At 35.4% G+C, this 72,089-nt stretch overlaps 1 pseudogene; it reads left to right on the top strand.

Annotated features, from left to right (window-relative positions):
• The first annotated feature begins 43,904 nt into the window (after positions 1-43,904).
• Positions 43,905-45,303, top strand: LOC117025590 (PRAME family member 12-like; annotated as a pseudogene).
• Positions 45,304-72,089: the final 26,786 nt, after the last annotated feature.

Raw genomic sequence — 72,089 nt, 5'->3', positions numbered from 1 at the left:
TTATACCTATAAATTAAGTGTGGGACTTTATTTATTTTATTTTATTTTTTTGTGGTGGGACTAATAGCCTCACTCCAGTCTTTGACCAAACTACTATGCTGAGCCCTCACATGCTTTGATGGCCAAAGCTTCATCCTACCCTCTTCAACTCTGTTGCTCCTGTCCAATTTGCTTAAGAATCTTTAGGCACCCATAGTGTCCAGAAAGTGCAGGGCTACTTCTGTTCACTGCTACTTCATCAATTTGTAAACAAGCCCAGTGTCTGCTTCATGGACTGAGGGACTGGTTTCAACACAAGGAAAGCATTCTTGGAAATAATGTGGTTTCCAGGGTTCACACATCTTTTCTGCTGGATTAGTATATTATCTATAATTCATTACCTTGAAGACCAAGGACTGCTCTTATTATCTCTTTGTCTACTCAGTATAAAGTCTCATTCTCTGGCATGATGCACCAGAGGCAGACCTACCGTGGTTAACAAGGTAGGCTCTGGATTTATTTTGTCTAGGTTCAAATGTTGGCTGTGCCATCTATAAGCTGTGGGTCTTTGAATGAGTCAGCTAACTTTCTGTGTACCTCAATATTCTCATCTATGAAATGGATATAAATAGAATGCATAGCACAAGATTAAAGTTAGTACATACATGGTCAGACAATTAAGTTCATGAACTCATCCTAGAAAAAGTACTACATAGCTCGTGGCTGAATATCACTATGGTCACCTTTGAAGTACTCCCCTTAGGAAGCTATGCACCAACTCCAGTGCCTAGTCCACCCTTCTAAGCAATTTAGGAACACTTTTTCTGGAATGGACATCAGAGCTATCGTCATATTACCCTTGATGTCCTGAATGTCATTAAAATGTCTTCCTTTCAAAACTTTTTTTATCTTCGGCTAAAGAAAGAAGTCACTGGGGGCCAGATCAGGTGAGTAGGCAGGGTGTTCCAATACAGTTATTTATTTACTGGCTAAAAACTCCCTCACAGACAGTGCTGTGTGAGCTGGTGCATTGTTGTCATGCAAGATCCATGAATTGTTAGCGAAAGTTCAGGTTGTTTTTTCTCTAACTTTCATGCAGCCTTTTCAGCACTTCCAAATAGTAAAGTTGGTTAACTGTTTGTCCAGTTGGTACAAATTCATAATGAATAATCCCTCTGGTATCAAAAAAGGTTAGCAACATCATTGCCACAAGTTCGCAAACTTAATTGTCAAACCTCATATAAAGCATTTATAACCATATCTACCACACAGAACTTTCGAGTAAAAGATAGTTAATATTGCCACTATAACAGTATTTTTCTCTCCTGATGGTAATTTCACCATTACTGATCAGTGTTGATCAAGGGTTATCCTAGTCCAGTTTGCCTGGTTGCCTTGAATTTGATACTCTTGGAGAAGGTTTTAGTGTCTAGATCTTTTCCTTCCAATAGGTTGCTGCAGTTCCTTGAGGGAATTGGTTCACCTCCTTTCCGAAGCTCTGCTTTCCAATACGTGTGGGGATGAAGAGCCTTTTAAAGTTTCATCCACATAAATACCTAAACCCTGACAGAAATTTCTTATTTCTGTACCTGTTCTTTACGAAAATGTGTGCCTTCTTTTCTTACAGGAACATTACTAAACGTTCCCTCAAGTGATGTATGTTCCATAACGGAAAACATTATTATTCGGTCTAGACTTCTATAAAAGGAGTAGCTGGAACAAATTTTTTGTGTTTGTTCTTACAAGGAACATGACTATTATCTCATCATACTTACATGGCTTCGTGAGGTGTGTTTAGTGTTTTCATTTTATAGATGAGAAAATCAGAGTTCAGAAATGTAAAAGGGGAAGTTAACATTATTAAGTACAAGTAGAGTGCCAGATACTTTACACATATAATTGCACTGAATTTTGAAAGGAAGATATCATTGTCTCCATTTTCTTTTTCTCCTTCTTTCATTTCCTTTTTTTAAAAAGATTTTTATTAAAAATATAACTAACACACAATATTAGACTAGTTTCAGTGGTACATCATAGTTATTCAACATTTATATACTTAAAGAAGTGATCACCAAGATAAATCCAGCAACCCTCTGACACCATACCAAGCTATCACAATATTATTAACTATCCCCATGCTGGAAGTTACATCTACATGACTTATTTGTTTTATATCTGGAAATTTGAACCTCTAATTTCCCTTCAACATATTACACCCATCATTTTTAATTTTTCAATTTCAGTTGACATTCAATATTATTTTATATTAATTTCAGGTGTGCAGCATAGTGGTTAGACATTTATATAATTTAATAAGTGATCTCCCTGACTAGTCTGGTACCCACCTGGTACTATACATAGCTATTACCTATTATTGACTATATTCCCTGTGTTTTACTTTACATCCCTGCGACTATTTTTAACTACCAATTTGTACTTTTTAATTCCTTCACATTTTTAACCCTGCCCTCAAACCCCCTACCATCCATCATCCCAACAAATCTAGTACCCACCTGACACCATACATAGTTATTGCCATGTTATTGACTATATTCCTTATGCTATACCCTAGATCCTCATAACTACTCTGTAACAACCAATTTATGCTTCTTAATCCCTTCCCTTTTTTCACCCACACTCCCAACCCCCTCCCATCTGGCAACTATCAAAATGTTCTCTATATCCAAGAGTTTGTTTCTCTTTTGTTTGTTAATTTTTTTTAGATTCCACATGTAAGAAAAATAATATTGCATCTGTCTTTCTCTGTCTGATATACTTCACTCAGCACAATACCCTCCAGGTCCATCCATGCCACCACAGATGGCAAGAACCCACTCCCTTCCGTGGCAGAGAAATATTCCATTGTATATATGTGCCACCTCCTCTTTACCCATTCTTCCATTGACAGACACCCAAGCTGCCTCCATGTCTTGGCCATTGTAAATAATGCTGCAATGAACATATGGATACACATGATACCTTGAAGTAGCGTTTTGGGTTTCTTCAAATAAATATCTTGAAGTGGGATTACTGGGTCCTTATTGTCTCTGCTTATAGCCTTTGTTTTAAAGTCTGATTTGGCTGATATAAATATTGATACCCCAGATTTTTTTTTTTCCATTTCCATTTTCATGAAATATCTTTTCCCATCCCTTTACTTTCAGCCTTGTGTGTCTTTCAATCTGAAGTGAGTCTCTTATAGGCAGCATATGTAAAGGTTTTATTTTCTTATCCACTCAGCCACCTTATGTGTTTTCATTAGAACATTTAACCCACTTACATTGAAAGTAATTGTTGATAGATATGTAACTATTGCCATTTTATTATTCATAATTTTGATTTTTTTTTTTTCCATTTTAAAGAAGTCCCTCTAACATTTCTTGTAATACTGGTTTGGGTATGACGAACTCCTTTAGCTTTTTCTTGTCTAGGAAGCTCTTTATCTGTCCTTCAATTTTAAATGATAGCCTTGCTGGGTAGAGTAGTCTTGGTTGTAGGTCCCTACTTATTATCACATTGAATATTTCCTGCCAATCCCTTCTGGCCTGCAAAGTTTCTATTGAGAAATCAGCTGACAGTTTTATGGGAGCTCCCTTATAAGTTACCAGTTGTTTTTCTCTTGCTGCTTTTAGGATTCTCTTTGTCTTTAAACTTTACCATTTTAATTATAATATGTCTAAGTGTGGGCTTGTTTGAGTTCTTCCTGTTTGGGACTCTCTGTGCCTCCTGGATTTGTATGTCTCTTTCCTTTGCCAGGTTAGGAAACTTTTCCATTATTATTTCTTCAAATAGGTTCTCAATCTCTTGCTTTCTTTCTTCTTCTTCTGGTACTCTTATGATGTGAATGTTGTTATGCTTGATGTTGTCCCAGATGTCTCTTAAACTATCCTCCACACCCCCCCTTTTTTTGGGGGGGATTCTTTTTAGTTTTTACTATGCTGATTGAGTGTTTTCTGCTACCTTGTTTTCCAAATTGTTGATTTGATGCTCTGCTTCATCTAGTCTGCTAGTGGTTCCTTCTAGTGCATTCTTCATTTCAGTTATTGTATCCTTCACTTCTGACAGGTTCTTTTTTATGGCTTCTATGTCCTTTTCTTATGCTTGCAATCTCTTTGTTGAAGTTCTTATTAAGTTCCTTGAGCATCCTTGTAAACATTGTTTTGAACTCTGTCTTTGGTAGGTTGCTTGTCTCAATTTCCTTAGTTCTTTTGCTAGAGTTTTCTCCTATTCTTTCATTTGGGATGCATTTCTTTGTTTCCTCATTTTGGCTGTCTCTCTGTGTTCCTTTCTATGTATTAGGTAGATCTGCTATGTCTCCCTTTCTTGGCTGGGTGGTCTTGTACAGTAGGTGTCCTGTGGGGACCAGTGGCACAGTCTCCTTGGTCGCCTGAACCGGGTGCTCCAGGAGTGCCCCTTGTATGGATTGTGTGGGCTCTCCTGTTATAGTTTAGCCTTGCTATTCATTGGCACTCAACGAGACAGATTCAACCTCGGGCTGCCTGGCTGTGGGATTTGGCCATGTCAAAGCTTATGGGCTGCTGTACTAGAGGCTTACGCCACTGAGTGTGGTTTGCCCCAGGCGCCTCTGGTGTCTGTTGAGATCACCTTTTGTGTGTGCCCCTTGTGGGGCTAATTGGGTGGTGCTCTGCTGTGGTCTGAAGCCAACCTCCAAGTATGGTGGTTCTGGGGCCCTTGCAAGGGGCTCCAGTGCAAGCTCATGTCAGCCATGGGCAGTGACTGGCTGGGAGCTACTTTGTAGGAGCTACAAAACAATCCATGTTTTTTGGTTGCCTGTGCTAAGCCTGGAGGCACACTGGAGAGGCCACTCAGCAAAATGAGGATGATTGCCACCCACAGAAGTCCTGGGATAACAGCATAAAAAGCCAGGTCACCCAGAAGCCTTCTCCCTCTTGCTGGCTTCCTTGCATTTTAGCCACTGACAAATCCTCATGTGGTACGTGAGCTTAATGAGGCAGGGTCTCAGGTAGTCACTACAGTGGGAAGATTTGTGGTCACCAGGTTAATTTAGACTCTGGTTTGGTGCCAATGTTGAGCCTGGAGTGACTCAGAAAAAGTCTCAGAGCACACCGAGGCCAGTTGCCACCTGCCTGAGGCCATGGTCTCTGTTAGTTTTCCTAGAAAGAGTGCAATGTGGGAGGGGCTGCCTGCTCCCCGAGAAGGTGCCTCTGGTAGTAGGTGAGTTGGGTGAGGTGGAGTCCCAGCTGAGTCAATAGAGCCAAGTACTGGAGCTTACCAGGCCAATCAGATTCAAATTTTGCCTGTGGGGGAGGGCTCAACATAGGAAAGATGGCACCTTCCTGCCGGCTGCATGGGACTCCTCACTGGGAAAATTCTGACTGTCCTCCGGTCATCCCCCTGAAGCCACACACCTCAATCTTCCCTCCATATGTCTCCGAGGCCCCCTGAGGCACCATCCCTCCACTGGAGACCAAGGTGAGTGCCTGCGAGTGAGTCTGTGTGCGGGCTATTTAAGAGGACATCTGGGTTTCCTGTAGCCTTTTGTCCCACATGAATGGTTGGAAATTCTACTGTTTTTTACAGCCAGATGTTGTGGGGTCTCTTTTTCCCAGCACTAGAAGACTGGTGTGAGGCTGGGGTTCCTGGCTCCTCCAGAGTGAACCTCCACAGCTGAGATATCTCTCTTGATTCTCAACTGCCACCGGAGAGTTTGGGGCCTGTTCTGCATCTCAGGCCCTCCTATCAGTCACGGTGTAGCTTCTTCTTTATGTTTTTAATTAGAAGACTTCTGTTTGGCCAGACTTCAGAGGGTTTTCCAGGTTGATTGTTCTGTAATTTAGTTGTAATTTTAATGCATTCACGGAATGACATAGGCACAATGTTTATCTACTCCTCCATCTTGGATCTCTCTCATTGTCTCCATTTTCAAGGTGTGGAAACAGATTGATAAATCGGGGTCACATAAGAACTTAGAGAGCAAATATGTGAACCTCAGTATTTTGGACATGAGAGGTAAATGCCAGATTCCACTATGTTTTGATAAATCTGTAATGAAATAGCTATGATTTCCCATTGCATATTAATTTTTCAAACTTGAGTATTAAATGGACAATTTATAAATAATTATTACAGATGTCTCACTTTTATTTAAACAATTTAGTTATAGTGCTACTTAAATATATATAAAAATGAAGTATAAACTATTGATGCTTATGTCTTAATTGCTAAAAACAAAATAACAATAATATATTAAATATAAACAATTTAAAAAATCAGATTCAATTAACCACTTTAATTTAGTATCATTGTTGATGTTGTATATGTATATGAGAAACCAAAGAGAGACTTGAAATATAAATATGAGACTCGGTATTAAGAGACAGGTTCTTGAGAGTCCACTGAGTCTCCTCTGGCCATCTGATGACTCTACTCCCCACCACGATCTTCGGGTCAACTATAGAGTGCCTCTATTCAGATAGCTATCAGAATTTGTCACCATTGCTATCATTTGTCCTCAGTAGGGTGTGACAAATGATCATGTTAGGTATATTCAGCCTCTGATTTTGTTTCGTCATAAGCCTGCAACAATGAAAGGATAGTACTACAGAACATTATATATTTTCATGATGTCAAATGAAAAAGTCTCAATTCATTAAGTTTGAAGTTGAAGTCTTAAATATATGAAAAAATCAATTGCACAGTGTTAGTAGAAAAGAAAAGTTATCTCTATCACTGCTAAGATAACTCTGAATGGGTATGAATGTGAATGGTATAGTTTCCAGAATTTTTCACATTAGGATATAGTCAATTAATAGTTAATTAACTATGATAGTAGTTAAATATTGTGACAATATATTTAATGTTGTTACTTTAAGTGATAACACATTTCTATTTTGACTGCAAATAACACTCCCATCCCACCAAAAGTGTGTTGCTCTTATATGGTAACACTTATTTATATTGTCCTCACTCAAATGATACAATATTTGCATGCATGTGCATATACATGGTCATGGTTTGTGTATGAAACAGAGCAAAATGTTCAGCTTGTTTTATAAATTATTGTTGAAATGTGCATACACACAATATGAAAACATCCTTGCTTGATAAACTCTTGCCTAATTAAACATTCAAAATTCTTAGAATGGGCTATGAAAGACTCCAAACTCTGGACTCTGTATGACTTTCCATCTTATCTTCTAGAATTCTTCAACTGGCCTTTTATTCTTTACTAACACCAAACTACTTGTACTTCTCTGCACATGTGATGTTATTGCAAGACTTCACATTTTTGCACATGCTGCTTCTTCATCTGCAATGTCCTGTCTTTCTTCTCAAGCTTTGTTAACTCCCTCAAGACCAACTCAGATGCGTGCTTTATAAAAACTTTTCTCAACATCACCCAAAGCAGAGAATGGTTGAGAGCTTCCTGCTTTGTGATTCTCTGGTCTTTTGTACTTTCCTACTTTGACCATGTCTACCGCCAGACAGTGTGTTCCTTGAAAGTAAAAGTTATTCTTTTGTACTTGTGTGGCACTTAGTACAAAGTATGACACAGAGTAGGTGTTCATTAAATGGTCTTGGAGTGAATAGATTCACTCGATTCTGTAAAGATGAATCAAAGAAAGCATGGACTTTACTAATAGAAGCTCAAATCTAAATTATTTAATGATTATGCTCTCTATCAACAAAGAGCAGATGCCTGAATTGAATAAGACTCAGAGCAAAATTGCTGTGAGATACTTGGAAAGAAAAGCTATGGAACATGGAATACTTGATGTTGGAGAGACACTGTAATGCAAGATAGAGTATATAGAAAATAAACTTTTCCATCTTCACAGCTTCTATCTTTGGGCCAAAAATGCCAAAAAGACAGAGGTAATAACAATGAGTAAGAGACAAAAAAAAAAAAAAAAGCCCAAAGACAGAATTGTGTGTATGCATGTATTTGAATAATATGCAGAACTTCTGAGAGGCTTGAAGTGCATAAAATACCTATTACAACTCAACAATTCTCTCATTTAGCATGAAAAACACAATCTCTCTATGTTACGCTGCCAATATGGTGGCACTCAAGTGGGAATACACAGATTGTCAACACTGTTGGTTATTCATGTCTGCAAACCAGCCAAAGATAAAACATGTGCAGAGCGGGGAAAGAATTGAGTTTGGGGACTCTAGAAAACTATCTTTGCTCACTCACTGAACAAAATTGGTGTGTGAAAACACATAAGCCACATAAGTCACGTCAGGAAAGCAACTCAGAGCAGATTTACAGAAGTTAAACAAGAGACCTTTGGAGGGAGAATATTTCAAAGCAATCTGCTTAGTGAATTTTACAACCTGGGGGCTTGACATCTGCAGACAGCCAAATGCCTCTAGGAAACTAATGCAGGGAACATACAAATTAACAGCACATCATCTAAATCTATAGCATTTTGTGAGACAGTTAAAAACATTATCAAAAGGAAAACAGGGGGTAACGTAGATAAAATTTATTCCAGAATTCCTGATAGTATTATTCTTTGCATTTATTGTACCTGGATATAAGTACTTGCTTTAGAGAAGGTGATACTTTTTTTTCTTTCTGTAATAAAGGTGACATAATAGAGATATTGCCCTAGAATTAGATAGGCCTGGTCTCAATCCCTTGTCCTACCCACTAGAAATTGGGTATTTTCCTTGACCCTCTGATTTCTCACCTGCAAAATGAACAAAATTACCCTTGCTTTCTAGGGCTTTTGTAAAGATTAGAGATAAAATTTGCAGCACTTCAAAGATAGTAAATAAAACTTGATAAGCACTAAAAAATAGTAACTGCTAATATAACCATCTTCGTTATCTAAGTGTTTAAAAAAAAAAAATTAACATTTCACTGAGAAGTACAAGTCCTTAGCCTAAAGCACATAATTTTTCTCGTTAAACTAGAAATGGCAGAATGTAATATTTCAGACTTGTGTAAACTGTTTATTCTTGTTAAACTGCAGTCTGAAGAATGTTCTTTTCCAGACTTGTTTATCCTTATGCCATCTACTTCTGAACTGATCAGGGAACATTTGATTTGCCCTTCAATCATATTTTTATTTCCTTTTTTCTCCTACCCAACATCTAAATCCTTCCTCTTTGTTGTGTTATGTTGGTGGGTCCTTTTTTCAAGGATCCTAGATGTTATCCTTACTTCTACTACATTTAAAAATAAATAGCCACTAAATAACAGCAATTCAAAGCAAACAAGAGTGATTTTAACTGTTTATTTGTATTAGTGATGAGTTCTAACTTGTTGAAGAGAAATCTGAGGCTGTTGGTGTGTCTCATGTATTTCCACATATGAAATATGGTCCAAGTGGCTACCCTTCTTCTCGTGGCCATTCCCATTTCATATCTTTACTGGACAGTGTTCACAATAAACCAGGCTTCAGGGGCAAGGAGTGTTAGTTTCTAAATGCCATTTTGCCAGCTTTTTTTTTTTTTTTTTTCACCACAGAACTAATTGTGCAATTGTTCTTTATTTTCTTTATTTTCTACAGTTCTTGTCTGTACCTTTTGCACAGTACCTACTGTGTGTGGAAAAGTATCTTTCTCCTCGTGTGTTCAGTTTTGTCCTGTGTGCTGCTTATTTCTCTAGGGCAGGGACATCTTTGAGTTCCTGATGATTAACTGCCAAATATCACTGCTTTTTGATGATGATTGTGGTGATGATGATGATGATGATGATGGACTATGCTACAAAATACCTATTACAAAATTTATTCTTTTCCAAAAAGTCCTAGGAATCTATTTTGTATTATTCTTAAATATAGGATTAAGTTTTTGTGTGTGTTTATTGTTTAAATTTATTTAAAACAAATTAATGATAATAATACATAATTGGAAACATATACTAATATAAATGATGATAAAAACAATGCATAATACCCATAGATGACCATTTCTAATATTTACGTGGGTATGTAAAATATAAAACAGTATTTTATGTATGTGTATATATATTTAATGAAACGGTGATTGTTTAATGGGATTACATCAAACTAAATAGTTTTTACACAGCAGAGGAAACCACAAACAAAATGAAAAGACAACCTATGGAATGGGAGAATATATTCATCAATGATACATCCATTAAGAGGTTAACATCCTAAATGTATAAGGAGCTCATACAACTTAACGCTAAAACAAACAAACAAAAAAAAATCCGATTAAGCAGGCAGAGGATCTGAAAAGACTTATTCAAAGAGGATATACAGATGGCCAATAGACATGTGAAAAGATATTCAATGTCACGAATTATCAGAGAAATGCAAATTTAAACCACAATGAGATATCACCTCACACCTATCAGAATGGCTACGATGTTTCCCCGAAAATAAGATCAGGTCTTATATTAATTTTTGCTCCATTGCAGCTTATTTTCAGGGGATGTCTTATTTCTTCATGTACAGCAATTTACATTTATTCAATTACAGTCATGTCATCTTCTTCTGGAACATCATAATGTACTAAATGTGTTCATCTGGCTGAGATCTTAACTGGAGCTTATTTTAGGGGTAGGTCTTATTTTTGGGGAAACACGGTATCATCAGTAAATCAAACAATTGTTGGGGAGAATGTGGAGAAAAGGGAAACCTGTACCCTTGTGCACTGTTGGTGGGAATGTAAATTTGTGTAACCATTATGGAAAACAGTATGGTGGCTCCTCAAAAAATTAAAAATAGCATTATCTTGTGACCCAACAATTCCATTCCTGGGTATTTATCCAAAGAAATCCAAACATTAATTTGAAAAGATATATGTACCTCTGTGTTTACTGCAGCACTATCTACAATGGCCAAGATAATGGAAGCAACCCAAGTGCCCATCAATAAATTACTGAATAAAGATGTAGTACAGGGGTGGCCAGATGGTTCAGTTGGTTAGAGCATGAGCTCTGAGATGCAGGGTTGCGGGTTCGATTTCCGCATAGGCCAGTGAGCTGTGCCCTCCACAACTAGATTGACCACGGCACCTTGAGCTGAGCTGCTCCAGAGCTGCCGATGGGAGTCCGGGTGGCTCAGATGGTTAGAGTGTGTGCTCTTAACAAGATTGCCAGTTCAACTCCTGCATGGGATTGGTGGGCTGCACGCCCCACAACTAGATTGAAAAACAAACAAACAAAAAAAACGGTGACTAGACTTGAAGCTGAGCTACACCTTCCACAATTAAGACTAAAGGACAACAACTTGACTTGGAGCTGATGGGTCCTGGGAAAAACACACTGTTCCCCTTCCCCATTAAAATCTTAAGAAAGAAAAAAAGATGTGGTACAAATATACAATGGAATATAACTCAGCCATAGAAAAAGAAGAAAACCTTGCCATTTGTAATACATGGATGGACCTAGAGGGTATTATGCTAAATGAAATAAGTCAGAGAAAAACAAATACCATTTGATTTCACTTATATGTGGAATTTAAAGAACAAAATAAGTGAACAAACAAAACATCAACAGACTCATTGATACAGAGAACAAACTAATGGTTGGCAGATGGGAGTGGGGTTGGGGAGCTGAGTGAAAAATGGTGAAGGGATTAAGGACTACAAAGTAGCAATTACAAAACAGTCACAGGGATATAAAGTACAGCATAGGGAATATAGTCAATGATATTGTAATTACTATATATAAAGCAAGATAAGTACTAGACTTGTTGGGGGTCACTTTGTAAGTTATATAAATGTCTAACCACTATGCTGTACACCTAAAGTAATATAAAATTGAATGCCAACTATAATTGAAAAAAATTTTCAAATTAAAAAAAGAAATGGTGATTGTTTTTTCACAATGCAACTAGTATTGCAGTTGCTTATTTTATAATACCAACAATATAATATTAGCACTTCTTTAATTTAATATTAGTTCTTTGGAAACACAATTTTTAGTGATTGTCTATTTTATTGTATACATACACCATAATGAACTGAATTCTTCTATTCAGTATGGGAACCACATTCTGTCTTCGCGCTACTGAAGGACGTTTCTCCTGCTCACCCTCAGTGGAGGAAGAACACTATATGAACACTTTCAGTCTTTGTCTCCCAAAAGTTAATTATTGGGTGCTGTTTTCAATAAGTTTGCTCATGGTGCTAATGGTTATTGGTCCTGAAAGGAATTCCTTCTTTTTTATTTTGAGCTCTCAAGGTTTACTGGCACACTCTCTGCATTTCTGTTTCCTTCCTCTAAGCACTTTGCTGCAAAAACCTAAGGCAAAATGTTTCTAGTGCGAGTGGAAGTTTGGCTATGTCTGTTTTTGTTGTTGTTGTTCCTGCAACTCTGGGTTAACTCACGATTTGTTCCCACAGGCTATTCTGAAGATCAGATTGATTACCATAGAAGCTATATTCTCCACTCTAGTCATTATCTGTGAGCTCTGCATTTTGAGGCAGTGGTAAGTGGTCATTTTTTCAAACATTACTAAAGGTAATATTTTGATCTCTATTAACAAGTGATTATATGGTCTGTTCTATTACTCAGTAACCAAAAGGAAGAGGGAACTTTATTTCGAGCATATTGATACAAATGAATATTGAAAGACAAGTTTGGAACGTAATGTTCTAGTTCAAAATACTTTATGGTGATATTATTTATAAATGGCAAAATGGACAAAATTAAGAATACATTTCAATGTATCCATCTGAAAAACACTTGCCACTTTCATCTTAGAAATTTCCCTCATTACCCTTTCCAGCGAACATCCTGTTCATAAGGGGAAGCCTTGCTCTGTTGTACAGTGCCATAAATTAGTTTCACTTTTCCTTGGAATTCATATAAATGGAATCAGATAGTGTGTACTGTTTGGTGTGTCTTCTTTCACTCAACAATGTTACTCGAGATGCATCCATCTTGTTGTTATGTAATAGGAGTTTATTCTTTTATTCCATTGAATACATAAAAATTTGTCTGTTCTTTTGCTGATGTTCATTTGCACTGTTTTCAGTACATTCTTGTGCATGTGTTTTAATGAACACATTTTTTAAAAATTTCTCTTGGATAAACAGAATTGGAATTGCTAAATCATAAGATAGTTATCATTTTAACTTCTTAGAAAATGTTAAATAGTTTTCTAAAATTGTTGCATTGCTACCAGCAATGTACAAAAGTTCTGGTTGTCCCAAACCCTCATGAATATTTGTCAGAAGTTTTCATTTTAGCCATTCTAGTGTGTGTGAAATATATTTCATTGATTTCATTGCAGTTTTAAGTGATCAGTTTCATTGATTTCATTGCAGTTTTATGTATATCCATAAAGATTAATACTGTATGGTAGGAAGAATTGAAGGAAAATTATATTATGAACAGAAGACATTGAGAAAGTTAGAGGTTAGAGAAGTTAATAACTAATTGTATATAAAACGCAGAAGAGACCAGAGATGATGGCATATTAGTGAGAAATCCTTTTAATGGAGTAGCAACTAGAGGGAAAATGACATGTATTAGCCACTCTTCAAAAATATAAATTATAAACTCAGAAATATGAGTCATTCTTTAACAACAAATCAATGTTATATAAAGAGAAACTTGGAGCCAATAGCTTGGAATTAAATGCATTTTATCTGGGTAGGCCCTAGTTTTAAATCCAGCCTTAATAGTATAGGATTGATGGACTGTAATAAAATTTTATTTTATTCATATTATTTTTAAAAACTCACTAAATTTTTGATTTTTGTGGTGACTGAAATTTGCTCTATTTTGGCTTCCTGATCAGTTGTTTGTAATAAGCTTATACCAAATACAAACACTTCTGACTGACGGTTTCTAATATAAAAATTCAATGTGAAGCTGTGTTTCTTACACAATACCCTATCCAGATTGAATTCAATTAAGAAGTAATTATGTAGCAAAAACATTGACAAAAGGAGGCTCATTTTATCATTTTCTTCCAAATGCATTTTGAAGGCATGTACCATGTTTCCCCAAAAATAAGACCTAGCTGAACAATCAGCTCTAATGTGTCTTTTGGAGAAAAAATTAACGTAAGACCCAGTATTTATTATATTATATTATACTATGTTATTATTACATTAAAGACCCGGTCTTATATTATAGTAAAATAGGTCTTATATTACTTTTTGCTCCAAAAGACGCATTAGAGCTAATTGTCCAGCTAGGTCTTGTTTTCAGGGAAAAACAATATGAAGGTTACAGAGTGCAAAATTTTATGCACTCTGGATAATTTGAGATAAATTATCCGCTGGGTGGTATGCGTGCAATTTCAGGAGGAATAGATATTGAGCCTCAGAGACAAAAGGAACCGTCATCTAGGCAGGGATACCAGTGAAATTAATGAACGTTCATGGTTGAATAGCATGGTGTGAAATGTCAAGGGATACTCTGGTTCTTCATTTTTGAAAAGATAAATATAAACGAGATCTAGTGAAAGAGCCATGGGATTTTTTTTTTGGGGGGGGGTCAGTGTATGATAGTTTTCACATTCAGGAGGGGGAGATAAGCAATTTTTGATGGAAAGATAAAGGATACATTAAAAATGCTGAGAAGACACGATTTAGGAATGAAGAGTCTGCAAGAGAAAAGAATAATAAATTTTAGGCATATATAGAAGGAACCTGGGAAGGTGTTTTGACTATGTTTTCCTAATATATAAATAAGTATAATATGACCTTTTTTTTTTTATTGCTGTGGCTATTACCAATATGATTTCCGAGTAAAGCAGCAAGGAATGCAATTATGAAGAACTCAATGTTTTATTTTATTAAATATGTATGTATACATGTACATGTGTATTTTTACCAAGAATTTTATATATAGAATTCTTAGAAACTTATTATATATAAATATATATAATATATAAAAATTTTTATATATTTTATATATGTGTATATATATATATATATATACACACACACACACATATATGTTATATATATGTATATACATTCTCCTCGATGTAGTTCCAGTCTCGGACTGGAACTAATAGCTCTGTATCTCAGGCAAAGATCTATCTAAATAGTTAATGGTAATTTAGAAGACGGGTTTCTTTTTGTTTACCTAAGTACACTTTTTCTCATCTTCAGTGATTGTTGTCTGAAATATTGAAAATATTGATTTTTTTTTAAAAGAATTAATGCAGATGTACTGTTGCTATAATCATTTGTGTTAAAGGGACAAATTCTACTCAATTTGGGGCATATCATGCTGCTTTGTTGCTCTTGAGCCAGGGGGCCTGTGCGGGGCTAATGTAGGAAGTCATATAAAAGATACTCTTTAGAAGATTTTGTGGTTTTCTAGAATCAATGCTTTCAAATACTTTAATTATAGATTCCCAGGATAAAAATACAAATAGTGGCTTTGTTAAGGAAAGAAAGGTGTAGCCTAGCATAAAAATTAATTCAAAGACACAGGATCACTGCCTTTTTGGCGAGCTTAGACAACTCAACTCTTAGACATTTGAAAGTCTTGGTTATGTAGACTCTTGCGATATAAAATATATATGGCGTACTAACTGATTTTAACTCTGCACAGAATTAAATAACATTTTCAGTGTATGACTTAGATACCAGATTATTCTCACTTGCAAACTAGAGTAGAAGTTCTTAGAGAAGCTTCTGCACCAAAGTCACCGAGTCCATACTTACCATCTCATTCTTCCACTTAAAAATCTCAAACTCTTTCAAAGCCTATGTACTTTTGTTCTACATAAAATACTAATATTTCTAATTTTTTGTTAACCTTGACGAAACTGCACTAAAATCACAAGATATAAGGCTATAGATATGTTAGAGAAAAAAAACAGTAATGTCAAATATCTGTTTAAACTACATATGAATCGATCAATATCTCAAAATAAAAATTTCAATTAAAATTAATTAATAAAGGAGGTAATAAATGAGGAAACAAACCTTTAAAACCAAAATTATTATGAAGATCCCAATTTTTAAAAATGAGAGTAAAGCACAATAAAATACTGCATATTCACCAAAATGGCCAAATTGTTTAAAAAAGAACTAAAGATTGGCAATGCAAAGTTATTAGCAACAATATGGGAATAATGGAACTCTCATACACTGTAGTTGGAAATAAAAATTATTACAGATACTTTGTAATACTACTTGACAGACTTTACTAAATGCTACCTATTCCTGGGATATGTGCTTAAGAAAATAGAGTGTATATGTCTACCAAAATAAAGGTGCATAGCAGTTTTATTCACATTATCCAAAAATTGGAAATAATACAAATCTCTATCAATAAAACAATGGATAAGTAATTTTTTACAATGAGCCACTACACAGCAATGAATATATAATAATTACTGATTCATGCAACATGGGTGAACCTCATAGACATTTTCATTATTACATAGAGCAAAACTGTCATTGCAAAAAAATAAATACACATCCTCCAATTTTAATGATGTTCAAAAACAGGTAAAATCAATTGATAGTGAAAATTAGAATAATGATTACCTCTTGGTAATCAATAATAGTATCTCGTGGAGATATTATTGATGATAAATAAGCTCAAGGGGACAGTAAAGTAGTTTCCAGATGTGGCTTGTGCTTATTTTGTTATAAAATGTGGTTATGTGGCTTAAGTCTACAGACTTAGGATTTGTAAATTCTACAAACATATTGTATGTGTTTTAAACATTTTTTTAAACATTTTTTAAAAAGGGTTTTTTTAAATAATAAATATGTGATAAGCTACCTAGAAATCAAATACAGAAAAAAAGTGCTATTTTCATGCAATCAAATCCCTTATGAAGTTTTCATTTTAGCCACTTATCTTACTGCAATTTAAATTTTTAGTAATTGTTTGTGAAAAATTGCTTAAATCATAGACAAATAAAACTTTCCATATGCAAAAACAATCACAATCTGGCGATATAATATGGAAAGGAGAAGTTCTACACTGCTGTAATTTCTGAGAGTATCACTCTATTATTGCACAATGCAGGAAGTATGCCAGTAAAGACAACTGTTTGAAGCATAATTATTCTTTAAATGCTCAGCTTAGGAAGTTAAAAAAGGATATAATACATTTTAGAAATATTTTTATCAAAGGGAATGATAGTTTGAGGGGTGTGCTTGAGTGTCTCAGAACATTTACTTAAGTGCATTCTTCCTGTGCTGGATGAATAAGGTTTCCTTAAGGTTAACTTCAACTCAGAAAGGCTTGTTGTTTGGAGAAATAGATGCTATTGCTAAACTCCCTAGGAGCTCTGAACACCTCTTTGTGACATGAGAATTACTCAGGAGTCCAAAGTAGCTGGGTTTCCACCTCAGGCATTTGGAGGGCTCCAAAGTGACCTTCGTATAATCTTGTTCACTGGATTTGATCTACTGTGCTACACAGGATGAGAGGGAGATTTCAAAGGAAAAAAAAAAAGATTTAAAAGGGTAAAATCAAACCTTTCCCATCTACAAAAGGACTTCAAAAGCAAGGATGTATTCCTCTGACATAGGGTTTTAAAACTTAAATGTTCAGGGGATTCAGAAGCTGATAGTGAACAAACATTTTCTTAGAAACATTTTCCTGGCCCTTCTTCATCTACTGGAGGAAGGGGGAGGTAGAGAATTATTGATAGAGGAAGGACGAACGATAAAATAATTGAAGATTACACAGGGAAAAATGCAGGCGGCAATCTAAGGTCTGCTGTTAATTCCATGGGAGACCAGGTGAGTGATGTCGCACACCTGTCACATGGAGTCTCAACAATTGATTTCAGAGCTTCTGGAGACACCACCCCAGAGCCTAGGAGCTGTCGCCTGCACAATGCTAGGCATACTGCTTAGAGCCTTCTGGTCCTCTGATTGAATGCTTATCATGGAGGCTATCTGAACCTGACAACTCAGACTCAGGAACAGCGACGGTTTAGTTAAACTCTGAAGATGCAAATGTCTTTCCCTCAATTTACCACCATCCACTGTACAGATGTTCTTCGGCGTATGATGAGGTTGCATCTCAAAAAAAACCATCATAAATTGAAAATCACATAAGTCACAACTGCATTTAATACATCTAACTTACCAAACCTCCCAGTTTAGCCTGGCCTACCTTAAATGTGCACGGACACTTACATTACCCTGCAGTTGGACAATGGTCTTGAGCTTCATCTCAAGAATAACTGCCTTTCTCTTCTTCTCACCAGAAGCAGGAGACACAGACAAGCATTTTGTAGAATAAAGGGATGTGAAACACAAAACACAATATCCAAAAATCTCTGGCCACACAGTGTGTTGTAGAGTATCAGTTGTTTACCCTCATAATGGCCTGGCCTGCTGGGAGCTGCCCCGCATCGTGAGAGAGTATCATACTGCATGTTGCTAACCCAGGAAAAGACAAAATTTCAAAATCTGAGGTATGGTTTTTACTGAATGCATATCACTTTTGCACCATCATATAGCCAAAAAAATTATTAGTCATACCGTTGTAAGTTGGGGACTATCTGTATTTAGAAGCTGCAAGAAGAGTCTACTACCTCTGAACTTCACTAAAACAGAAGCAACTCTACGCCAACCGTAGTGTAAATATGCCCAATCCAAGACAACAGCAAGACTATGGGATTATAGAGATGGGTGAGGGCGCTTTTTCCTTCAATCACTCTTGATTAACTTGATATCAGTATTAGAGCCAACATTTCATGACCAAAAATGAGTGGCAAAGATCATGTCATCCATATTTTGCAGGACTTAATACAGTTGTGGACTTCCTGCACACATGGGAAGACAATAGGTACTGATGTTACCTCATCTATATAATCTCTATTCTAATAGTTATCTGAAATCTTATCATTTTATGGAATTTTTAAGTCTTATAAATGGAGGAAATTGCAGGGACTCGATACCTAAGGTCTTCATCTTAAGGGATTGCCCACGGTATATAGGTATTAGGAGGGTATAAAGTATCTGAGAAGAAAGGAAATACGAGTCCTCTCTTCCTCTTTAACTAGGTTGTGGCTTTCTTCTGTGCTCCCACTGGAGCCTGCGATTATCTGGGTCATCAGTTGTGTGAGACTGAGATAATCACACTCTTTAGTTCATGGCACAGAGAATCACTAGTCCCTCCAAGGCTCCTCTCTATTGTATTTCATTGTAATTTTTATTACTCTTTTATAGCCCTTAAATGTTTTTCCCCTTGGTTTTCTTTTATTTTCACGACATATTTTTATATCTCAAGATAATAGACTATTTAATTTTTGAAAGTTCTATGAAATGCAGGAATAGTTTTCTGTGCTTTTCTTTACTCAATATTATGTTCCTGAGAACCATCCGTGTTATCAGGTATAAGTTTAATTCATTAATTTTCACTCTTGTATAGTTTTACATTACATGAATATGTTATTTATCTACCCATTATTGATGAACATTTGAGAGGTTTCAAATTTTTGCTATTACACACAGTGCTGCAATGAAAATCTTGTACCTGTATTCTGGGACATGAAAGTATCTCCATCATGTAAAGCTAGGAGGGAAATTTCTAGATCTTATTGTATAAATATTTTGATTTTTACTAATAATGCCATTTTTCCTGAGGATTTCTTTCTTTTTTTTTTTTAAAAAAAAATCAAATTGGCATTCCCACTAGCAGCACGTGAGTATTCTTAATCCTTACCTATACTACATATTGTCAGACTTAGTTTTTGACAATCGGTGGGTATGTGATGTTATTTTATTGCAATTTTAATTTGAAAAATACCTGATTAGAGTTTGGGCATCTTTTAATATCTGAATTGGCTACTTGTGAATTTTTCTCTGTAAATTACCCTTTCAAGTCTTTTGATCATTTTTTCCTTATTAATATGCAGAAGTTTCTTATATGTTCTGAATACTAATTCATTGTCAGTATACATGTTCTAAATAACTTTTCCCATTGTGAGTTGTCTTTCTTTGTTCATTGTATGATTTGATAAGCAGGAAGTATTCATTTTTTACATAGTTAAATATATCATTCTTTCCTTTTTTAGCTGGTGTTATCCTGTCTTATTTAAGAGACGTTTCTCTAAACAATGTCTAGATATTCTCCTATGTTGACTTCTAAAATTTTAGTTTTGTCTTGACATTTATGTCTTTTAATCCAACTGGAATTTATATTTGCATATGGTAGAAGGTAAGGACCAATTTCCTTTTATACTTTTTTATCTGCGTAATAGTTATCCCAGGAGTTTTATTGTAAAGTCCATTCTTTTACTTCTGACTCTTATTATTAACTCTGTCATTCTGTGTTCAGATTCTCTATTGTTTTACATTATTCTGTTTGTCGATCTACATTCAACACCATACTTTCTTCATTACTACTGATTTATGGTCAATTCTTGTGACAAACTTACATTCCTCATTCTTTTTTAGGATTTGTCTTATTAATTCTTAAATCTTTGCTCATCTATATACATTTTAGACTCTAATGTAAATTTCCATTTAAAAAATTCTTAGAATTTCAGTTAGTATTTCATTGAATGTTTAGATCCATTTCAGGAGAACTGAAAAATTAAGATTTTGTTTTCAGGTCATTGAACACAGTTTACCGTTCTATTTATAAGGTCTTCTATAATGGCTCTTACTCATTAAAAAAAAAAAAAAGGTAAGATTCTACATATCTTTTTTCAAGATTTATTTGTAGGTAATTTATATCTTTGGTACAATTATAAAGTATATTTGAAACTACATTTCTCTGTTATTATCTTATGGCTATAAAAAATACCAATGAAATTTTAGATGTTTATCTTTTAATCAAGAATTCTAGAAAAACATTCTAATAAATTCTAATAATTAATGATAAGTGGTTTAGTTTACTTCTTTTTTATAAGTAATCATTGATGTATAAATAAAGTTTTATTTATTTTTTCCCACCTGTAGATTTTTATTTGTTTTTATTATATTAGTTTCCATGCTGTTACTTCCAATTCATTGGTGAATAGAAGTGGTGATAGGGAACATTACCTTATTTCTATTCTTAAAGGACAATTGTTAGGATTTTTTTGTGACATACTTCATAAGAATTTTTTTTTCTTTTTTCTTTTGTTTTTAGTTTACTGAGTGATTTGCCAAAAGTAGTGTTGAATTTTATCAAATGTTTTATTGACATCTATTGAGATGAATATAGGACTTCCTTTTATTTTACTTTTATTTTTTTTTAAGTGGTGAACCACCTTAATAGGGTTGTTTTCAGCTTTGAGCTATGACCAAAAAAATAAAATAAAATTATTTTGGTGAACTTGTGGGTATACACTTAGAAGTAAAATTTCTAGGTATGCTTAGGATATTGTATGTCCAATATTGGTAGATAGTACCAGTTTTCAAAATACTTAATCAATTTGCACTATTATTAGTAGTGAATGAAAATTCTATTGCTACAAATCCTTACCAAAGCTTAATAATATCAGCCTTTTGAATTTTAATCATTCTTTGTGGGAATGTAGTGGTATCTTCTTGTATTTGTAACTTGAATTTCTCTGATTACTAAGAAGTATATGTAAAAGATGCAGACACATACCATGTTCATGGATAGAAAAGGCTAAGTATTATATTATAAAGACATAAATTCTCCCCCTATTCATCTATGAATTCAGTGCATTCCCCCAAAATTTGATTATTAGATCACGGCACAAGCAATGTTTGTCTCCACATAAATTAAAGAATATAATGAGTAAATAATAAAGATAAAACCGAACATGTAAATTGGAAAGGATTTAATACAGAGATTTTAGAACACACAGCTTGAAGAAAATATTTGATGAATTTGAAAGCACACAAAATATTTCTCTGTTGTTCAAAAGAACAACAAAGGTAAAGTCAGCACAAGAAGAGAAAGTGGAGAAGATATCTACATTGATTACAAATAAGAAATGACCAATAACTTTACTACTAGGAACTCCTGTAAAAGCAAGACAGAAAGTACAATAGAAGAAAGAGGAAAACACTATAAAAAGTTCACAGAAGGAAAAACAATGAGATAATCATTATCAGCCATTTTTCATAGAGGCTATATAAATATCATTTTTTATAGAGGCTCTATGGTTAGGTACATATATGGTAACTTTTGAATGACTGTTGAATGCTAGTTCTATTATTCCATTTACCAAGCTCAAGTTTACTTTTTTTTTTTCACATACTATGTTTGAAAATTTAAACTCTCTTTTTGTCTAATGTTAAAATCACCACCCGTCATCTCCCTTTAGCTTTCTTTCCTTCATATTTAGTGACATATTATTTTCATATCTTTATTTTGTTTGTAATTTGTTTCATTGTTTTCCTTTGAAAGCTTCATTTTATAAGGACCACTGTAACTTTGACCAGTCTGTGGAATAGAAACAAAAGAAAGGCACTTGCCTGTGTTCTTCCTGGTGAATGTCTATGTTAGAGAGGACATCTCATGAGAAATAAGTCCTAGGGTGACAACCTGGACCAAATCTCTGACCCCTAGTATATCCTGCCTCTCAGCAAATTCAAATGACTTTTGCTTCATCATTGCTTTTTTTCTATAGATTACCACCATAGGCTGTTCATGGGGAAGGCCAGGGAAGAGGAAACACTCAATAGTAGACGTTTCCGTTTGCTTCCATTATCAGCTTTCCACCCTAGCCAAGCTCTAGCACAGCCCTGAAGTTATCCAGCTGCTTCTAGGGGGCCTTGGTTATCACTGCTGCTTTCCTACCTCACATGAGGAGGAATAAGGAAGGCCATAGTTCTTCCAGGATAATAAGACCCTGCTCTCTTCCAACATAGAGCACATCTGTGGCATCTGGCCTTTTCCCACTCTAAGTTGTAATTTCCCTTACACATAAAGATGTTTCTGGCTTCTACCTATACAAGGATTTTTAGTGATAAAATATGGAGTGCCTCTCAGTCACTCTTTCAATTCTGTCGCCTCTCCAGGCTGGGGTTTAGAGCAAAATCTAGCATCCGATGCCTACCTTCCTTCATATTCTTCATCATGGTAATTGCCACATCGTTGTGTTACAATTAGTGCATTATGTCTTCCCCATTTGATTGTCATTTGCATCATGTTAGGGGCCAGACCTTCCATGCAATATTCCTAACTATAGATGAGGGTTCGAACACAAAGTAGGACTCAATATGATTGTTTAGTGAATGAGAAAAATAGAATTCAAACAAATGAAGTAACTCATCCAAGTTCATATACAGACCAAACCTGGGGCTAGAACACAAGTTTTTTAAATGCTAATTCAGTGCCCTTTATATTGTACATTACTGCTTCTGATTCAGCTCATTTCGTTTCAGCTTAATACAATTCAATATATTCAGTAATGTAAGGCGATGTGCCAGGTATTTTCAGATTCATAATATGACACTCCTTTGATTCCCTAAGGGACCTGGCAGAATGTTTCAGTAACATGCATCTACACATTAGTAAATTATATGTACATTTATAACAACAATCAGATTAGAGACATTAGTAAATTATATGTACATTTATAAGAACAATCAGAGAGAATAAAAGTAGCCTAAAGAACTATACTTACAAATTTTACCTTTACCTAACATGCATTTAAAAAACAAAAAACTGAAATGGAACATGCATATTATATTCCTTATCTTGCTTCTGCCTCAAAGCAAGTCATCTTGAAATAATTACATGTATTAAATCAACTTTATTGAGTATGCACTTTGCATCGCTTTCCATTTTTCACTAATCCTTTTAATTGTGAAATAAATTTATATTTTAATTTTTCTATTTACAAGTAAAACCTGATATATCAAGCTTTGGGAAAAAGTCTAAATTTTGAATACATATTTTTCTTTTGCTTTATAAAACTAATGTTATTAAAGTATAATTGACATAGACTAAACTGCATAATTTTAAATATACAGTTTGAAGAGTTTGACAGACCAATCAATATAATCATGTCACCACTGCTGTATAATCTACCACTACTGCCATCCACCCCTGACAACCATTCATTTCTCTCACTGTAGATTACTTTTGCTTGCTTTATACCTTCATATAAATGCAATTATACAAGATGGATTCTTCTATATCTGGCTTCTTTAGCTCAGTATAATGTTTTTTGAGATTTGTTCAAGATGTTACATGCATCAGCAGTTTGCTTCTTTTTACAGCTGAGTACCTCGCCATTGTAAGTCATGCCACAATTTGATGATGTATTTACCAGTTGATGGGCATTTGTGTGTGTGTATCCAATTTGGGGTTATCATTAATAAAATTGCTATGGATATTTGAATACAAGTCTTTGTTTGTACATATGACTTAATTTCTCCTGGATAAACAAACACATAGGAATAACATTGTTCAATCGTATGGTAGATCTATGTTTATAAGATACCATGAAACTGTTTTCACAAAAAACTTTTGCCATTTTACATTTCCACAAGCAATATGTGTGAGTTCTATTTGTTGTACACCCTTGCCCACATTTGATATTCTAGATTCTAGTTTCAATTGTTGTTGGAGACCGATAATATTTTCCAAATTGGCCAGATGACTATTAGGAGAAAAACAAAAATAATATAAGCTTGGTAATAAAGAAGGCTTTGTGATTTATACACACTAGCTTCTCACCCAAGTTTGAGTATAGGAGGAGAAGCACAAGAGAATTGACCAAAGGTTTCAAATACTCCGAAAAGTAGTTTTTAGATAAAATTTCTCTTGGTCAGTGTTATAATGAGAAAAAGATCAATGGTGTAAGTTTTTCATAAATTTAATGTTAAAGGTATTTGCTTTATTCTGTAGTTTTGTTCTTTGTTTATTTTAAAATTTTCTCCCTTTTTTTTTTCACAAGGAGGATAGATGATATGTGATAGTTCTAATTTATTTTTATTCTTCACTTTTCATAACTCCCCTAAATGGACAAAATTAAAAATAGTCTCACTAATCAATTAAGCAAAAAAAAAGTAATTTTCAAATGTTACTCTTTTATGAAATCCAAATTCTGGGAAACCCTGACATAGGTATTCCATGGAGGCTCTATGAAACTTTGCAATCAACATGCTCAGTCTCAGAATGAATTTCTGATTCCTGCCAAGCTTAAAAAGCTTAGAACTATAAAATATTTAACTAGAGAGAGCCTTAGAAATTATCAAATTCAAATAAGTTCAGTTTTAGATGAGAAAACTGAGGCCCAAAGTCAAGAATTATCTTGCCATTCAGCTTTTTTTTAACAGCTTTTGAAGTAGAACTGACATGGGATTTTTTTGTTTGTGTTTTGTGTTGTTCTAGTTTTTTTTTTTTTTCTAATTCTCCATTATTTTTCATATGTATCAGAACAGTAAGTTCTGTGTTACCATTTCCTTGTCTCCGCAATAAAGTTAAACTTTCAGCAGTGCCATCCTCCTGATGAGTGCTGCAGTTTTTGATAGTATTAAAGCATGTATAAAACAGAAATCCACTGTCTTGGGAGTAACCAACTATAAAGGTCACAATATCTAAGACAAAGTCTTTTTTTTTTTTTTTTGTCAGTCTTTAGACATTTGATTTCAAAGAGAAATTAAGAAAGGAGGGTTTTTCAGTCAATAACTGGCTCCATCCAGACCAAACACACACAGTTTTGTAGAGCTGAATCTCTCCCCACTTGAAGTTGGTTTGTTTTGTGTTTGTTTGTTTTGTTTATGAGTTTTCTGTTTGTTTTTTTGTTTTTGTTTTTGCATTAATCCACTTATCAAGTGAAACATGATGTGGCTAGGAAGAGTTTGTGGATTCCTTCCCTGGCTCATTTCCTTCCAGAATTCTCTACACTTTTCAATGTTCATAGTATCCTAGCTTCACCCTTCTGGTTTCCTTGTCAGAACGCAAAGAGTTTTTTCATGTATATCTACTGGAGTCACCTTCTTACAAGGTGGACGATTCTTAGCACCAGATGAAAAGCTGTAGAAATAGGAAATTACTTGTGTGGTTCTCTGTGTGCCACCCTTAAATAATATGGGCACTCCTAACTCCCCAATCTTCCTGGTTTTCTTTTCCAGGTAGTTGTTTTGTTATCAGATCTAGGTTTTATGGTTGTTTCAGGTAGTTGCTTTGGTATAATAGTAATAGTTGTTTTATGCAGTGATTGGGAATCACTCTATAATTCTTAGTCCATCATAATGGATGCACCTGTGATGATTTGATTTTTAACCATTGATTTGGTTCAAAGGAACAATTATTTGGAATAGTCTGTTCCTATCTTTGTTCATTGTATCAGAATACTCCTCAAAAACTTAAGGAAGCAAGTAAATACACAAACACTTATATTTTGGAAAAGATTTGACATATACTCGTGTATGTGTCTATGCACATTCCTCCCTCAGAAGTTCAATTAATAATTATCAGTCCCTAATCAATATCTACTAATCCTTTCCATATCTTAAGTAGAATAGATTGTTGTACAATCTTGATTAATGGATAGGAGTGCAAACTCTAGAGCTATGCTATCTGGATTTGGATATTAACTGTGTACTTTATTAAGTAGTCTTGGGAATTTCACTTAACATCTGTAGACCTCAATTTTTTCAACTATAAACAGGGACCATAATTGTACATATTTGATAGGATGATTATTAGAATTAAATTAGTTAATAGATTTAAAAGACTTAGCATTATGTCTGACACATAACAAATACTTGACAAATTTGAGCCATTTTAATTATTACCTTAACAGAAAGTTAGAAAGAGATGCAAAGAAAATAATGAAAAGAAAGTACTTCTAGTGGAAGGATATATTGAGATTTTGACTGGAATTATCCAGCTGAACAAATTTTAGAAATAATTTGTAGAAAGACACTTACTATTAAGATTCTACTAACAATATCTGGCAGCACTTTTAATTTTTTCAAAAGGCTTTTCTCTCTCAGTGCTGGTGGTGTTTGAAGGTGGGGGAAGGAATTGGTAGTATCCTGAGCATAAGTCTATAAATATAGCAGATAATTATAATTATTATATCAGTCAAGATAGGTTAGGTTACGTAGTGATGACAAATACGAACTAAGCAATCGAAAACAATAAATGTTTTTTTTATGATCGTGCTACTTCTCCCGTATGGATTTGCTGGGAATCTGCTGTACATCATTACTGTCTTCATTCTAGAACCCAAGGTGATAGAAGAACTCCCATTTAAAACATCATGGCAGAGGGAAAAGAGAGTGCTAAAACATCTCACAATTGGCAAGTAGATATGTAGCCAGGAAGTAATACTCATCAATTGTGCACATAACTCATTGGCCTGAACTCACATGGTCTTACCTAACCCCAGGAGGCCAGGAAGTGCAATTTTATCATGAGCCTAGATGGTAAATAGCAGGAAACGTTACTGAAAATCATTAATGACTATACAGTTATCAAAATATTAACAGATGGCATATTATATGTTTTAATTTAGAACACAATGAAAATAAAATTCTTCCTACATACAACACATAATGAATCTAATGACTGAACTTTTAAAAAGCATAAAATTGATGATGCTTATCAGAAAAAAGACTTTATTTAAATCTATTGCTGAAAGATATTAAAGTATGCATAAAATTATCCTAAGCATCTTTCTTTATTATTTTCCAAATACTAGATCTTTTTTTTAACTTTTACAAAGTAATGATAAATTATATACTGAAAAAATAATAACATTATGTTTGAAATATAAATACATTAATATTTAGAAAAATTATTCATTCTCTTAAGCATTCATACGAATTATTTGACAAATTTCAGCAAATACAAATAAACGGGCATGGTTTTTTCATGACCTTGGAAGTTTCAGGATAATTGGCAAAAATGATCACGTGAAAGTCATTTTCAGTTGAATCTTGGAGAATAATAAAAAAGTTCTGTTCAGGTGAGCCTCATAAAAACTGCCTAAAATGTATATCTCAAAATAATCATTGGGAAATCCAATTGGAAGACCTAAAAATTAAGAAAAAAAGGGGGGGGGGGAGTTAGTACGTGGGAAATTTGAAATAATAAAATCAAAGGATATGAAACCTATGAGGCCGTGTCTATTTTGCTGCCTCTCCCTTACACACTAGGAAATAGATGTTTTGGGATTAATTGAGATCTAACTGGTTGCAAAGCTAAGGTAGTACCAAGCTCTCGTAACTACGAATTGGATGTTACTTTCATTGAGTATGGTTGGCAAGAGAAAGTAAAGAGTAAATAAGAGTAAAGTTCATTTTAAATATTTTCTCCTGAAATAGACAACCCAGTAAATGTATACTGTACTGTTCAATCTCTATGACACTCATCAAAGCACACGTTTTTCACGAAACTTCAAGAGCCAAAATTGTCACACAGAATGATTTTTGACCTTGAACATATGTGCTTGGAAAGCATATTTCTTTTTTTTTTCTTTTAACATCTTTTTTATTCCGTGAATGGGAACAATGATGTCAGAATTGAATTTAACATTTCCAACAATTCACTTTCTTTTGTTTTGATTGTTTGAATATGTATTTGTTAAAATATTATTTTGATGACCTAAGGAATGCATATTGAACCATTTTTGGAAATGGCCAAAAAAGTTAGAAGAACCTCAGCATGTGTGTGTGTGTGTGTGTGTGTGTGTGTGTGTGTGTGTATATATATATATATATATATATATATTTTTTTTTTTTTTTTAAGATGAACTCAATGGAATATAGTTAGAGGTAAGCACGAGAACTAGAAAAAGTACTTTTATGGTGTGATGAGGTCTAGACCACAGACAATGATCTACAGCACTGTGGAAGGGGGAAAATAGTAACATATAAAATAAAATATACAGAGAAAAATTACATTCATCAGATCTTGTGGAGCTGAAACATTTATCAGAATGTATGCAAGACTCAGCCCCAAGTGCTCCTCTCTACCTCTCTTGTCAAAGGACATCATATCCTACCATTTGCTACTAGGCTGTGCTCCCAGGCTTTTTGTGCTTCCATCATGTCTTGTGTTAATACAAATTGTTCCCAATCCTTCCATGAATTTGAACAGTTAACACTTCACAGACCAAAACTGAACTGTAAGTGACTTTCCTTATTTATTTATTTTTTATTTTTTTATTTTTTTAAGGAGGGCACAGTTCACAGTGGCCCATGAGGGGATTGAACCAGTCACCTTGGTGCTACCAGCACCGTGCTTTAACCAACTGAGCTAACCAGCCATCCCCCTTATTTTTTCCTAGCAAATATTTAAGCGTCTTGTTTTAGAACACACATACTGGTGTTTTCTTGTTGGAATATTTCAATTAAGACTTAAGCAAATGGCTGTTCTTCTTTCACACCATCAAAAACACCCATCATCTGAGTTACATTTTTAGCACTATGATATGGAAATGGTATTTAAGCCACAGACTTTGTACCCCACTGACTAGATTTGAATATTACTTTTTGCTACTCACCACCTGTACAATCTTGGTAAACTTACCTGAACTATTCAAGCTTTGGTTTCCATTCCACATGAAATAGGGACAATGATATATATATCACAGAAGGTTGTAGTGAGAATTAAATAATGTCTCACTTCGCAGGAAGGGTAGAATATAGTAGCTAGTTTTGATAGAATGTCACTTCCAAGATTAGGTTGCAAAACACTGTGGCTTCCATGTTGGATGCTTTCTCCCTCATGCCTCTCTCACTGGGGGAGAAGCCAACTGCCATCTTGTGAGGCAGCTCTGTGAAGAGATCCATGCAGTGGAAGTTGAGGCTGGCCAACAATCGTGCATGAGCTTAGAAGCTTCTTCCCCCACAAATTAAGATGAGCCTTCAAATCCCCTTGACTGTGACCTCATGAGGAACCTTGAGCCAAGGGCGCCCAGCTAAGCCATGCCCAGATTCCTGACCCAGAGAGACTACAAGATAATAAATATTTGTTGTTTTATGTGACTAAATTTTAGATAGTTTGCAAAATAGCAATGCAAAATTAACACAGTAAGTGTGCAAAATTTTCTAAATAATTTGCTCATATTTTTGTTCTGACATCAATACTTCTTTATCATTTTTAATGTTTTCATATGTAGCAGATACCATTATCAAGTCAGATATCTTTAGTCTATTGATTTTAACTCTTTCTCAATATGATCATTGTCTAAGTATGTTAAAATTCCAGAATATACTCCTTATTCCCCTCTCATACCTCTTCTAAGTGGGTGCAAATACTCCATCATAAAAATAAGGACAAGAAGAGCAGTCAAAGTCATCGGCTGCTTCAATAGCTCTAATTTCAAGTCAATTGTATAGGCCACTCAGAATAAGAGCATCCTCCACTTTGCAGTCCTGCAGTTTCTTTCCCAATGTTTCTACATAAGAGGAAGGCATGTGAGTCAATATGGTTATATAAGTACATGAATTATTAATCACACAAGTTTGAAAAATTAGTAGATGAAATAAAACAACAAAAAATTATTTGGTACCAAATGTTGCCTCTTTATACAGAATTAACTTAATGTTTTTTTTTTTAAACATAAAATCCCCTTATTCATGGCTTTATTTTTGTGGTCCCACCCTTCTTCAATTCCTTCCCAAATCTTCCCCAAAGGAAAAGCTAGCTACACCATTTGCATGTCTGCCTCTTCTTTTCTTACTCGTTTGATACAGAATTTTATCTATATAATGTTATTACTATGATCTGAGTTGTCCATTGACTGTATAATTAGGAATATAGTGATACAGTGAAATTTTAGCTGAGATAGTAGCTCTACTTGGTTCAACAGCGATGTGTACTTTTGTCATACCAGTTGGGAGTCATAAGGAAGTAGACATTCATGCATCATGTGTTTGTCTGTGTGTATGTGCGCGTGTGTGTAAACTTTATAAAGAAATTTCATCTCCTTATAATACTAATTAATGAATTTTTTTCCTTGTCTGACTTCCTAATTTTTTCCCCTCATATTATGTCTATTATAGTATTAATAAAAATTAGTCACTTTTATTATTATAATTCTCCATAATAAGTCATAAAAAGTTACTAAATGCCCCATTCTTTTCTTCCAATGGTTGACATTCTTACAGCCAGGCCAAATTACCTAATTCAAAAGCAATATATTTTGGCCTCCAAAAATAGCTCTAACTTTCTTCTTGTATAATTGTTCAAAGGTTTGCCCAGTTTTTACCTAGCTCCCAATTTTATTTTTGCCTACTCAAATAATAATGCTATACCAAATTTTCCCACATACCTACTTCCCAGTGTTTCTTCTACCACTAATCATACTAATCTGTTCTCAGGGAGAAGCTCAGATATGAAGCATATCCATTTGAAATTAATGTGATCTATGTATCGCCTTTGATTAACAGGGTTGCATATAGCAGTTTTTAAATATTTGTATGGTGACTCTCTCTAAGGGCCAGACGTTGTGTTTAGGCTCACCACTCTAGTACCCACAGTACTAAAGTAATAGGGCTTTAGTTTCTATCAAAGGGTCCTAAATTCCACATCTCTGAACACTGGATTCAAAACTATGGTACCTCTTGCCCAACCTCCATTTTGGGGCTTGCTTACATGAGAGCTTTATGTCCCCTAAAAGTGACTCATGTGACATTTTCTAGAACTGTCAACATTTGTCCTAAATGGGGCTCCATTATAGTCAACCAATAAAAATCTAACAAGACTACCACAGTTTATTATATGAAACACAGTTGTAGTGAAACAATACATAGCAATCATCTCAAGTACAACAGCTTTCGTGTTAGTGTGTTAAAATAAATTATAACACAGAATTAGGCCTAATTTAATTTAACATGTATTAATTAATTTCAAATAATGGCCAGTATGCTAGTCTCTGTGTTAATGCCAGTAAAGGTGTGAGTCAGACAGACAATAAGTTTAGAGGGAGATGGACAATATCTCTATTTAAAATGAAATACGTAGTAATTAGGGAAGTTTTACACAGGAAATATAACATAGTTATGAACTATTGTTTTAGAATTTTCATAGGACTGTTTTGTTCTTTTTGTTGTTTTTTTTAATCAAAACATCCTTACCAAGAAGGCAATGTAGTTAGATGTAAAAGGTACTGGATTTGGAGTCCTGACATCAGGGTCCTGGTTCTGGTTCTTCAACTCATCAGTCATGGGTACTTGGGTAAATCATAGGTACACTTGGAACCTGCCATTCTCATTTGTGAAATTTGAAAATCAGATCAACTCATCCCCTATGTTCTTTCTAGCTCTAAAATATATGATTCCATTATATCCTAAGCATTATGTTTGTCTAAGCATGCTTATAACGAAGTTGATGAAATAAATATTTGCAAGTTAAACTCAGTGATTTCTCAGTGACTGCTAAATATTGAATTGTTGCGTCCTCCCCAAATTCATATGTTGAAAACTTATCGCCTTAGGTGATGGCATTAAGAGTGGGATTAGTCCCCTTATAAGTGATGCTTGAGAGAGCTCCTTCCCCTTCTGCCATGTGAGGACACAGCGAGAAGACAACCATGTACAAGCCAAAAGGAGGACATCACCAGACACACTACCTGATGATATGGGCACGCTGGTTTTGAACGTCCAGAGTCCAGAACTGTGACAGATAAATTTTTGTGTTTTATAAGCTACCCAGTCTGTGGTATTTTGCTATAGCAACCCTAATAGACAAAGAGAGAGACCAATGTATTGGACCATTTGTTCACTTACTTTCATCTGCCTTTTATTATTATTAGTTTCAGGTATATATAAACAATGTAATAGTTAGACATTCATGCCCCTCACAAAGTGATAACTCCCCTCTCCCAATATCTACTACCCCTCTGACACCATATACAGCTGTTACAATTCCATTGACTATTCCCTATGCTGTACTCCACATCTTGTGAATATATATATCTATATAGATATAGATATAGAGATAGACATAGACAAAGATATAGATATATAGAAATATATATATATATATGTATGTATGTATATATATATATATATATATATATATATATATATAAATTGTAATTGATATTCAATATTATTCAGCTTCAGGTATACAGCGCAGTGGTCAGCCATCTACACAGACCATAAAGTGGTCTCCCTTATAAGACAAGTGCTCATCTGACACCCTACATAATCTTTACATTATTGATTATATTCCCCAAACTATCTTTCATCAGACTTGATGAATAAAAATCACCTCTTTCTAGTATGTGCATTCATAACCTACTTTTTCTAAGAGAAATTCTCCTCCAATTTTAGTCAGAAAGGCAGGACACTGACAATAATAGCATATTGGAGGATTGGCCACATGGCTTTTTGAACATTTTATGGGACAACCTGAGGCCTTATCTTCCTTGAGTATATTCATTGTTTCTAAATGTTTTGAAAGTATTAAAACTACTTTAACAAGTGACTTTCTTATTGCAAGACTTCTTCCTAAAGCACAATAGGTAATACTTTACATAGAACGTAAATGTCACTGTTACAACAATTATGGATGGTTATTACTTTTCATCTAAATTAAACTAAATAGCACTTGAGAAATAAGGAGAGATTTAATTATACTGTAAAAACTGTCAGGCTTTCATTTTTAACATCTGTTAGACATGCCTGCCAGTAGAAATGGTCTGGAGTATTTGCCAAACACCTAGTCAACAAACCCCTATGATTCATCTGAGAGCTGAGGCAATATGATTTCAAAGAGTGTGCTTTCCAAATCTGATGACTGGATCTAAATTAAATGCATCGAAGGACTTCCTGATTCTAATTTTTCTTCATTTTATACGGGAAAAACAAACAAACAACAAAAAACTTATTTCCAGGTTTGGTTTTTTTCCCGCCTTTCCTTGTGATGCATTTAATTGGGTATATCATATCTGTGCTACAGCAAACAGCTGGACTTCTGCAAAAGAGAGAAGCTTGTTTCCCTGAAAGGTGCCAAATGTGGAGTGTTTTGTTGCACTTGTGTGATGTTTCTATAAAGGTTATTTTTAACTTTGATATTTAAAAGTAAAAAGCATTGGAACTCTCAGCCCTAGAAAATGCTTTTGGCCTAAACAGTTTTGGATCAATGCTAACTAATGAGCAGATAGGAAGGAGGGACGCAAGCAGTAGCTGGTGACCCATTTCTGGTAGGTAGATACTTTCCTTTCGGTGCTTTTTTCATTCATCGATATGTGCACCAGTGAACTGGAATGTGACTTTGTAAAAGTAACAGCCTCTCTGAACCTCTATTTCTTCATATGTAAAAAGAGGATTTGGAACAGATAACTATTCTTAGCTTTATTTATTGTCTATTCTGGAATGTAAAGTTCTTTTTAATTAAAGGATAGTTGACATAAAATATTATATTAGTTTCAGGTGTACAGCATTGTGATTTGGCATTTATATACCTTACAAAGTGATCACCATGAGAAGTCTAGTAACCATCTGTCACCATACAAAGTTATTGTGATATTATTGACTGTCTTCCCTATGCTGTACATTACATCTCTATGACTTGTTATAAAGCATTCCTATAAAGCATTCCTTTAAAATTCAATAATCTTCAAGAGTTTTTATCTCAAGATGGTGGGGTTTATGACTCCTCTTTTTTTTTTTTCTTTCTTAATTGGGAGCCTTTTTAAAAACAACAAATTATCTTGCATTCATTTAAAAATAACAAAAATGCCATGTATTATATTTCCCTTTTTAAAAAAATTTTTTTTTTCACTTTTTGAGTTATTCTCTCTCTATATATTGTGTTCAGGTGAACCTAAGAGACATCTGAGGTCCACTTCCTCTGTGGCCTCCAGCCCACTACTGTAGACGAGTACGCTATGCCTTTGGCAATTATGAATTACAGGACGATCCTTCCTGTGGTTGTGCTACAGCATTCACCACTGCCATCCAATCTGCACCATGTCCCTGCAGCTACTTATGCCTTAGAGGTAGCTAGTGCTTTCATGCCCCCTAAGACATCCTTGCACCATCCAGGCGGTCATAAGGAGCACAGATATCCATCATAGGTGTATTTGAATCTCGTCTCCTTTTTTTGCTCTCAGGACTTTTGGACTCAGTATCAAAAGTATTCAGGTCCATTTATCTGCTAATTCATTCAGTAAATATTTACTGAGCATCTTTTGTGTGCTAAGCATTGTTCTGAAGCCTGGATGTAGAACGTGATTCATGTCCTCATAGAGATTATGTTCTAATTATGAAGTCGCGTTGTGACTCCACCGTCATGTCCCTTGTGCTGCCCTTCGATGACAGGTGATGTGAACGAGAAGCCATGGGCCTCTATAAATTGCTAGGAAAAGAACCAGCAAAACCTATGTGTGAAATGATAATGAAGGCTGTCCTTTATTGAGTTATTTGAATGTCTGGACATAAACCATACATTTTGTTGATCCTTAAAATAATGCAGTCAGATTTGTGTCATTACATTTAACAATTTAATACCTTTTTTGCAAGTGAGGAAACTGAAACTAATAAAATGGTATCACTTGCCCAAAGTTGTACAACTTAGAAGTTTTACAATCACAACTGGACCTATACCTCCCTAATTTCAAAGTCTTGCTGTTAACTTTATATCACATTGCATTTGAAATAAACAGCTGGCTGCATCATATGAATTGAGGGGAGTCAGAAATTTCTGCCATAAAATATTTTTTTCATTCATTTTGATTAATCTTGCTGTTACTCACGGGTTGTTTACCATTTGGATTAAGGCATTTTCCCTTATTAAAAATTATAAAGCATGAAAGGGATAATGAACTAAACTATCACCATTTATTAACAGTTTGTTGAGGACTTATCATAACGTTTCCCTCCATGCATAATAAAAGAGAATACTGACTTTGGAATTCAGTTATCTGTGTTCTTTTCTCCCTCTTGTCTTAATCATAGACACACTTCCTAAGATACACAAAAAACTTTACTTTGGTGTTTTTTGTAAATATGTTTTGGAAGACCTCATTGTTAAAACTGTGAAAGGACTGAAGTTTTTTCCTTCTTGCAAGCTAACAAGCTATTCTGCTGAAGTTCCATGGATGCTAGCAGATGACATGAGACTCCTGGGTTAGAGACAAATGACTTTATTCCTCACAGGACAGCAAGCAGACTAGCATCTGCACTGGCATTTGTTCCCCTAACCTCTGTTTTCTTCAGGCCCCTGTAAAGAGGAGCAGATGATTCCTGCACGCACTGTGGACTGTGTTACAGGAACGGAAACCCGAGTTTAAGGAGACTGAATATTTTACACTCATAGTAAGCATGCCTTCCTTTGCTCCTCTAAAATGATATTGCATCTATCTTCCAAAGCTCTTCATTATACAAACATTCTTGAAAAGATAGTCTGAACAAAAGCAGTCAATGCTCCTTCTTATAAAACATGCAGAAATTTGAGAGCTTCAGGGGGAATTGTTTTACAACACTCATGAGGTGACAGTGTCCCTTCTTCATGAAACGGCATTTCTCATGTCTCGCTGACTTCTCTTAAGTATCTCATATGCTTCTGTTTAGAACAGTATAATCCATAGACCCAGATATGAATGTATATTTTTCTTTAATTTGTACTCATCTTTCTAAAAATATCTTTATATTTTATTCATCTTGATATTCTAAATTCTTTTCTTTGTTTTTTAAAACGTGTGTGTATGTGTGTGTGTGTATATATATATATATATATATATATATACATACACACACCTGAATGCCCTTTTTTGGAAAATCAATTAACTGCAATGTAACACACTATCCCCAAATCTAGTGACTTAAAACAATAATGATCTCTTAATTCTGACAGTTCTGTGGGTTATTTGATATTGTTCCTTTGCCTGGGCTCATTCCATGCTGCTTCATTCAGTGCTGCTTGAGGGTAGGCTGGTCTGGAATGTCCAAAATGGCTCCACTTACATGTTGGGTAGTTGGTTCTGGACACCTGGTTCTCCTTCATGTGGCCTCTCATCCTCCAGTTGGCTAAATTACCTTTCTTACCTGGTGGGCTCAGGACAACATTCTATAAATGAAAAGGCAGAAGCTGAAAGAACTGTGAGGCCTAGTCTCTGGAACTTATACAACATAACTTCTGCCATATTTTGTTGGTCAAACCAAGTCACAAGACCAGCCCAAATTCAAGGAGATAAAGAAACAGAGCTCATCTTTTGATGAGAGGAGCTACAAAAAATTTTTTACCATAAATATTCTATTCCAAGTGAAATTCTAATGAATAAACTTACTTCCCTATGACTTTCAGTAAATCACTTCACTTCTTTGGAATTCAGTTTCACCACCAATAAAATCCAATATAAGTTTAAATGATATGCAAGATCCATTTCAGATCTTAGTATGTACACTTCTAAGATACTTTGTAAAGTAACATTTTCTGAGACTAATTAGATCAAGGAAAAAGTAGAGACTATGGGCATTGAGCTGAGGGGTGTGTGTAAGCTTGAAAGTAGATGAAACTATGTATCTGCATTATAGGAAATCTACAGATGGCCACTGAAAGGGGACCTAGGGAAAGAGATGCAAACTGAACATTTAATAATTTTGTTCATAGTGAGTTATATAAGTTAAATCAGTTAAATGGTTCTAAGTGCAACTGTGAAACCAGAGAATTCAGATTCTGTATGTTTCTAGCTCTCCTATCCCTATGTGAATAACTATTTTTAAAATAATTAGACATCCAAATTATTTGACAGTATGTCTTTAAAAATGGCTAAAAGTTCATACCAAGTCCTCAATGACTAAATTTGCTGTTATTAATAGTCTGTGCTTCGGGATCTTGGGGAAAAAGAACATAAAGATAATACTAAATTCAAGTAAAGCCAATTCACTGAAAAATCAATTTGCCTGTTGATTAAATTGCAAGTAGCAAATGAATAGATTAATTAATTGATTAGGATTTTTTTTCAGAGTTAATTATTCATCGCCTCCTAGCATTTTAGTTACATAGTTCTTAGTCTAGCTTGGTTAAATGTCAGGATCATCCTTGCTGCATATTCCAGCCAGCACATTTTATATTCAAATGAGTTTTCCCATATGTGCAAGTGCCCATCTTCTTTATATTGTTAAGCACTTTTTTCCTGCCCCTCCATTTGCTTGCCTCTGAAACCACAATGGCTGAAGAAATTGTCCTAGCTGCTCTTTAAGGTATTTGATATGTTTTGTAAGTAAGATCATTTGGGAATTGATCATATAGCACTTTTTTTTTTTTTCAATTTAGCTTCTGGAAACTTGGTTTTTGACAGATTTATCATCTCGTGAATTGGTTATTTGACATATTTGTTATATGATGAGTTGGTCATTTGCTGAGTTTGTTCTTTATTGAGTTAGTCATTCCAATAATTGGCTACATTTAATTGACCTGGAACCACGAGTGTGCTGGAGCCAGCATGTACCAGTGCATGAGATCCTACAGTGCCTGTCCTCCAAATTTTGGATTCAGTGACATGAAATTGGCTATGGTGGGAGTGTTTAGAACCCACGAAACAGCAAGAGCTACAAATAAGGGCACTTTTCTTTTTGGAGAATCAGTTTACCAGCCCACAATTGCCTAGAATCCATCAATTCTTAATAGTAAACCAGTTAAAAATTTAACTTTTTACAAAACTTTCTAAAATAGTCAAAATTTTCATAGCATTTGGAGAATTACCAAAGAAGTAAATTTGGTATATTCCCCCTAGAGGTGATAATGATTATAATTAGATGATTAAAAATATCAGCCACCAACATATTTTTTCCACTTCAAGTAGTAGAGGGGTCATTTTACATGTGTTCTTCCATTCAATCCTAAAATGCAAATAATAATTTGCTATTATCATTCTCATTTTATGAGTGAGAAGATTGCAGCTCAGCAAGAACCAAGATCTAATTTCAAAATTATTTGCCATTGTGCTTCATACCCTTCTGTGGCTGAAATTCAGAGGTTTCACCTCTAAAGGAAAATTATAAAATTATCTAACATTTAGGGTAAGGAGATTAGGGTAAGGATATTCAACTGGGAAGTTGAATATCATTAAGACTGTATTGATTAAAACTCATACCATTAATGATATAACCTGTATAAACCCACACACAGATTGAGAATGTTATGCTTCAAAAATGTATAGAGAGACTGACTTTTGGTGTCTTTGCTGCTGTCTATTAGAATGTATTTTAATTTGGGCCATTAGTCACAATTTTCTAAACATGTGAAACCCTACCATTCCCCCATGACATTTCTGCATCAGGAAAGGAATCTGAAAATGGGTTCTGCTAAAAATCACATTTGAGAGTCAACGGTACTTTTGTATTTTGAGATATGTTTGCTAATGGGACAAATGTTTACTCCTCTCCATTGATCTATAAATACATACCTTCAAGCAGTATAGTAAATTACTGGCCATTTCATGTAGAGAAAAATCACATAAAGTTACCTATATCTCAGGACAAATGACATTTACAGTATAATCTGGAATAGGGCCACCAATTGGTGCATGATTATATAGCATGCCTGAAGGTAAGGGAGTTCTTATAACCAACATCACCAAATATCACTCCACATATAGTAGCTCGTGTGCTTCCATTTATTATAGTTTCTAGAGAACGGATATAGTAGACTAGCTGGACACTTAAGATCCTAAAAGGCACATTGTTTGAGTCTTCTGTGCCATTCTCCTAGTCGATCTTTAAAATCTGTGATAAACTTGTTTGATATTACTGTTTAAATTTGGCTCTGTTACTTCTTATACTGATTAAAATGTTCAGAGAGGAAAAGGACTTTACTTTTTAAAACATAAAACTTCCTGATGGCTTTCTAAAGCAGTTAATAGATAAGTTTAAGTAACTGATGCAGATTTCTTATCCATATATAACATTAACAGTAAGCTGATAAGTAAAGTAAATGGCAGTAGCTTGGAGTATAGTAAAAGGGGTCCGTAGGAAATACAGCCTCGTTCTTTCATTGCTTTCAGCTTTATATCCCACATATCAGTGAAATCATATGGTTCTCGACTTTTTCTGTCTGACTTATTTTGCTTCGCATAATAATCTCAAGATCCATGAAGAAACAAAAACTCATAGACACAGACAATAGTTTAGTGGTTACCAGAGGGTAAGAGAAGTGGTAGGTGAGGGTAAAAGGGATCAAATACATGGTGATGGAAGGAGAACTGACTCTGGGTGGTGAACACACAATGCGATATATACATGATGTGTTACAGAATTGTACACCTGAAGCCTATGTAGCTTTACTAACAATTGCCACCCCAATACACTTTAATTAAAAAAAAAAAGAAAAGAAGAAGGAAATATAGCCTCATATTATCCTCGTGTTATTATTTTGTTTTGTTTTTTAGAAGTTGAAAGAAAAAAATTCAGAAAAGAGTTATCTAGAAAAATTAGCAAGTTATTAAAATAAACATTAGTTGCCAATGTTAATATTAATTACTAATTAATATTAATAATTTATTAATATTAATAATAAGGCAATCATGCTTGTTATTTAAATAAAAACTTATATTTTGATAGGAAAAAAAATCCTTTTATGGTTAAGTATTGTCACATCTTTGTTCACTCAATTTCCTGATTAGGAAAGCACAGCCTAGCATTTAAAGACAAGACACATTTGGTGGCATGTCATGGTATTGCTAATGTAATGCATAGGAAGAGGTGACATTCGGCAGGCTTGTAAACTCCAATAAATAAAGCTCCAACCATAGCCACTGAAACTCTTAAAGAATTGATTTGATTTAGAAGGAATTTTCTATTTACCAAAATGCATATGGATTTTCATGCCCAGTCACTAAATAAAATTCAGAAGTGACAATATTAAAAGAGAAATAGGAAATACTCTTAAATTATTTCATAAATTTCATGAAATAATGAGGAAGGATGTTTCTTTTATTCATCTTTTCAAAGGATCTAATATAATGCTTTGAAGTTAGCAGGAGATTAATATATCTTTATTGGTGATTTACTTAATTTCTTCCTCATATTTCTACATTGCATTTGACTATTTTAACATCAGAAACCAATTTTTGGATTTCTTCCACATGTAAATTCAATGGGTTGACTGACTGGAAGTATAATTGTCACAAAGCACAGAAATAATAGGGGGTGCGGAGATGAAAAATAAATATTAATGGTTTTGGTAATAAACACACAGATAAAACATGTGTGCATCAAAATCATACCTACATATGTATATAATGCATATTTTACTTAAAACTTAATTAAAGTACTTGTAACAAATATAAACTTAAATATAAAATGCAATGTTTAATAATTAAGGTATAGTTAATTATGACATATTGTATTCGTTAAATATAAAGGTTATGAAGTCTATATAAATAATAAATTTATATGACATGCTAATAAAAATTATGATTTTACATACATACATAAAGCCTGTTACAGAATAGCAAAAATAATTTTGTCAGGATTTTAGTGATGATTTATCATTTTAAACATTTTTAATTTTTTCTTGAACTTCCAGTTTTAATGGATCATTATATGAATAAGAATTATGTATTTTAAAACCTAATGTGCCAATTTGAGATGGGAGGCAGAGGGTAGAGATATAACAAGATTGGCCTGGCTATTAGTTGATTATTTTTAAAACTAGGTGGTGCGTACATAAGCGTTCATTTTACTCTTCTCTCTGCTTATGTTATGTATAAAATTTTCCATAAGAAATATGTAAATAAATAAAATTGAAGGGCTTAAGTTGTAGCTTTTCTAAGCAAACACATAATAGTAACTGAAAGAGCTATGCCTTTCAGTTAAAAGGTGAAATTAAACACCTTTTTGTCTTAATTTACCAATTATTAGTTTAGCTATGTGAGATTCATCAAGTTATTTATTCTCTCAATCTTTATTTCTTCATTGGAATACAGGGAGATAGTATACGATAAAGACTGACAATAAATTACAAACACACACACACACACACACACACACACAGAGAAAAGGTCCTTAGCACCAGTCATGAGACATTAGATATCAATTAATATTAACTCTCCTTTGTCTCTCTAGCTCTCTTTTATCTTTCCCTCTCTTTTTCATTGGCAGTTGTCCTAAACTAGTCAAAATAATTAAAATATAATTCATCCATTCTTTTTAAAAGTCTAGAGAAGCTCATGTATTTCAATTTGAAGTAAATTATTACTGCATTTTTCCCATTAATTACAAATAGAAGCAAGTTGAATAAAGTACATAGCCATAAATTACTGTATAACTTTACTAATAATAACAGGTAGTATTTATTGAATAATTGCTATATGGAGGCAATATTGGTACTTGAAAGTACTAACATCTGGAATCCTCAAAAACAACCCAAGAACTAGCTGGAGTTAATAGAACAATTGACCCTCTTTTACAGATGAGGAAAATTGAAAGGTTAGGTAACTTGGCTAAGTTACAGGTAAAGAGGCAGGTGATGGGACAGTATTGACCTCTAAACTGAAACATGACAACTACAGCCTGTCAGCCAAATCTGGCTTGTCATTTGTTTTCCTATGAGCTATGAATTAAGAGTTATTTTTGAATTTTTAAATGAATGAGCAAAAATCAAAAGAAGAAGAATATTTTGGGATATGTGAAAACTACATGAAATTTAAATTTGTGTCCATAAGTAATGATTTATTGGAATAAAGGCACACCTTTTCATTTACATAAAGTCCAGGACTCACAGTCATTGTTGAGTAATTAAAGACACCACCGTTTCTTTAAGGCCTGAAAAGTCTGAAATATTTACAATCTGGTCCTTTACAGAAAAAGTCTGTCAACTTGTGCCCTAGGCAGTCTGACTCTAAAGCCAATTGATTAAATCCTTTATTCCAAACTGACCCACTAAGTTCTAACATAAAGTATCCTTTTGAAATTTATGTACCAATTGAATAATTGAACAAAGAAGAGGAGGAGGAGCCTAAGTAAAAATTGTGTGGTGTGGATGCCCCCCTACATTGTCAGTGCTTGTGTCAAGTCTGGTGTAATGTTCTCTTTCACAGAGGAGTAAATACCCAGATTCAACAGTGAAACTACCATTTCTAGTATCAAAGTTAAGCCATCTTTCACTAGGAAAGTGCCTATGATGTTGTTTCAGAAAATATTCCTTTTTGTTTCTGCTGTGTTTATTTTTAATTCAGGAACTTTAGATATAAATGATATAGGTAGATATAGATGTTACAGATATAGATGTAGATGTAGACGTAGACGTAGACGTAGATGTAGACATAGAGATATAGACATAGATATAGATACAGGTATTATTTGTATGTTTCAAAGTGGAAAGTGAGAAATTTGCATGACTAGTTAGATTTACCTTGAGGACAAGAACATTATAGGTAGTGAGATTGCTTCCTGTGCAACCTGTTACTTTCTTTTCCTTTGTTTTGTGTGTTGCAAATGCAATCACCGTAGTTAAATGTGATTTTCATTTGAGTGTCCTTAGGCAAAGCCTTTAAAAATATTCTCCTTCTGTTCACTCATAGAAGCCTTATGGAATGGATGCCACCCCTTGGGGAAATCCAAGATCACTTTGAGGGGTTTTTTTTGTGTTTTTTTTTTTTTCTGTTGATTAGCCAGCTCTGGAATGTTAAACAGCCTTTGATCTAGTGACAGCTGTGTACATAGGAAAGAGGGGAAAGTAAAAACAAACAAAGAAAATAAACTTTGCTCACTTTTAAATGAAACATATTGGTAGTTTAGTTTCTTCACCATAGCTCAAATATTACTGTTAGTGACTCTGCTTCCTTTTAGTATCTTTGATGGTGTAAGCTGAATGGCTTAGAGTTCTGTTTCATGTTTTTAACATATTAACATTTGTTTTATTTGCATCTCTATTTTGATTTGATCCTTGTACAAATTCTGTGTGGACCTGCTTTTATTTACTCTGTAACAAGTCTTGTGAGTAAGGCTGCATCATTATCATGTTGTTTCAAAACTACCAAATGCAACCGTCCATGTTCAGATCCTGCTTCAATGCTCAAGAGCAAAAACAATCTTCTGACAGATTGTCCCTAAAAATGAGAGAAAAAACCTGTCTGGTACTTGAGCAAAACAGCATTTGCTGATAGAATACTCTAGCTCTGGAGTCAATGCTTGGTTCCCTCCTAGGTCTTATGAGCACCTAGCCAACCGCCTCGGGGCAGATGCTTCTGCAGGATTCCCTTCGGAGCAGATTCAAGATTAGCATCCAGACACCACCCAGACTCCTGGAACTGGCGGGAAAGAGCCTGCTGAGAGACGAGGCCTTGGCCATCGCATCTCTGGAGTATCTGCCCACCGAGCTCTTCCCGCCACTGCTCATGGAGGCGTTCTGTGGGAGACACAGAGTCCCTCACGTCGATGGTGCTCGCCTGGCCCTTCACCCGCCTCCCTCTGGAGGGGGTGGTGCCTGATGCAAATGCCTCAGAACAAGCTACGTTGAATGGGCTTCACATCCTGCTTGCCCAGAAGGTTCACCCCAGGAGGTAGAAACTGCAGGTGCTGGATTTATGGAATACTGGTCAGAACTTCTGGAGCATGTGGTCTGGAGCGAGGGCCTAGGTGAGCTCACCGATGGGACCGGTGGCTGAGGCCAGTTCCAGGATGAGGAAGCACTTGGCCCCCTTGGATGTATTCATAGACCTTAGCTGCAGCGATAGGACCTGGGATCAGTTCTTCACCTCCTAGCAGAGAGAAGGATCACTCCACCTGTGCTGTAAAACGCTGAAGATTTTTGTGGTGCCCATCGAGAGTATTAGGAAGGTCCTGGCTATGGTGCGGCTGGACTGCATCCAGGAGGTGGCAGTGAATTGCACCTGGAACCTGCCCACCCTGGGGTGTTTGCTCCTTACCCGGGTCAGATGAGGAACGGGCACACTCTCTTTCTCTCCCACATCCACATGCTGACCTCTGAGGAGAAGGAGCAGGGATGGCATGTCTCCCAAATCACCTCTCAGTTCCTTCGGCTGCACCACCTCCTGAGCCTTTATATGGAATCTCCCTCCTTCCTCGAAGGCCGGCTGAACCAGATGCTCACCTACCTGCAGATGCCCCTAAGGCCCTCTCAATAACTAACTGCCTGCTTACTGAATCACACTTGAAGCATCTGTCCCAGTCCCCAAACCTCAGTCAGCTAAAGGACCTGATCTGAGTAGCATCACCCTGGCCAATTTCATTCCAAGCCCCTCCGAGCTCTGCTAGAGAAAGTTGGAGCCGCCCTCCAGGACCTGGACTTAGTTTATTGTGGGATTGTGGACTCCCAAGTCGAGGTCATCCTGCCTGTCTTGACCGCTGCTGCCAGCTCAGGACCTTCAGCATCTCCGGGAACGCACTCTCCATGGCCACGGTGAAGCTGCTGCGTCACACGGCCCGTCTGCGCATTTTAAGCCTAGAGCTGTACCCGCCCCGCTGCAGAGTTACAGCTCTGAGGGGGCTCTTGAGATGGGGAGATTTGCCCAGATTCGGGATAAGCTCATAGAGATTTTGAGGGACTTAGGACAGCACCAGACCCTGTCCTCACTGTGGCAACAAGCCATTTTATACCCCTGTGATAGCCCTGCTTAGAGGGGTGCACCGAGCAAAAACTTTCTTCTGGGCACTTGGAAACTGAAACGTAGGATTGAGGTGCTTTATAAAGGGAACACACGCCCATGGTTTCAGACATATGCTCACTGCAAATGGGAAAAGGAAGGTGATCCAGCTGGGGTGCAGGATTGTAGGGGGAAATGTTGACTAGGGAAGTTAATGGGACCGTAGGGAACAAGTGTCCTAGAGAGTCAGGAACATGAGCCTGAATTGCCGGAAGGGGATCTGGGCTTGAGAGGCATAGGTGGGAGTTATCCTGAAGTGGATGGTTGTAAAGGAATGGCACAAATAAAGGAGACTTCAATGGAAAAACAAAACAAAACAAAACAAAAAACAAACTTTTGCTCATATTTTCTGAATATGCTGGTATATTTCTGCTTTGGGTGTCTCATTTTTGCATTGTCTACAGGCTGATATAGCTTGTGTCCTTTGCCTCACTCATACCTGGGTCCTTCAAATGATTTTCACAATATACTGCCTATTCCTAGATTGGAGATGGGAAAATGGTTTCATCATGGATGTCTGCTTTGATCAGTTGATAATGACTTCTTAGTATATTGTGTTGTGAAAGCTTCTGAGATCACAGCTGGACTAAGTAGAAACATTCCATGATTATTTTTTGATGTCTGCCAGTATCAAGGCTTTTGAAATAGCAGAACTCTATCCATTTGTCAGTCCTGTCCAATAGAATGTTTTGAATTTTTAAGTTCTCATGTTATTCATTCTTTTGTTTTCAGAGACAAGAAGAAAACCCTCCTGTCTTCTAAGTTTAGAACTCTTAAGATACAAGAGTTATTTTTCTATTTCTTTGATGTTTTCCTCTTGCCCAATCTAATTCTTAGTACTTAGGGCATACATGGCTCTGCACAGAGCAGAAAGTTAATGAAAACCGAATGAATGGGAACACTTCTCTGAGGCAATAAATGTGCAGCTCAAAAAGGAAATATTAATAACTTAAGGATTACTGGGGGCATTTACTCATCACTTTTCATGTTTTTATATGGAATGTATTATTCATGGTACCATCAGGAAACAGCATTCTCACAAGTGGGGTTTGAGACATAACAACTAAATCCAATACATGATTCTAGACTGGAGCCTGTAGTAGAGTTAAAGGACCGCTCTAAAGGCATTATTGGAATAACTGAAAAATAGAATTAATATGAACTGTAAATCACTGTTTCAATGCTAAATTTTCTGAATTTAATAACTGTACTGTGGTTGTGTAAGAGAATAGGTTTGTTGCAAAGAAGATACGTTAAAGTATTACAGGGAAACAGTTTATAAAAACTAATTTTATAAATATCTATCCATATATAAGTATGAAGGGAGGATATGATAAAACAAATATAGTAAGACAATAAAATTGGTGAATTTAGATACAAGAACAAGATTTGTCTGTATCAATTTTTATGTTTTTTATAATTTTGAAATTCTTTCAATAGTAAAGGCTTATCGAAAGGTGGGTAGACGTGAACAGAGCTTAAAGAAGGGATTGGCATGTTGAAGTGAAACCAAAAAAGGTGGCAAAACACCCCAGTACTAACAATGGGAAACCTACATAAGCTCATTATCTGAAGGTCCAGTTGGAAGGAGCTTTAGCAGAAGAACCCAGAGAGAACTGTTGCTGTGGAACAGAGGAAGGCTGCCTGATGGGAGTGGTGGCCACGTGCAGAGAAATGGAAGCCAGCTGAGAAGTAGCTGAAGGAATAAATACCATGCTGTTTGCTTTCCTGTCCTCTCTCTTGCTGGCACCTCCCTCTGGGTGAAGTCATCCAACATCTAAAGGGTAGAAATCTCAGCTGATACATCTCATAGAGATCAGCCATTTAGGACACATAATAGGTTGAATTGGGTTGGAGAGTGGGACTTTAGGGAACAAAGAGACTGTCTAACGCATGGAATGGACACTTGGCCTCTCGCATTCTTTATTCCTTCATGAGGCTGGAGCAACTGAACTTGTGTGACTCTGCCTTCCTCTTCCTTTTTGTCTGCCAAGCTGCTAGAGGGTATATCCTCATCTACCCTCTTGGCATGTGCAGTCATGTGGTGCTCAGAGCAGGGCAGGCTGGCCACGGAGAATGGAAGCCTGTGCTTCCAGGACTACTTATGTCAGAGTGGACACATCTGCTTAATCTTGGAGTCGAGGAGTAGCAAGCCCATGTACCTGCTGATCCAAACCACATTCTGCATTTGATCTCTGCCTGATCTTTCTTCTGATCTTTTTTTGTTTTCTTAACTGCCTCAAAATTCAAGTATAGAGATGCTCTTAAATATTATCAACTACATTTTTAAGACTAAAGCCCCCATAGCAGTGTTTGTCAAATGAGGTGACTTTGCTCCCCAGGGGACATTTGGCAACATCTGGAGACAGTTTTGGTGGTCACCACTGGAGAGTGCGTGCTGCTAGCGTCCAGTGGGTAGAGGTTGGGGGTACTGCTACACATCCTCCAAGGCACTGAACAGCCCTTCAAAATAAAAAGGTATCCAGCCCCAGATGTTGATAGTGTTGAAGTTGAGAAACCCTCCCCTAGTGTTTAAGAAAGAAGAGCTGTTTTGAATGACATTGTCAGAGCTCAGTATCTCATACATTTTTGCTGGGAAAAATAAAGATGGGAATCAATAAGGTCCAAATCTAAAAAAATCCACTTCCCATAGAACTTACATTCTGGTGAAAGCAGATAGGAAACCAAAAAAAACCTATAAGTATATAATAAAATTTAAAAAGTGATATGGACAAAAAATACATTTCTATGAGGTGTGCCAAGTGAGGGAGTGGCAGGGAGAAATAGATGTTTGCTATTTTATACAGTGTGGTTAAAACAGCCCCACCAAAAAGGTGATTTGTTACTTTTCTAGTTTTTACTAGACTTTATTGTTTTTGAGTTAGAAATTCCACGTTCAAGCTCCTTCTGTCCCTCTATTGAGAAAAACAAAGATACCACATACTCATGCAAAGGAGGAATAATGATTCTGGGCCCGCCTACTTCAGATTTCTCAAGCCTTTGGTATTCTTTCGTTGATAATGCATTCATGTATTTGTTGGTTTCACTTTTATATTTTGTAAGGTATTGTTTTTCTCTTTTTCCTGGTTTAAAACATTAGAATCTCTAAAATTATATCCCCGTATCTCTTGACATGCCTTCCTGTAAATTTCTAGATATTACACTGATCTCCAATAGTAATCTAATTTAACGTCCAGACTGTTTTTCCAACTATGTTGCAAATACCTAATTTTAAAAAGTAGATTGGGTATAAACTAGAGTATTACCAAAAATGGAGTAGTCATTGCTTTGGACTATTTATGATACAAGTTGCTATTATTTCAGAAATTTTCATACGTACAACATTTTTTCTGAAGGACTGGAAATATTTTACATGGTCATTTGTGCGTTTTATTGATGGCACTTCGAGATGGCATAGTTTTCATTATGAAGAGTAAGAATGCAAAATCAGAAAGGATAAGAAAATTCTAATAGGAAGCTGTGCAAAAACTGAATTTATATAGCAAATTTAATGGATTCAACCACAAATGTTCCTTCCATAAGTATGGAACTTATAACACCCACTGTTAGGGCTTTTAAAAGCTACCAATAATTGTATATGTGCGTAAATAAGACAGAAACTGTAGCAAGTTGAATTTCTGTTATTATATATGGAAGGAGGGGTTAAAGTCATATTTCAAATTTTAAATAAAATTTAGCAACTCCAAATGTTTTACTTTCTAGATTGCATTTATCCTGTATTTCACTGTTTGAAGTTGTCTGTTGACTGCATTCAGGAAAATTTTGTGCAGTATTCTTCCTGTTGTGGATGCTGTGTTGTGCTGCTCAGATCATTGTTCAGAAGTGAAAAACGGACTCTCCCAGTTTCTGGTAACACAGCCAGAAGACAGCTCTCAGCTAATAAAATCAAACTTACTCAGATAAACATGTTAATTTGGAATCATGCTTATTATTATTCAAACCAGTAACATTTCCAATCACACATTAGCTACCAGGCTAACCAACATGATAGTTAACCAAAGGATTGACTCTCAGGAATGAGAAAAAGTTTTGTTTTAATTTTTTAATGTGGATGTTTATTTTATATTCTGAATGCAATACCTGTTCTATAGTAGATACACAAATGGTAGTTGCTTTTCCTTTCCCTTAGAGCAGTAATTGTCAAACTGTAGTCCAAAGTTGAAATCCACCGGCTCCATTTTTTAAATAAAATTGTATTAGAATAAAATAATGCCGATTAATTTGTATGAGGTGTCATCAAAAGATACTGTGAATGTTTAAATTAAAAAAAAATATTACAGTAAAAGACAAATTGCCTTAATCCCCCTCAGAATACTCCCCTTCTCTTCAAACACACTTACCCCATCGTTCTTGCCACTTTCTGAAGCAGTTCTGGAAGTCCTCTTTTGTGAGTTTCTTTACTTCATCCTCCATGATGACAACACTCGGTGTCACACATCGCTCTTGGTATGGCAATTTCTGTGAAATAAAAACATTATGGTGAGTCCTCATCCATCTTATTCACCAGATCTGGTACCGTGCGACTTCTGGCTCTTCCCTAACATCAAAATGTTCATGAAAGGAAAACGTTTTGAATAGATTCAGGACATCGAGGCAGCTGCAACAGTGCAACTAAAAATACTCATGAAAGAGGACTTCTAGAACTGCTTCAGAAAGTGGCAAGAATGATGGGAAAAGTGTGTTCAAAGTGAGGGGGAGTATTTTGAGGGGGATTAATGGTAATATGTCTTTTACTGTAATATACATTTTTTTAATTTAAACATTTACTGTATCTTTTTATCACACCTCGTATATTGTCTGTGGCTGATTTTGTGCTACAATGGCAGAGTTGAGCAGTTGCTACAGAGACCATATGGCCTGCAAAGGCATCTATCTGGCCCTTAACAGAAAAAGTTTGCAACTCTTGCCTTAGTACATTATGTAGGTGTTTTCATTTTTTTATTATTAATTAAGGAATAGTCGACAAAGTCAAGTTTGAATAAGTTAAACATAAAAATAAAAGCAGTTTTGCTTTAGTGCTTCTTTTTTCTCTTTCATGATAAGAAATCACACGTTTTAAAAAAAGAGCAAAGTCTAATCATATTTAAAGAAACTCAGTACATAAGGGCAGTGGAAATATCTAGAAAAAAATGCACATAGCTTCTGGTAAAGTTTCTGCCGTGTTCCCTTCACTCATCACACCTGGAGCCTATGGAACACTTTTCTCGCTTGCATTTTGTTCTTTAAAACTAGACCTAAATATAAAAGGTTTAAAAAATACCGTTTTAGAAGAATGCATAGAAAAATATTTTCAAGACTGTAGAGGAGGGAAAGACTTCTTTAACATGACAAAAAAGCATAACCACTAAAAATAAAAAAAAATATTTTGAATAATTTTATTTCATAAAAGTTAAGAATTTCTGTTCATAAAAACATGCCATTAAAAATTGTAAACGTAAGTCTCACACTGTGAACATTTTTACGAGGCATATATCTAACTATGCATGACACTGAGGGTCCTTATGACTTTGATCAAATTTAGCTTTAAATCCTAGCTCTAGAAATCATAACTCACTCCACACCCCTCAGAAACCTAGCCTTTTCCCTGGATAATCAGCAATCGATGAGACAACAGAACACAGTAGTCGACTGATGGTCACATAATCTGGCAGGCGAAAGATAACATCTTGACCTAAGTCATGTTTCAGATCCTGAAACTTAAGGTGGAAAAACTCCCTGGCTACTTTCCCAGGAGATAAGACAGAGGGACTCCAGAAATGACCTCAGAACTGTCCTCAAGACCTGAAGAAATGATTTGTTACCCTTACCTCACCTCTGACCAATCAGCTCTTACCACGATCCGGACTTCTAACCGACGATGTCTTGCGGTTTTACCCTATATAATTTGTAACCTACACACCATCAGGGAGTCAAGTCTTTCGAGCATTATTAGCTTCGTGTCTCAGTATTGGCCAAGTCTATATTAAACTTCTTTTTCCCCCCTACACTACAAACTCCTGCTCGTGCATTTCTTTGGGCAACTGTACACAGGGAGGAGGACCCGTGGAAAAACATTGGGTTTCTGGTAATATGCACTATTTTTCATAATATGTAAAGGATTGCTATAAATAATTTTTTAAAAAGCAAAACAAACACAATGGTCAAATGATAAACAGGCACTTTATAAGTGTTTGAAAAATGGTCAATATTATTATACTTTGGGGAAATGCAAATCACATCTATAATGAGGTATCACTAACATACTCACCAAGCTGGCTACAATTAATAAGACAGACAATATCAACTGCTAGCAAGTTTGTGGAGCAACTGGAATACTTCTAAATAATTGGTGAGGGGGTAAATGGATCCAACCATTTACAAAAACTGATAATATTTATCGAAGTTGAACATATAACCTATGACATAATAATTCTCTTTTAAGGTATATATATCCAAGAGAAATTGGTGCATATATCACCAAAATACATGCACAAGGATGTTCATACCAGCTTTATTAATAACCCAAATGTGAAAAGAACCTAAATATCCATCAATGGAACATGGATACATTAATTGTGGTTTATTTTTGTAATGATACACTACACAGCAACAAAAGGAATATATCACTTATGTATGCATTCACATGGATCAATTTCACAGTCATCATGTTAGGCAAATACCTCATGCGAAAGAGTGTATACTGTATGATTCCATTATATTAAGTTCAAAAGTAGGCAAAATTAATTAATAATGATAGAAGTAAGAATGGTTACCTTTCAAGTAGTTATAGACTGATAAGGTGCTTTAGAAACTTTTTGGGGTAATGTATATGTTTTATATCTGGATCTTGGAAATGGTTGAGTGAATATATACACAAGGTGTGATCAAAAGATACAGTGAATGTTAAATAAAAACATTTATTACAGTAAAGACACATTGCCATTAATCACCCTCAAAATACTCCCCCTTGCTTCGAACACATTTATCCCATCATTCTTGCCACTTTCTGAAACAGTTCTGGAAGTCCTCTTTCGTGAGTGTCTTTACTTCATCCTCCATCATGACAATGCTCCATGTCACACATCGCTTCTAGTATACGGTTATTTTTGTCAAATAAAAACATTACGGTGTGTCCTCATCCAACTTATTCACTGGATCTGGCACCGTGTGACTTCTGGCTCTTCCACCAAATCAAAATGATTCAGGATATCAAGGCAGCCAAACAGCACAACTAAAGACACTCACGAAAGAGGACTTCTAGAACTGCTTCAAAAAGTGGCAAGAACAATGGAATAAGTGTGCTCGAAGCAAGGAGGAGTATTTTGAGGAGGATTAATGGCAATATGTCTTTTACTGTATTAATTTTTTTTAATTTAAACATTCACTGTAATTTTTGATCACACCTCATAGGTGAGAAAATTTATTGATTTGCTAAATCAATATGCATTGTGCTAAATGTATTGTAAGCCATGATTTTTAACAGTAAAAAAAATACAAAGCCAATTTAGAGTAAACACAAAAATGGCAAATACATTTCTAATAATTACCCTGAAAAGTTCTAGAACTAGAAGAAATCTCAGGGGTCATCTCTTTCAGTGTGTCACAATTCATGTTCTGATTCAGCCTAGGATTCAGTACAAGTGCCTCAAGGCCCAGGTGACTTGTAACCAGGATCATCAGGCATGTAGGCCTCTTCCTATCCCTTTAGTTCTTCCACTTTTTTTCATTTTTATCTACTTTATATGTTGGGCTTCCTTATAAGATTTGATTTAATAAACTGTTAAAAGAAGACTGAAAATCACAAATTTATTTAAATATCCTGAAGGTCTTTAGATACAGATTTAGACATGCTTAAATATACTAACATGTTTCTATAGCTGTTGATTATTCCACTGCCTCCCCTAGCAAGAAATCTATATACGAGGGACCGAATGCAACCAAATAATGTGGAATTGGAATGAGATGAGGGTGCTTTAATAAATCATAAGTACATGTAGAAGGAGGATAATCATCAAAATTATTTGTTTTGTTTTCTATTATTTGTTTTCTATTATTTGGAATGTTTTCTATTAATCCAGGAAATGGAAACAGGGGGAGCAGCAGAGTCAGAGACTTGATATAATGTAAAGATCTAAGAAGTGAGATTGAACATTAAGTTTAAAAACCAATGGATTGGTGTTAGTGCAAGAAGGTGTTTATATAAGTTTAATAGACCCTTTGCATTCATGGTACTTATATTATGCCTCCATCACTTGAATGATTACAAAATTCCATTAGATGGATAAATTATTTGGTGGATGTGTAGAAAGAATTATGTAAAACTGATATATGAAAATAAATTATTTAGCTCTTGAATAACCTATTTTCAACCAGCACCAATTCTGAGTAGAATTTCTATTTCTCAATGTATGATCTTAATTGAACCTATACGAGACTATTTTATTGGCCAGGATAATTTGAAAATTGTACACTATAGTGCTTGATTTGAAGATTCTTTAAGGTCTTCAGACATATTCATTGGAAATTTTGATGATATCTTGTATTGGAAACAGCATACAAATGACAAAGATTTGAGCCATTATGAATTATTAGTGAGTTTTTGTGTATATATTTTGTTTGTGGGGATTGAATCAAGTATATGATGGACATTTGATGATAACGCCTTTTCAACTTGCCTTTTTTATAGTGATAGCAACCTGGAATAGATACAGCTCACAGACAATTCCAAAGCTGTTAGCTGTAACCATTTAGAGATTATTTTCTTTGTCACCATTAGTCTATATAAACATAGATTGCATCACCAACTCTTTGAGTTCCAATAAGTGGTTGCCTTACCAGTCGATAGCCACTGTATTTCTAAAGTAGACATGACAAATCAAAATATATGTTTTAACTATGTGGTAGCATAGCAGAGTTAAGTTGATTTAAATAGGACAAAATGTCATAGATCATCCTGTCAAATCTTGTAATCACAGTAATGCATCAAATTTGGAAAATTATGAAGAAAGAAAAAAAAACTTCATGGTTTTATAGCCTGTTCTTCATAGACAGATAATAAGAATTTCTCTAATCAAGTAAAAAATTGCAAGTAGAATACTTATGTGCATATGACCAGTATAAGGTTAAAAAATTCTTGCCACCAGTATGTTTCGTCTAGACGTTGAATACTCATCTCTACTGATAGACTCTGGCTCAGACACAACATTTTAAGACATCTCTGTGGTTCTTGTCCAGGATGCTTATTCAGCAAATCTGGAAATACTGCTCTGGGAATGCATTATTTCTGGAAATATAGTTGGCATCATCCAGAATGCTGATTCAGCAAATTGATGATAAACTGTGTGAGGAAATGTGAGAATTTATTGTTGCTTTTAAGATGAGGGCTAAATCTTTGGGATGAGGTAAGGTCGATAGTTTGCTTGCTATTGGTCCATTTGTGCAGTGTACTGGAAATTCAGGATATGATAGTTTAGATAAATGTGGTTATAAGCTCAGGTTTCTTATTTTAACTATTAAGTACGTTTTCTGGCTTAGCTCTTTCTTATTTTCAATTTCACTTTTAAATAAATCAGAAATCATATTATAGTTCTTAAAAGTATAATATGACAACCATTTACAGTACTTAGTAACCGAAACATACATTTCGTGTTTTTGATAAAAGCATAGGATGCTAATTTTACCAATGCCAGATTTCCTCAGCATAACTGTAGCTATAATTTTGAGCCATAAAACACAGGAAATACCTTAAAAAGATGATTTTATGTGAATAGAGTTTGTGGGAATTAAGGTAAGGAAAAATCTAGTGTGTTCAAAGAGATTGGAAAAATCATAAAAGATATGGGTGGGATTTTATGTTGTATCTTCTAGAAATATGCAATTAATACTAAATTTTAAATTTAATTTCAAAAAAAGAAAGAAAGAAAAAAAGCTGATGTCCCCAAAATATAACCCATATTACTTAGTATTATTTGAGGCAAGTTAAATTAAATTGATATTAACAGTACAAAGAAATATTTAATCAATCAAAAGATAGATGATATAGTATAAGACTCAGATACCACCAGGTTTAAAAAACATGTTTAAGAGTCAAATTCAACAACTAGTTTTCCTTGATCAAAAGAATATACTGGTTAGTTCAGGTTGAAAATTAGAAAACCTGCTAGAGACTTTAGCTGTGTAAAGTGATGAGTCATTGGTAGGAAAAGATGAGACGCTAAATAAGGTATGTTTTCAAAAACTATCTTGTAGAGCATTGCAAATTAACCCTAATATAAAGAGCCTGGGGACCTCTTTTAACTTTTTGAATTTAGCAGCTAACTGGTAAGTGGAGAGTTAGAAAGCTGATTTAAAGATAAGATATAAACATTAATGCTGGAGAAAAACTGAGAATTTTAAATGTTAGGCAGAAAGATTATCTAGAGTCTGATTTAGAGATGACCTTCAATGTTTTTGAGAAACGGGCAGGAAGTGAAGAGCAGCAGAATATACCAGCCCAAAATATGCCTCTTTGGCATAAGGGTTATTTTGAGAAACTGCAGATATAGGAGAAGCTCTGCAAACAATAGAAGTTCCTGTAAAGGAAATTTACAGTTATAAAGAAAATTTCCATTTGTAAGGGAGTCTCTATCTCTTTACCAGAAAGAAAAGGATGACTCTAAATCATGAGAGAATCTTATCGATAGAGAAGGCACTGACTTAAATCTGCATGACATACTTTATCCTTGTTTACCATGCTTTTCCTGGCACCCTCTCATAAATGACCTCCCCCCCACACAGTATCTTTCTTTTGTGTTAGCTGAAGATAGTACTTCAAATGGTGACCTGGGCATCTAGAGAGTTACTCAGTTTCCCTGGCTATTTCCTATATGTACTTGCGGCATATGTGTTAATACACTTTTATTAGTTTTTCTCTTATTAATTTGTCTTTTGTTACAAGGGATCTCAGCCAAGAACTCAGAAAGGTAAAAGGGAAATTATTTTTTATCCCCTACAAAAGGAAAAACATATTGAGACTATACAATGTGATTAACCGAATTATGTTTCAGGGGAAGACTATTGCTATAGTAGCTATTTTTAGCCAAAGCATATGATCAATACCTTATAGTCCTTCTGTTATCATTTAACTAACAAAGGGAGAAGCATTTTCAATGCTTTTGGTGGAAAGACAGATATAATTTCTACCTTTCTTCGTGTTGCTAAACTACTTAATCATCTAAAACAAGATTTTTTTTTTCTTTTGGTAATTATTATCCAACCCAGCACTGAACCTACAATTAACTGGATATGAAGTAAGGATATTTTTCTGTGAGTCCCCAAATGAGGTAAATGATGTAGGATATGTGGACAGTTTCTGGGTGTGGGCCGGGATCCTGTCTCGTGGCACCGAAGAATGGACACACGGACTAGGGAGAGGCAAGTTGTAAAGGAAGATAATTTATTAGAGAGAGGAGAAGAGGTCACAGCTCCCGAGTGGGAAGGGGTACCCAAAACTGGGAAGCCCAGTGACTGAGGCAAAAGCTCTTATTTTTATACCTTCCCTTGCCTGTTTGGGGAAGAGGGCTAGAGTCTTCTAATTGAATTCATCTATTAGGTTTGTCCTATATGCTCATCCTGAAGGGATTAACAAACCAACTCATTCCTATCTATCAGATCTGCTCCTTTGTCGGGCCAGAAGGGACTTGAGATAATTTATTAACCTCAAGGCTCTGTCTCGTATCTTTGTCCTGCAGTGAAGGAGACATTCCAGAGCCTGGAATTTCAGGATATGGCTGCCTTTTTGTTTATTCCACCAGGGATCTTCAGGTCTACCTAATGACATGCTAACTAACCTGTCTCTAGGTCAGTAAAATCAAGACCTATATCATGAGGAAAATAATTTCTGAAAAATATTTCACGTTTATCACCTGTCTATCTATCATCTATCTATCTATGATATTTCTTCCTCTCTAACTACTGTCTCTAATTATTGTACTTCTAAAATATATAAAATATTTTATCCATTGTCAGAATTCAAACAAAAAGTGTAAGTTGAGAAATACTAGTTGAGAATAGAAGTTTAGGAATGAATATATATATATATATATATATATATATATATATATATATATAAATAAAATTTTCTTTTTCCTTTTTTTTTTTTTGAGAGTACCATTTATCATCAAGCAAAAAGCTATCTTTTTCAAAGCACTGGATAGGATCTATTTGACCCACCAGTCAGCTGAATAAGATCTATAACAGTCATTATTTTTGAGATGCGGATATCAAATCTTTTGCCATTTAGAGAAAGTTACAATTTTATGGTTGTCAAGTGAGAAGTGATTTCAATTGGACATAAATAAGTGTCTTTATGTTTTTACTGAATAAGAAAACAAAGTAGTAAAGCATTTTCATTTTAATGTGTTTGATTAACTTGTATTTATAAAGAAAGAGTTTCAAACCATCAATCCTATAATAATTACTCAGTGTCCTCACAACATGTTTTGTATGTATGCCCCTTCTTAAGGCTTTGTTCTTTACTGCTGGTATAGTTGACAATAAAGCACTTCATTCTGGTTAAATAAGTAGAAATATTTTCACAAATCTTTAATTTGTTTCAAAACAACAATCTTCCGTGCACTAGGCCATAAAACCAACCAGAGAATAAAAATAATTACAATTATTATCTACTTACGTAACAGAGGACTGTTTATCAAGTTTCTGGTATGGAATTACTCTTCTAAAATATTTACACTCTGTCAGCATAATTTTAAATATTAAATCCAACTTTATTTTGGTTTAAAATTTGAACAAATGCTAACATTTGTACAGGTAAATGTGGTGGATGAAATTCTACTCTACAAGCAAACAGACTTAGGAGAGGTTCCAGTTCCACTGGAATAAGAAGTGCTGAGTGAGAAAGACCAAAATGGCGATATAGGTAAACTCAGCCTCCTCATCCCCACACAAAGGTCAATGATTGGATAGCGACTCTCAAACAAAAACAGCTCTGGGAAACCTCTAGAACCCACTTAGGAAATTTTAGCAACACAGTAGAACATAGAATCTGAAAACAATTGAACAAGAAAAGTAGGAAGACAGTTGCAGTTTTGCCTGCATCATTCCATCCTCCGAGCTGGTATTGTTTAGCATCAAGAAGGAATTTCTCAGCTAGAAAGAGTTTTCCCTTCCCAGGGAAAGAAGAGCAGGGTGAGTTGTCAGCTTCTGCCTCCGTTCCAGGCACTGTATGAAAGTCCCTTTTCAAATTCACTCCACCCAGACTATTAAAGCTGAGATGTATAGGATTAAGAATAAGAATTAAAAACAGGGGCTATTATTAGCACACATGCAGCAGGAGTCATTGGTTCACAGAGACCTGCTCTGTAGACAAACTCAGCAGATTTCACCACTGATTAAGCCAATGGCCAGCACAGCCCCGTGGACCCCTGCAGATTCTGCCAGCCTTTGCCCCACAGGTTTTCGCCTTCACTGACTTCAGATTCCCGAGTCTCTTCCCCAATCCCTCCTTCCCACCCTGCCTTCTCAGGAGCCCAGGAACCACACCAGCAGCCACACTAGGCCTCTGCGGCTACCCTAGTGTAAGAAGCCAGTCGCTTGAATCCCTTCCTATCTCTCCAGAGGGCAGCAGAGTTTGCTCAGGCCTCTGTGGCTGTGCAAGTGCACGACGCCTGCCTAGACCCTGGCAGTTGTTCTCCATGGCTGTGCCTGAGCTCAGGGTTCGCCTGCTGTGCATCCTCACGCCCGCAGGCTCATGTCCATCGTCAGTCTCCACTGCAGTGCACATGCTCAGGGGGAAAGGGTGCTGCTGTGGGAGGGCACACCAATAGCTAGGGCCCCTGCAGCTGCTTGTGGGCTCAGATCAGGTCCTGCTTCTGTCGCTGGCCAGCCCCACTGTGGTCACTGGCAGTAAGCCCCTCTTTATACCTGCACATCCTCAGCCCAACACCCTGCCATGTGCATTTTTGGAGGAAGAGTTTGCAAACCCAGGACAGCATACTGACAGCCAGGGCCTCTGCAGCTGCAGGTGGCCCTGACGCTTGCTGCTTGCCATGGCTCCCATCACATGCAAACAGCCCCCACCACTACATAGGCATCTGCAAGTGGCCCCTGCTGCTGAGTGTATGCACATCATTGGCTCTGGTCACCAATTCTGTTTGCCCTGATTCCTAGCCGCTGGACCTGCAGGTGCTGCTGAGGACCCCAACAGTCTTGCAACAACTACAGGCTCCTCATAGTGCTTGCTACAAACCACACAGTTGTAGATGCTGTGGATCCTAACAGCCTGAGCTGAAGAGACATCATACCCCCAAACCTGGTGTCCTGCTCCACTAGACTTGGGGTCAGAACATGCTCTGACATGCTCCCATCGCTTCAAGTAAAAGCCTTCCTTTACTGACGTCATAAAGTCTGGAAGAGATGACTGTTTCTTCAGAAATGTACAGCCAACTACCCAAGGCTATAGACGGGAAAAGATGACTCCACTAGAGGAATACAGTAAACCTCCTATAACTAATCCCAAATAAGATCCAGGAATTACTTGATAAAGAATTCAAAATAATTATTTTTGAAGATTATTAGAAAGCTATAAGAATACACAGATAAACACTTTAACAATATCAGAACAATAAGAACAAAATATGAATTCAACAAAGTGATAGGAAATAAAAAAGAACCATCAAGAATTTTGGTACTGAAGAATGCAATGACTGAAGAATGAACTGAAAAATTCAATAGGGAATTTCAACAGCAGACTTGTACAAGAAGAAAGAATCAATGAGTTAGATGAAAGATCAATTAAAATCATCCAACCAGAGGAACAATAATTAAAAAGAATGAAAGGGAATGAAGAAAGTCTATGTAACTTATGGGAAACCAACAAGGGAAATGATGTACGTATCATTGGAGTCTGAGAAGGAGAAGAGAGGAAAAAAGGCATAGAAAGCTCATTTAAAGAAATAATGGCTGAGAACTTCCCAAACCAGGAGAGATATTTGGGCATCCAAGTTCATGAAGCTAGTAAGTCACCCCAGAATCTCAATCCAAAACAATCTCCTGCAAGACACATTATAATAAAACTGCCTAAAATCAAAGACAAAGAAAAAATTTTAAAGCAGCAAGTGAAAAAAAAAAAATCATACAAGGGAATCCCAAAGGCTTATCAGTGGATTTCTCAGCAGAAACCTTACAGACCAAGAGAAAATGGAATAATATATGCAAAGTACAGAAAGATAAAAATCCTGCCAAACAAAAATAATTTTATCCAGCAAAGTTGTCCTTCAGAAATGAAGGCAAAGTACAGACTTTCCCTAAAAAATAAAAGCTGAGGGAATTAATCACCAATAAACATGCCTTACATGAAATTCTGAAAGGCGTCTTCTAGCTGAAACAAAAGGGTGCTAATTAGTTACATAAAAACATACAACATACTGGTAAAAACAAGTATACAGTCAAACTCAAAACACCTTAATACTGTAATATGGTGATGTGTAAAGCACTTTACTATAAAGATTAAAGGACAACAGTATTAAAATAGCACTAGGTTCAATAATTTCTTAATGGATACATAATATAAAAATGTAAATGGTGACATCAAAAACATTAAAGGGGATCAAAAGAATAGACTTTTTTTGTCTGTGATCAAAGTTAAAAACAGACATATATATATATATATATATATATATATATATATACACACTTATATTAAATGAAAGCAATTGGGCAAAACAAAATAAAAGGTATATAAATAGAAAATGAAGAAGAAAAACTATCTGCAGATGATATGATCTTGTATATAGGTAATCTTAAAGACCACCAAAAAATTGTTAGAACTAATCAACAAGTTTAGTCAAGTTGCAGAATACAAAATCAAACTACAGAAACCAGTTGCATTTCTATACACTAGCAAAAAATTGTCTGAAAGAGAAATAAAGAAAACAATCCTATTTACAATAGTATTAAAAACAATAAAATGCCTAGGAATAAATTTAACCTAGAAAGTGATAGGTCTATACACTGCACACCATAAAACTTTGATGAAGTAAATTGAAGAAGACACAAACAAATGGAAAGATATCCCATGTTTATAAGTCAGAATTAATATTGTTAAAGTGTCCACAATACCCAAGTTATCTATAGATTCTATGGAATCACTATCAAATTCCAATTGCATTTTTCACAGAAATAGAAAAAAACAGTCCTAAAATTTGGATGGAGCTATAAAAGACCCTAATAGCCAAAAAATTCTGAGAAAAAAATAACAAAGCTGTAGACACCACATTCCTGAATTCAAACTATGTTACAAAGCTATAGTAATCAACACAGCATGATACTAGCATAAAAATTGACATATAGCTCAATGGAACAGAATTGAGAGCCCAGAAATAAACCCTTACATATATGATCAACGAGTATTTGACAAGGGAACCAAGAATACTCAGTGGAGAAAAAGATAGTCTCTTCAATAAGTGATGCTGGGAAAATTGGATATTCCCATGTAACATAACGAAACTAAACCCCTATCTTTTACTACTCAATTTAACAAAAATTAACAGTATGGATTAAAGACTTAGATGCAAGACCTGAAGCCATGAAACTCCTAGAAGAAAACGTAGGGAAAATTTCTTTTACATTGGTCCTGGCAATAATTTTCAGGATATGGCTTCAAAATCACAAGCAATAAAAACAAAAATAAGTAAGTGGAACTACATGAAATCATCTAAAAGTCTTCTGCACAGCAAAAGAAACAATCAACAAATGAAAAGGCAACCTATGGAAAGAGAGAAAATAGTTGCAGATCATATATCTGATAAGGAGTTAATATTCAAATATATAAAGAATTTGTACAATTCAATTGCAAAAAGCAATCTGATTAAAAATGGGCAAAAAACTGAATATACTTTTTTTATTTTTTTTACAAAGGAGACATACAAATGGCTAGCAGGCACATAAAAAGATGCTGGGCACCCATAATCATCAGGGAAATGCCAATCAAAACCACAATGAGATATTACCTCACACTTGTTAGAATGGCTATCCACAAAATGATAAGACATAACAAGTGTTGGCAAAGATGTGGAAAAAAGAAAACCCTGTGCATTGTGGAGTGTGAATGTAAATTGGTGCAGCCCCTATGGAAAACAGTATGGAGTTTTCTCAAAAATTAAAAATAAAACTGCCGTATGATCCAACTATCTCATTCATGAATATATATACAAATAAAATGAAACAAGATGTTATAGAGATACATGCATTCCCATGTTCACTGCAGCACTATTTACAATAGCCAAGATATGGAAACAACGCTAGTGTCTGTCTATGGATGCAAGAATAAAGTATACACACAAACACACACACACACATACACACACACACACACAATGCACCATCCTTCTGTTAGACATACAAATCCATCCTTTTTTATAAGAAGGCAGCATGGTGTAGGAAAAAACATCAAATTCACAGAACTTGAATTCTAGTCCAATTACCATTGCTAACTAATTACATGACTTAGACAAGTGAACTGTCCTCATTGAGCTTTGTTTTATTTATGTTAAAAAATAGGTTCATAATAAATATAATTGCTTAAGAAATTATTGGATCATATAATAGTGAAAGTGGAAAAGCACAACAATTCCCTTTCCATATATTCAAACACTTATATCCTTCCCAGGAATGGTTATACTTTCCTTAATGATTCTTGATTTTTCATTATAATTGGATAGCATTTTTATACATATTAACCCATTTTATACAAACGTAGCTCCAGGCAGATAGGCAAATATAATGTCACATTTGCATATCATCTTTGACTTTATGTAATACCTATTCATGATTTCATTAGAGTCTTATTACTGTCCAGTGAAATAGAGAGGGGAAATATTATTCCCATATCTTACAACTGAGGATACTGAGGGTCAAATATTTTAATAGAATGATATGTCCAAGGCTGCACTTTGTAACACGAAGCAAAACTGAAGACAAAGAATACTTTGTCAGTGTAAGTGCTCTTTTTTTATATCATGCTGCTATATATTGAAAGATAAAACAATCTAGAGGTTTTACTGATTCTCAGTTATGAGTACGACTCAGGTGCCCTGCCTCCTAGACGAGCACCCTTCTTAATTTTTAATAAACTTGATTTTTCTACCATTATTTAATCACAAGACCTTGGGAAAATTATAGTATCTTTTAGAGCATTATATTTTAGTTCTATAAAATAGAAACACTCACATCAATCTTGCAGGGTTCTTATAAAAATTAGTGTTAGTATGAGGAAGGCACCTTTTATGGTCCTGACATAGAAGCGCAGTGCTGTAATAAATACTACTACTTTATTATTATAGCGCCTAGCTATTTTATATTGCTTTCATGGATGCTGAGACAGTCTAACAGTCACTGGCGCTCTGCTTCTTGGGCATATTCTGTCAACACTGCTCCTTGATCCCCTCCCCAGATATCCATGGCCACTTGTACACACATTATCTATGAACTGAGACCCTGCCATTCATGTCCTACCCTGGTGGGACATTCCCAAGTTGTCTCCTGTGGGAAATAGTCTTTACTGGCGAATCAGAGACATATCCGTGCTCTCAAATGCAGTCTGGTCACCTCCATGATCCAATACCCTTTGCTATTTGCAATGACTATGTATTACCTGCGAACTTCCTAATCTGAGCATACCTGATATTTAATCTTGGCTTGCGGGGGGGGAACAAACAAACAAACAAACAAAAAACCCTTTTCAGTCAGACAGAGACAGGATCAAATGCTAGCTCTGCAACTCAATAGCTATGTAATCTTGAGTATATATTAATTTATCTGCTTCTCAGACTTTTTTTGTTAGACTAAGTTACATAATAATCCTTCTTTAAAAGGTATGTTAGAATTCAATTCAGGAGAGAACGTGTATAAACCTTTGGTCACAGAGTAGGCGCTGAGGAAATGTGATTTCATTTAATCTTACTTCTCCCTTTGATAATTGGGTGGCTTCTTGTTATGTTTTGTTCTTCCGGGTTTTTGAACACTCCTGTGTGTTCCCAAATCTGATAGCTTTGTTGTCCTCAGGTCACAGAGCCTGCCAGGATATTTCTAATCTTGATTGTGATGAACAATTTATATTTATTGAGTGATTGCTAAATATCAGATATGGCAATAATTTTATTACATGCATTAAGTTTTTAAGTACTTTTTACAACCGCTTAACTTACGGACTTCCATTATTTCATTATATAATTGAGGAAACCAAAGCTTAGAAAGTTAAACAAATTGGTAAAGTTTAAATAGTAAATAAATGGCAGAGCCTGGACACAAACCTACCTGTGTTTGGGGAAAAAAAAAATGTGTGTGTTTAAACTACTAAGCTAAATTACTTCCTCTAGCAAACATGAGCTTGATCTTCCCCGCTCAAGTTCTGAAACCTGCTCAGGGACCCCTGTGACATGTAAGGCCATATCCTGTGCATAATACTTCACTTTAAGACAGAAGCTAGGTAACACAATGCCAAAATGCAGTAGACAGAGCTCCCTGATTTTGAAAAGAGAAACACAGGGTGAGCTTGACATCTCCAATTACCATATGAAAATGATTAACGACAAAGATGCCTAATAGTCCTTACCTGGGCTCATCACACCACATATTTTGAGAAGTCATTTCTTAGCCATTTAGAAACATCACTAGAACAGCATTAGCTAGAAACACAGAGACAATTTCAGAACAAATGTATTATGATGGCTTTGTAAGTTGAGATTCCTAAATTGCTTGATTTCCCCCATGTATCATAGGCACTGGAGATGTTTCCTCCTCTGATGTGCAAACATCTAATTGTTCTCTGACATCCCAAATGATAATTTGTTGTCTTTATGTCGTTGTGCAATTTAATTCCAGAATAAACAAAACAATGAAGCATCATCCCAATTCCTATAATTTGAGGAAGTAAAAGAGTCTCATTTTAGCAGAAGGAAAGCAAGATCAGGAAGAAACTTTGTATATTGAAAGTTAATAGAGAGAAAAAAGTATATGTGGGATGATGTGTGTGGGGTGAGGGTGGGGGTTGTTAGAAATTATATAAAGTTACCCCCCCCCCCATCATCCACAGGGCATACATTCTAAGACCCCCAGTGGATGTCTGAGACCACAGATAGTACCACCAACCATATATATATAAACATATATATATATACACACACACATACTATGTTTTCTTCCAATGCATACTTGTACATACCTATGACAAAATTTAATTTATAAATTAGGCACAGTAAGTGATTGATATAAACAACTAATAATAAAATAGAACAATTATAACAATATACTGTAATAAAAGTTATGTGAATGTGGTCACTCTTTCTTCTCTCCCAAAATATCTTCTACTGTATGTACTGCATGGATATGCTAGACAAAGGGCAGGATTTGCGTCCCGGAGAAGACAGAGTGGGATGGCCTGAGATCTCATTATGCTCCTTAGAACAGCAAGCAACTTAAAACTTGTGAAATGTTTATCTCGAGAATTTTCTATTTACTGTTTTGGGACTGGTTGACTGCAGAGGAAACTGAAACCACAGATAAGAGGAAACTACTGTACCTGATTCTCCTTTGCCAATTTGGTCACATTTGATCTATTCAGTATATTACATATTAAGGTTACTTTGAAACTCTAGAGTTAACTATCAAGACTAAACTATATATCAGTCAGTGATGTATTAAGACCTTTGAATAAAGCTACATAATGTGTATATTGCTTTAAATTTTACAAACTACTGCTTTATTTTATTCATCCGTATCCTTAGCAACTGGTGCATAACATAGTCTCAGTAAGTGCTTCTTGAATAAGCCTAATAACTTTTTCACACATTATTCTACTTATTTTTTTATAACAATCTTGTGAAGTGAGTATTATCATAACTTCCTAGTTTTTTTGGATGAGTTAAGTAGTCTGATTAAGATAATAAGAGTTGCTTAGGAACCCAGTGGCAGGTGAAAACGAGCATACCAGGTGTGATTTAAAAAATACAGTGAATGTTTAAATTAAAAAAAAAATATTACAATAAATGATGCATTGCCATTAATCCCACTCAAAATACTCCCCTCACTTCAAACACACTTATCCGATCATTCTTGCCACTTTCTGAAGTAGTTCTGGAAGTCCTCTTTCATGAGTGTCTTTAGTTACACTGTCCTGACTGCCTAGATGTCCTGAATTGATTCAAAACATTTCCTTTCATGGTCATTTTGACTTTGGGGAAGAACCAGAAGTCACACGGTGCCAGATCCAGTGAATAAGGTGGATGAAGACACACCATAATGTTTTTATCTGACAGAAATTGCTGTACCAGAAGGGATGTGTGACACGGAGCATTGTCATGATGGAGGATGAAGTAAAGACATGAAAGAGGACTTCTAGAACTGCTTCAGAAAGTGGCAAGAATGATGGGGTGAGTGTATTTGAAACAAGGGAGAGTATTCTGAGGGGGATTAATGGCAATGTGTCTTTTACTGTAATAATTTTTTTTTTTTTAATTTAAACATGCATCGTATTTTTCGATCACACCTCATACTAAATTCTCTAACATCAAACTGGATTCTTTCTATCACACTTTGCAGCTTCTCTCTGGTGAGCATATGACCTAATCTATAAAATATTAGACTGCATAACCAAAATCCATGTAGAAATAGCCTTACTTTTCCATTCTAGAATTTCAGTGTAAAATATAATTTCCAGATACTCTTCCTTATTTTCTTTCATATTGACTAGTCACAATATTTAATATGCTTTCTCTTTTCTTTGACTTTATCCTTTATTTTTTTTTTTGTTTGTTTGTTTTCAGACAAAGCTTTAGGAACATCCAGTGTAACAGGCATGCTAAAAACAGGATGAAAATTCTTTGTAATATGACTTGGATAAGAAAACTTCTATCTGGAAACTCACTTAGGAAGAAAGGATTATTAAGAACATTGAATTGTTCTCAATTCGATATTCCAAATGAAAACGTGAAAATTGGAATATATTGTTTTAACGTTAGAAAAATCCTTGAAATAATATTCAAATGGCTCCTTATTGTAATTTAGTTACAGCAAATCCACTCTAATTCATGAAGTCATACTTTCTGGTCCAATGAATTACTGAAAGTTCCAAACACTGTATAGGAACTTTTTAATAAACACAAAATATTTGTTTAAGGATGCAGGTATGATGAAAGACATCAATTTGTGAGGCTTAGGATATCACCAACATAGAAGACAGGGGTGTCTAGTTGCACTAATGCAAGACGTTTGAGAACACTGAGTGGAAAAATAATTTCTGTGAATATATCTGTAATTAGGTTGGCGGAAATTTTGATCACAGTAAAGAGTAGTTGGTAAAAATAATCATTGTGCCTTCATACTCGCCCTGAATTTCTACTTACCCCAAATTTCTTCCATCAGGATTATCTGTACTGTTTTCTTACTTAGTAAGGAGAGACAAATATCCAATCATCTATCTTTTTCTGTTTAGGTTTATCTTGCCCCAAGGGTCTTGCCATAGGTACTTTCAAGCTAAAGATAACACAGATAATCACTTTTTTAAGCTCCCAACCTCATATGCTGGAATTCATTCCACAGCATCCGTGGAGAATGGTTGCACAGCCTTTGTTTGAATATATCCTGGTAGAGAATATCATTAGCATAAGAAGTGGTGTATATTAATTTTTGTTGTTGTTGAATATGCTGCCTCTCTGAAATTTCTACCTATTTGTCCCAGAGGAGTTCAGAACATGGCATCCTAAAATATGTGACTTTGACATATTAATTATTTTGAACTGAGGGCATTAGAAAAAACAACTAATGTAGGTGGAGACTTTGTCTGAACTCTCTAAAGAGAGTTTATCTCTCTAAAGTCAGATCCTCCAAAAAAAGTCAATTGTCATCAATTGCCTCCTCAGGAGTTTCATCAACCAGGAAGGCTGACTCTTATTGAAACCTAGAATCCTTATGACTTCGATTAAATTTCGTTTAAAATCCTAGCTCTAGAAATCATATCTATATACCCCTCAGAGACCTAATCATTGACCCCTGAGGCAGCAGAAGATGTAGCTCTGATCTGACTGAAAGTCATGCAGTCTGAATCTCTGGCAGGCGAAAGATACCATCTTCACCTAAATGATGTCTCAGCTACTGAACCTAAGGTGGAACGACCCCCTGGCTACTTTCCCATAAGAGCAGACAGAGGGATGCTGGAACAGACCTCAAAACTCTCCTCAAGACCTGAATAAATGGTTTATTACCCTTTCCTTACCTCTGACCAATCAGCCTCTAGCATGACCTGGAATCCCCTAACACATGATGTCTCCGTGATTTTGCCCTATGTAATCTGTAATTTACATGCCATAGGGGAGTCAAGTCTTAACCACTAGCTCCCGCCTCTGGATTGGCCAATTCAATGTTAAACAATTTTTCTTTCTGTACTGCAAATTCTCACTTGTGTATTTCTTCGGGTGAGTGTTCACAGGCAGATGGACTCAAAACATCAGGTCCTGGTAACATTATCATAGAAGAGGAGACTAGAAGTTGACACTGTACTTAGACAAACTTTATTACAAACTATCACATCTCACATCTATTCTTTTAAGGGCCCATTCATCTTTCCTAAAAATCATTTAATCTTTCCTAAATTGCCTACATTCTCCCTCCCCTTCTCCTATTAAAATGATTAATAAGCTCCCAAATCTCACTGCTTTTTTGGGTATTCACTCATTTTTTTCCTGTTAAGCCCTTGTACACATGTATTAAAAAAGAGTAAGTTAATATACCCTTTCCTCTGTTAATCTGCCTGTTGTCAGTTTGTAATATAAACCCAACTATCAAACCTAGGAAGGTAGAGAAAAAAAATGTTTTTCCCTGTAGTCTGAATTCCATTCTTCTAAGAACACAGAAGCATTTTGTGTTTTCCTTTATGGGATGATGAGAAAATAAAATATATATATATATATATATAATTACTAATACTTGTAAAAGCACTTGAAATATCTCCTGGCACCTAGCAAGCATCTGATAAAAGTTAGCTATTATTATTACTAGCTGTCTGACTTGGAGCAAGGCACAAAGTGTCCCCAATCTCCAGGTTCTTCTGTTGTAAAATGAAGATTCATTCATCATTCACTCTAGAAATATTTAGGAGTCTAATAAGTATCAACCCTAATGTGAGGTGTTGGGTGATACTAATAGATATTTCACATTGATTTTAGAAGGCCTGTGTAAGGTAATGAATTGAGGAACTTAACACCATGCCTGCTGGTTGGTAAGGATTCAGTAAATGTTAGCTGGTGATTGGGAATGGTAGTAGTGGGCATGGAAAAAATAGGTATGGCTGGGATATGAATTCAAGGGAAGTAATTACCCCCCAAAATCCCCAGGTCAAGCAGAGATCCAGGGAACAAATCCAAGAAACGGCAAAGGACAACTGTGGAGTTACAGAAGAACATGCAGAAAATGACTTTTTCCTTGTCATAGAGCATATATCACACCCCCAACTTCCCAGTTTTTGGTAGCAATTTGTTTCAGAAATCCAAATAGAATGTAGGGAGAGACAGAGATGACAGAAACTGGACATTTTCAAAGGAAAAGAGCAAAATTAGAGACAGTGTAGTTGAACATACCTTAGTACACAAGCAAAACAAACAAGTAAACAAAAAGCAAACAGCAGCAACAACAACAACAAAACAAATGATGTGAGAAATCTGATCAACACAATGCAGTGGGTGTTGGTGGGGATTGAGTTCTCTACATTCAAGGAAAAAGAAGGCTGCTGAAAAGTGTAAGCAGAGACTCCCAGGGGTCAGGATCCAAGGAATTACGAGCAAGAATAAGGTCATGCCACTCTTGGATACTGGAAGCGGAACAAAGGCAGATACTAAATGACATAAGTAACAGCAAAACTTGGATGTTGCAGAGGCAGAATGCTATGGAACTATGCTTTCTTATATCCCTTGTGAACACTACCAGACACAAGGACTGAGACCTGCAATTGAGAGGTTATTGTTCTACCTTCAAATGTTAGAAGTGTTAGAAGGAATTGGTGACCAATGCAGAGGCAAAGAACAGAGCCACATTCAAAATGAGGCAGGAGAAAGGAAATATTCATTTAGCACCACCTGTGAGATATTCAGACTTTACTCATTCATCTTATCCTGGTGTCAGCTCTTGGGTTGGCCACTGTACCCATGAATCCCAGGTCTCTGTTAAGGCTTCTATATCCTCCATGGTGCTTAAGACAAAGCATATTTGGACAACAAAGGAAGGGGTGCATGAGTTAGACGTGAGATGAGAGGGTAGGAGGGGTAAAGCTTCCTGTTAAATGAATCATTTTGAATGAACTATTTTGTTGAATGAATGAATGAATGAATGAACCAAGTAAGAGAAATGGGAAATTGCTCTTAGACACTATTGTCTAATGGCAAGATTAGAAAACAAACAGCCATGGTGCTATCTGAATTCTGGTAGAAGAAATTTTTAACAATTTTTTTTTCTCATGCAAGGGTTATACCAAAATAGATGTTAATTACCAAATAAACATGTGATGTCATGTATATGTGAAGTCTTAAAAATCTCTCATTCATACAAAGAGCCTCTTAATAGGTAACACTTCAGATGATTTGAATCACTAAATTTAAAAGAGAAAAGTGAAAATAAAAATGTGACTTTCCTATCACAGGAGCACCACTATAATCTCTTTATAAGACTAGCATCCAGGGAGAGATGTAACATCTGTGATGTAGATTAATTGTGCAGTATTATTTAGCATCCAAAAAGTGGTGATAGTACAGACACACTAAGAAAATGTCACATCCTACCAATCTCAGAAAACTCTTAAAAAATTCTCTATTATTACATCTAAATATTAACCATTCAACAAATTCATCAAAAGAATGTTGCCTAACACACACACACACACACACACACACACACACAGAAATCTTAAAATAAAATTATTTTTCATTGAAATTCTGTTCCCTTTTAACTTTTGTATAACACAAAATTGGGGGACAAGACCCACAGTCCAGGCTCAATGAAGTCTCAAGTCCTGGATGAATCTATCTATCTATCTATCTATCTATCTATCTATCTATCTATCTATCTATCTATCTATCTCCTATTATCGTCTATCATCATCATTATCCATCCATCCACCCACCCATCCATCCATCCATCCATCCATCTATCTCTCTCCTTCATTTTTCTGGACTTTTTGTCAGTCTCAACCCCACCCACATGCAGTGGTGCCTGAGGCTTTCCCCATCATTGTCTCCCATATGCTAAAATGTGTGTGTACATCTTTGTTGGAGCCATTAAGTGGTACAACTATTAATAATAGACACCTGGGTCATAGTGTTAAGGAATTCCTTTTTTAGTGGGAGGAATGTAAAAGAATCAAAATTATTGGTAAACACTCCCATGCCCCTTGATTTTTTATTTCTGTTCTCCCTGTAGTTTTGAGCATTTTGAGGCCGTGAGAGTCACAATTTGAATATGACTTACACGCAGGGAAGCATAGCCCCATGTACCATACACTTGCTCAGCCTCGAATGTGGAAAAGCAGAAGAGAACACTCTTGGCCTGTGTGTACTCAACCTGGCATCAGAATTGTTGACCTTAAACAAATAAATAGCCATATATTTCTTCAGCAAAATGGGTTTATTTGGGAATAACATGTAGTCTAATCGTGAACCACGCGCACCGGAAAAACAAAGGAAAAACCACTATTTTATGGACTTGGCAGGGACTTGTGAAAAC

This window comes from Rhinolophus ferrumequinum, chromosome 8 (assembly GCF_004115265.2).
Source record: "Rhinolophus ferrumequinum isolate MPI-CBG mRhiFer1 chromosome 8, mRhiFer1_v1.p, whole genome shotgun sequence".
NCBI classification, from domain to species: domain Eukaryota; kingdom Metazoa; phylum Chordata; class Mammalia; order Chiroptera; family Rhinolophidae; genus Rhinolophus; species Rhinolophus ferrumequinum.
Note: the sequence above shows the minus strand (reverse complement) of the source record. Positions and strands in the feature narration are given on the sequence as shown.